The sequence below is a fragment of the Artibeus jamaicensis genome, unplaced genomic scaffold (genome assembly GCF_021234435.1).
Source record: "Artibeus jamaicensis isolate MK-2021 breed Jamaican fruit bat unplaced genomic scaffold, CSHL_Jam_final contig_793, whole genome shotgun sequence".
Lineage (NCBI taxonomy): Eukaryota > Metazoa > Chordata > Mammalia > Chiroptera > Phyllostomidae > Artibeus > Artibeus jamaicensis.
In genome coordinates this window covers 2,373,267-2,445,355 of record NW_026521975.1, presented here as the reverse complement: position 1 = coordinate 2,445,355, position 72,089 = coordinate 2,373,267, and the positions used below count along the sequence as shown (strand labels likewise).

General features: G+C 37.7%; 1 protein-coding gene across 1 annotated transcript; it reads left to right on the top strand.

Moving 5' to 3' along the window:
- Positions 1-35,649: 35,649 nt before the first annotated feature.
- USPL1 (ubiquitin specific peptidase like 1) lies at positions 35,650-68,619 on the top strand. The gene is made up of 9 exons (XM_037129574.2): positions 35,650-35,841; positions 38,817-38,982; positions 39,510-39,638; positions 42,517-43,159; positions 45,829-45,942; positions 52,815-52,944; positions 57,792-57,917; positions 64,087-64,244; positions 66,076-68,619. The coding sequence occupies exons 2-9, from the start codon at positions 38,884-38,886 to the stop codon at positions 67,956-67,958; spliced, it is 3,282 nt and encodes a 1,093-aa protein (XP_036985469.2). The 5' UTR covers positions 35,650-35,841; positions 38,817-38,883; the 3' UTR covers positions 67,959-68,619.
- Positions 68,620-72,089: the final 3,470 nt, after the last annotated feature.

Here is a 72,089-nt window from a genome sequence, read left to right as displayed (position 1 = left end):
TGCAAGATGAAATAAAGCAAAATATATAGGGAACCAACAGTGCAGGAAGGAAACTGGGACTAAAATCAACAATTTGGAGCAGAAGGAAGAAATAAACATTCAACAGGAACAGAATAAAGAAATAGAAATTCAAAAAAATGAGGAGAGGCCTAGGAACCTCTGGAAAAACTTTAAATGTTCCAACATCTGAATCATAGGGGTGCCAGAAGGAGAAGAACAACAACAAGAAATTGAAAACTTATTTGAAAAAATAATGAAGGAAAACTCCCCCAATCTGGCAAAGGAAATAGACTTCCAGAAAGTCCAGGAAGCTCAGAGAGTCCCAAACAAGTTGGACCCAAGGAAGCACACACCAAGGCACATCATAATTATATTACCCAGGATTAAAGATTAAGGAGAGAATCTTAAAAGTAGCAAGAGAAAAGGAGACAGTTACCTACAAAGGAGTGCCCATAACACTATCCGCTGATTTCTGATAAGAAACTTTGCAGGCAAGAAGGAGCTGGCAAGAAGTATTCAAAGTCATGAAAGGCAAGGTCCTACATCCAAGATTACTCTATCCAGCAAAGCTATCATTTAGAATGGAAGGGCAGAGAAAGTGCTTCCCAGATAAGGTCATGTTAAAGGAGTTCATTATCACCAAGCCCTTATTATATGAAATGTTAAAGGGACTTATCTAAGAAAAAGAAGATAAAAAGGATGAACACTGAAAGGACAACAAACTCACAGTTATTAACAACCACACCTAAAACAAAACAAAAGAAACTAAGCAAACAACTAGAACAGGAACAGAACCACAGAAATAGATAGAGATCACATGGAGGGTTATCAGCTGGGAGTAGAAGGAGGGAGAATGAGGGAAAAGGTACGGGGAATAAAAGGCATATTTGGTAGGTACAAAATAGACAGACAGAGGTTAAGAACAGTATGGGAAATGGAGAAGCCAAAGAACTTATATGCGTGACCTATGCACATGAACTAAAGGCGGGGAATATTGGTGGGAGGGTGGGTTCAGAGTGGAGGGCAATAAAGGGGAGAAAGAAAATGGGACAACTGTAATAGCATCACCAATAAAATATACTTTAAAATAAATTTAAAAAATGAATTCAAATAATGAGAAAGTCCTAGTACACCACCAGAAACCAAAAAATTAGCAAGTGTTCAAAACAAAATATTAGTTCTGCTTTATTAGCCAGCAAACACCCCTCTGAGAAACCTCAGAGGGTGTCGCACACACTAAAGGTTGGGTACTAGTTCTCACAACTTTTGTTTCAGTTACGTGTGTGTGTACTGAGTTGAAATGTAAAATGCTTTACCCACTGTGGGGTGTGGTTTTCGAAAAAGCTTAGAATATAGTCATTTCTTACTTTAGGATAATTTATTTTTTATGATGACCTCAACTATAATATAATGTCCAGAGGTTTGAGAACATTTAGCGAGATGTGAAGATTTGTTAGGTAGAATCGGTGTGTATCATAGCTTACTGTGACCTTACCAAACTTAATTAGACTTACCCACAAGTTCCAGTTTTCTCACTGAAATCACCCAGAGGGCAATAATAGTACCCTCCTCACAGAGTGACTGTGAGGATTATTGGAGATAATGTGTGTAAAGCCCTCAGTGTAGTGCTCGGTACCTCGTATTTACTCAGCAAGTTGTAGCAATAATGATGATGATGACAGCATGAGGCCTGGCACATAAGACATTTAAAAATGCTAATCCCTACCTTCAATCAAGTAAGCTTTAATAATCAATTTAATTGATTACTGATACCAAATTAGGGTAGGAGTTCATTGCTAGCGTATTGGAAAGAGTGATTAAAATTAAAAATGACAACCTGTAAAAGGAATGGATACTGTTAACCAAGTCAGAACCATCTGGTACATAATAGAGCCATTCAATTGGAAGGAAAAGGAAAACAATACAAATGAATATATAACCATACACATGACAGAAAAAAATAAAACAGCAGACTATCAATCTCCTAGAACAAGACTTTATTTCTGTTACAGAAACAGCGAGGAGAGGGCTTCCCTCACATTAACTACTTCATCTCATTTAGATTCAGTTTTCATCTGTAAAAATAACTTATTTTAAAGTTTTTCACTTAAAAAGAGTCCTAGTACACCACCAGAAACCCCCCAAAATTAGTAAGTGTTCAAAACAAAATATTAGTTCTGCTTTATTAGCCAGCAAATACCCCACTGGTTCTAACCCCCAAATTAGCTCTTACTTCTTTTCATAAATGAGTCTGTTGTATTTATGTAATTCAGTCACTTCCTTTTACATATTTCAGTGCCATGTGGCAGTATGAGACAGGAAGAGACACTTCAGTGATCTTGTTTAATTGCTACACATCACAGGCTATTTGGATTCACCTTGGGTTCAAGGTTGAACATTTAATTTTTGCTTGTTTTATCAGTTCATCCATTGATTCATGTTAATTGAACCCCTTAGAAAACAATCTGCAAAAAAGATCATTTTATTGATTTATAACAGGAGATAATAATTAAGTCACAAATATTTATTGAGCATCTCCTACATGCCAGGCAATGAGCTATATACACAAAAAAGCAGAACTGGATCATTTATAGTAGGCACTTTCTCCCAGGAGAAGAGCATTCTCAGAAGACATTGCCTAGCACTGCATCTTGCACATAACATTTAACACTATTACTCCAATAAACTTAGAGACTTGCCCCCAAGAGGCAAGAAAGTGAATTTGAATCTTTTAGAGAATTTCTAGCATGTTTCCCCCTTGAGTTGTCTTTATCAATTCCCCGTATTATTCCATTATCTAATCACCACTGGTAATCATAATTTAAACACCCTTTCCCTGAAAGCCACTGGCTATATGAGGACATTCTTCCTCCTTGGCATTTCTACTGTAGATGATGCAAACTTACAGCAGCATATTTACCTGCCTGATACAAAAAAAATTTTTTGTACACAAAAGAGAATCAAATCCTGCCATTGAACCTTATAATTTACATTACTCAGGAGTAGATATATGACGGCTCCTTCTATTCAAATCTCATAAATAGCACAGCCAAGCTTTTGATTAGAGCTGAACAGTGTAACAGTGTGTCTACCCAAGGCCTAGAGAAATGTTTAACAAATAGTGGCTCGTAGCTTAAATCTGACCTGTATCTGGTTTTTCTTTTCTTTTTTTTTTTTTAAGATTTTATTTATTTTTAGAGGGGAAGGGGAGAAGGAGAGAAACATCAATGTATGGTTGCCTTTCGTGCGTCCCCTGCTGGGAACTGGCTTGCAGGGAACCAGCCTGCAACCCAGGCATGTGCCCTGACTGGGAATCGAACCGCGATCGTGTGGTTCGCAGGCCCGCGCTCAATCCACTGAGCTACACCAGCCAGGTTGGTTTTTCTAAATAATCTTTTAATACAATACAGCCATTGCCATTCCTTTTTGTGCTACAATAGCAGAGTTGGGTAGTTGGCCCACAAAGATGAAAATGTTTGTCACCTGACCTTGTCTTAGTCAGCTCGGGCTGCTATAACAAAATACCATAAAGTGGGTGGCTTATAAAGAATAGAAACTTATTTCTCAATTCTGGAGGCTGGAAGTCTCATATCAGGGTGCCAGTAGAATCAGGTTGTGGCAAGAGTTCTTTTCCAGGTTGCAGATTGCCATCTTCTTGTGGTGTCCTCACACAGTGAAGAGCAAAGAGGAAGTGAGCTCTTTTGCCTCTTTTAAGGGCAGTAATGCCAGTGAGGACTCAACCCTCATAACCTCATCTAATCCTAATTACTTCTGAAAGGCCCTGACTCCTAGCATCATCACATTGTGTGGTAGGCTTTCAACATATAAATTTGGGTGACAAAAACATTCAGTCTATAATAGACTCTTACAGACAGTTAGCTTAATCTTGGTGAGTATAAGTATTCATGTTGCTGATGAAGAGCAGAACTGCATGAATTTGAGGCCAGACCAGGAGATGATAGGGTGAATATCTATAATGGAAACGTGGTTCCTAATCAGGACTCCTGCTTTGACAGAAGACTACCTTAACTCAATGAGGAGGGAAGACACCTGCAGGCAAAAACAAAATTCCTGCAGGAAGAAGTTTAAGTCCATTTCAGCATGTGAACAAAGGCTCAGTTATTTATTAAGTCTGTTAACTGAGCTCCCACAGATCGTTTTCCTTGGCAAAGACTGCTTTCTTCAATAAGGCCACGTCCTTCTGGAAAGGTGGGAGAGATGGGAGAGAAAGTATCTCGGGACTTGCTGAAGAGAGTGTTTAATAGTTTTCAACAGAATCACCAAATTATGCCAGAACAAGTGATCATCAAAGCTGAAGCCAGCAGCAAGGAGGTAGAGCAATGCAAGACAGGAGAAAGAGGAGTGGGCGTTTCAGAACTATGGATGCTTTTACATGGTATGTTTCAGTGTGTTAGGAGCTGGACACTTAAACAAGACAACACGCAGGAATGCTGATAAAACAACAGCCTCTATCGGAATAGGCACAACTTATCCTGTTACTTTGATTTTGCAGTCAAAACCTTTAAAAGTGCTTGAAAAATGCTACATTATTTTTTAACTAGAAAGAAAATTAGTTTATGATATCATTTAGATGGGAATGAGAAGTAATGAAGAATTACTGTCCAAGAAGAAAGGGACACGGCTACTTAAATCATTTGTGTATTTGTTATTTAACATGGCACCATATGAGGACAGGTGACTAATAAACATTTCTGCTGAATATGATGATTCTCCCCCCTTCACACCCCACATCCAATCCGTCAGTACATCTTATTTAACCAAGCTCTACCATCTCCACTGCTACAACCTTAGTTGAACTATCATAATCCCTCACTTGAATGACTATAGATGCCTCATAATGAGCCTTCCTGTCTGTTTCACACAGGATTCAGAATGATATAAGTACAACTCCTTCTCTGATTAAAATCCTTCAATGGATTACTTACTATTAAGAAACCCAAGTCCAAGTTCTTTACCTTCCTCAACAAAACTCAAATAGTCGCAACTGTCTGAATGCCTCCTACCACTTTACTCCAATTACTCTATATCCCAGTCACACTAGCCTCCTTATCTTCCTGTTGCAGACAAACACAATCCTGCCTCACAAAATTAACACTTGCTCTTTTCTCAGACTTGAACCTCCTTTACCAATTATTTGGTCTTAGTTCAAAGGTCACCTCACAGAGGCTGTTTTTGACCACTTAGCAAAAGTATCATCATGGTCCCTCGCTACTATTTTATTTTCTCGATAGTACTTGCTAGTGTTACGCTAAATATTAAGCAATGGAAATATATTTCTCACAGCTGAGGCTGTAAGTGCAAGATTGGGGTATGAGCATGGTCGAGTTCTGGTGAGACCCTCTTCCAGGTGCCGACTGCTCTCTGAGCTGCCTATTTTTAGGGCACTAATTCCATTCCTGAGGACTACACCCTCATGACCTTCCAAAGCCTCTGCCTCCTAATAGTAGCATATTGGGGGTAAAGGGGCTAGTATTTCAAACACATTAATTTTGAAGAAACACATTCAGTCCATAACAAACTCTAATCATAATGTTGAATGCCTGGTTAACCATTTTTATTTTATAGAGAAAACAAAGGCTCAACAAGATTAAAGCTAAGGTCACATGATGAGTGGAAGGGCCAGGATTAAAAATGAAATCTGATTCCTAAGACTATGCTACTTCCACTATATTTAGAATTAAGTGGATGGATTCAAGAAATATGTAGAAGGTGAAATTTTTCCAGGTGTACAGTCTAGAAGACATATATGTAACCCTAATTTTTTTGCACAGTAAAGTGCCAACAATAAAGACAAAAATGCCAATAAAAGGAAGAAATCTAACCCAGAAACTGGAAACAAGAAGGACTGGTTGAAAATGTTTCTTGTATTAAATGACACAATTTAACTCTTGAGGGACAAGTAGTCTTCGGACAGATAAGAAAAGAGACAAAGCAGTGATGGGCAAGAGATAGTAGACAAAAGGCTCCAAGAAAGCACTGTCCGGTAGAACATTCTGCAACAACGTAAATATCCTGCTATGTGTACTGTCCAGTAAGGTGGTTACTAGCCCCATGTGGGACTATTCACTACTAATAAGCACTTGGTATGTGGCTACTGCAACAGGAACTGGATTTTTAATGTAATTGTGGTGAATCTAAACTTATATTTAAATAGCTGCATGCAGGTAATGGCTATCAAAATGGACAGTGCAATTCTGAATTGTTAAAGTTAGATGTGAGCAAAGAAATGACAAGATGTCCACTGTTGTTAAAAGATTAAGTTCAAGGTGGTCTGAGGCAGGATAGAGGGGTAGAGAGGGAAAGAGAAGACATTTTACAAAAAAACCGAAGAGAGGGAAGATGGTGGAGGAGTGAAAGGAAATCATACTGACCTCCTCCCAGGGCCAATCTGGAATTACAACTCAATTGTAAAGAAACCACCTGGAACAAACAACTGAGCAATAGTCAGAGAGAAGCCATGTTACTCCGGACAATCAGAAGAACCAGCTTTTGGCACAACCTGTCTGGTAAGGAGTGCAGGTAGAGACTCGAGAGTGCAAACTGGGCAGCCTCAGGCAACAGTACCAAAGGGATAATTAAGCAGCCAGTTGGACCCCCTGGAGAAGTATGGGGTCTAAACCCTAAGCTAGAATTCGCAGTCTAGAGCACCAGAGCCCAAAAGGTACACAGATAGCAACCAGCAGCAAAGTGGCAGGACTGCAGAGACAGACAGCAGAAGACACAAGAGTCATTTAAAGGGCCAATACACAAATATTCATTTGTAGCCACTTACCTGGGCTCCAGCAAAGGTGAGGGCAGGGTGGGCAGGAGATGCCTGAGGAGAGACTGGGGACAGAAGCCTTGGGGAGAGAACTGAGAGAGTAGATGCTTGGATCCTGGTGCTGAGCCAACCATCCTGCTCAGGCAGACCAATCCTCTCCAAGCAGCAGCAGCCTGAGGAGAAAAAATAGCCTCCACCTCAAGAGGGATTGGGCCCCACCCTGTGGTGCTTAAACCTGACTTCTGAATGCAGAGTGACCACATTAACAATTGAAGGAGACAGCCAGTGACAGCAGATCACTGGAAGTATTGAACAGGCTGCCTAAGGTCAGCTGGGGTCAATATCTGACATCACCAGAGGCAGATCCACAAAGAAAAAAAACAGTGGTTAAACACAAGAGGGTACTGAGAGGAAAGCCACTGTGGTCTTCTTCAAGATTTGTGGTATTTTCTTTCCTGCATAGCTTTTTAACATTCATTTCTTGTCCAGCAAGTTTGTACACATTAAGTCACTAGATTTTATACTACTGTATTTCTTTTTTTTTAAAGATTTTATTTATTTATCTTTAAAGAGGAAGGGAAAAAGAGAGGGAGAGAAATATCAATGTATGGTTGCCTCTCATGCCTCCCCTGCCAGGAACTGGCCTGCAACCCAGGCATGTGCCCTGATTGGGAATCGAACTGCCATTCTTTGGTTCCCAGGCCTGTGACCAATCCACTGAGCTACACCAGCCAGGTCACTATAGTGTATTTCAATTCACATATTTTGCCCCTTCCTCCTCTTAACCCATTTTACCTTCCTCTTTCCTTGCATTATTTTCATTTCATATTTTGTTTTCTCTCTAGCTACAACTTGTTTCCATTCCCCACTCTTAATATTTCTCCCCTGTCCAGACACACAAAACCAATTTTCTTATCAAGGGTCATTTCACATCCTTTTGACCTGCTCTTAAAATACCCATATTCTCTCTCCACCTTTAACAAACTTTGGTCATTGGTTGTGAGTAGGATATTGTTGTTGCATTGTTTTTTCATCACTAGAACTTCATGAATTCTGTATTTCAAATATCAAATTTTACTGGTCACCTGTCCTACTGTTTTAGTGTCAAATTTTAATTTTGCTGTCTTAGCCTGTTTTTTCCTTGTCTTTCTTCTATTTCTCTTTCATCCTGCCCTTTTATTTTTATTTATTATATATTTTTTTCCTTTCCCTTACATCCCAGATTTTAATTTTTCCCTCTCTTAGCCTGGTTTTTGTTCCTCATTCTTACCATTCCCTCTGCCTCTGTCATTTCAAAATCACTTCTCATTCCTCTAAACATCTCTTAGACTTTTGTTTGTTTCATTTTTCACTCTTATTCCCATACCACCTATATTAATTTTGGCTCATTTGTTTTTGATAATACTGTGGTGGATCTTTCTCTCCAATATTTGGCTTCTATATTTTTATTAAGTATTTACTATTTTCGCTTCCTTTTTTTCTCTCTCTCAATTTTATTATACATTATTTTCATTTCAGTTCAAATCTAATAATATATGCTTCCCTCTCTTGCTCTATTCCATATTCTTCATTCTTTTTTTTATTCATGATGTAAATATTATTTTCTCTCCTCGCATTGCTCCAACTCCCAATTCTTATTAGTGCTCCTCCCTCTAACCTCTCAAAATCATTTTTCTTTAGGCAGGTCGTCTCATATTCACTCCCCTTTCTTATAATAATTTTAATCTCTTTACATCTTATTAATACTGGTTCACTTGTTGTTAATAGTAGCATTGCGGGGGGGGCAGTTATTTTTGTGGGTGTGGGTTTGTTTCCTGGGTTTGTAGTTTTGTTCTGGCACCACTTATACAACAGCATACAAGACATGGTGGGCAGAGTTCCCCTCAGTAAAACAGCTAGAGGGAAGGGCCCACAAAAGAAAGACCCAACAATAATCAAAACCCAATTACACCCAAAGAACCAGCATAAAAGGCATAAAGGGCATCCCAAGAGCATCAAGTTCAGGTGATCAAGAAGACTTAAGCACTGAATCTCACAGGCCTCCTACCATAGAAGTTCACACCACAAAGTCGGAAAGTCAAAACATATCAATTTAAAAAGCAGAAGCAAACAAGAAGAGTCCCACAAATAATGGGAAGACAAGGAAACAACCCCCAATCAACAGGAAAGGAAGAATTCTCAGGAAGAATTCTAAATGAAATGGAGGCAAGTCAACTATCAGATATTGAGTTCAAAACAATGGTTATAAGGAAACTCAAGGAGTTCAGTGTAAATTACTAAAAACTACAGGAAAACTATGAGGAATTTACTGCAAATTATATCAGCATAAAAAAGAACATAGAAACCATCAACAAGAACCAAAAGGAAATGAAGAATACAATTTCTCAATTAAAGAACACAGTAGAAGGAATCAAAAGTAGGCTCAATGAAGCAGAGAACTGGAGGACAAAGTAGAAAAAAAAAACCAGAAAGCGCAAGAAAGGGAAAAAAGACTCAAAAAGAACAAAGAGGGGTTAAGGGAAATACTGGAAAACATGAAATGGAATAATATCTGTGTAATAGGGATACCAGAAAAAGAAGAGAAGCAAGGAATAGAAAACCTGTTTGAAAAAGTAATGATGGAAAACTGCTCTAATCTGATGAGAGAAAAAGACACACAAGTCCAGGAAGCAGAGAGGGACCCAGACAAAGAGGAACCCAAAGAGGCCCACTGCAAGACACATAATTAGAGTGGCAAAATTCAAAGACAAAGAGAGAATCTTAAAAGCAGTAAGGGAGAAACAGGAAGTAACATACAAGGGAGCCCTGATAAGACTAGTAGCTGACCTCTCAACAGAAACATTACAAGCCAGAAGAGAATGGCAAGAAATATTCCAAGTGATGAAGAGCAAAGGCCTGCAACTGAAACTACTCTATCCATCAGGGCTGTCAATTAAAACCCAAGGCAAAATAAGAAGCTTCCCAGACAAAAAGAGGCTAAAATAATACACCTCCACCAAGCCAGCACTGCAACATATGCTAAAGGGTTGCTTTAAGAAGACAAAGAAAAACAGTGAGAGAGAAAGGAACAAAGGTACAAAGGGAGTAAAATGGCAATGAGTAAGTACCTATCAATAATAACCTTAAATGTAAATGGATTAAATGCTACAATCAAAAGGCAGAGGGTAGCTGAATGGATAAGAAAACATGAACTACACATATGCTGCCTACAAGATACCCACCTCAGAACAAAAGCCCTACACACACTGAAAGTGAAGGGCTGGAAAAAATATTCCAGGCAAATAGGCAAGAAAAAAAGAACCTAGGTTAGCAATACTTAGACACAATAGACTTCAAAACAAAGGCCGTAAAAAGAGACACAGAGGGACACAGGGTCAGAGGGAAGAGAGTGTGTCTATCTCTTCCCCTGAGACAGATTCTCAAAGGAGAATCTATCAAGAAGACATAAACATTATAAACATATATGCACCCATTATAGGAGTATCCAAATATATAAGGAAAATCACGGAGGATTTCAAGAATGATACAGACAGCAACACTTATGCTAGGGGATTTTAATACCCCACTGTCAAAAAATGGACAGATCTTCCAAACAAATTATCAACAAGGATATTGCAGCATTGAACAATGTCCTAGATTAAATGGACTTAACTGACATATACAGAACTTTTCATCCCAAAGAAGCTAAATATACATTCTTTTTAAATGCACATGGAACATTTTCAAAGATAGACCACATGACAGGACACCAAACAAGCCTCAACAAATTCAAGAAAACTGAAATCATATCAAGCATTTTCTCTGACCACAAGGGACTGAAACTAGAAACCAATCTCAAGGAAAAAAACCCAAAACACTCAAACTCATGGAGATTGAATAGCATGTGATTAAACAATGAATGGGTTAAGAATAAGATCAAGGAAAAAATCAAGTTCTTGGAAACAAATGAAAATGAACTCACATCAGTGCAAAACTTATGGGACACAGCAAGGGCAGTCCTGACAGGGAAGTTAATAACAATACAGACCTTCCTAAAAAATATAGAAGCATTTCAAATAAACAACCTAATCCTATGCCTATAAGAACTGGAGGAACAACAACAAAGACAGCCCAGAGCAAGCAGAAGGAAGGACATAACCAAGATCAGAGCAGAATTAAATGACATAGAAACTAAAAGCACAATTGTATAGGATCAATAAATACAGGAGCTAGTTCTTTGGAAAGATAAACAAAGTTGACAAACCTTTAAGCAGACTCATTAAGAAAAAAAGAGGACCCAAATAAATACAATCAGAAATGAAAGAGGAGAGATTACAACTGATGTCACAGAAATACAAAAGATTGTAGGAAATTACTATGAAGAACTGTATGCCAAGAAATTTGAAGATCTGGGTGAAATTACAAATTTCTAGAAGAATATAACCTTCTGAAACTGAATGAAGAAGAACCAGAAAACCTGAACAGATCAATAACAAATGGCAAAATTGAAACAGTAATGAAAAAACTCCCATCACACAAAAGCCCTGGACTGGAGGGTTTCACAGGAGAATTTCACAAAACATTTAAGGAAGAGCTAACTCCTATACTTCTCAGACCATTCCAAAAATTCCAAGAAGATGGAAGACTTCCAAACTCTTTTTATGAGGCCAGCATCATCCTAATCCCCAAACCAGACAAAGACACAACAAAAAAAGAAAACTACAGGCCAGTATTGCTGATGGACATAGACATGAAAATCCTCAACAAAATAATGGCCAACCACGTCCAGCAATACATCAAAAAGATCATACACCGTGATCAAGTGGGATTCATCCCAGGTATGCAAGGATGGTACAATATTCTCAAATCAATAAACATAATACCTCACATAAACAAAAGAAAAGACAAAAATCACATGATCATATCAATAGATATGGAAAAAGCATTTGATAAGGTATAGGACCTATTTATGACAAAAATTCTCAGCCAAGTGGGAGCAGAGGGAGCATACCTCAACATAGTAAAGGCCACATATGAAAAACTTACAGTCAACATCATACTCAAAAGACAAAAACTAAAAGCTTTCCCACTAAGATCAGGAAGAAGACAAGAATGTCTGCTTTCACCACTTCTATTCAACATACTGCTGGAAGTTCTAGCCACAGCAAGCAGGCAGAAGAAGAAACAGAAGGAATACAAATTGGAAAGGAGGAAGGGAAACTATCATTGTTTGCAGATGACAAGATAGTGTACATAGAAAATCCTATAGACTCCACCAAGAAACTACTTGATCTAGTAAGTGAATTTGGCAAAACAGTGGGATACAAACTCAATATTTAGAAATTGAAGGCATTCTTGTACACCAACAATGAAATATCAGAAACAGAAATCAGGGAAAAAAAACCCATTTGATCCCAACAAGAAAAATAAAGTACCTAGGAATAATCCTAACCAAGGAGGTAAAAGACCTGTACTCAGAAAAATACACAACACTGAAGAAAGAAATTAAGGAAGACACAAATAAATGGAAGCCTATACCATGTTCACGGATTGAAAGAATTAACATCATCAAAGTGTCTATACTACCCAAAACAATTTATAGATTCAATGCAATACCTATTAAAGTACCAATGGTATATTTCACAGATATAAAACAAACAGTTTGAAAATTTATATGGAACCAAAAATGACCCCAAATACCTGCAGCAATTTTAGGAAAGAAGAACAAAGTAGGTGGAATAACTCTATATGACATAAAACTATATTACAAGGCCACAACAATCAAAACAGTCTGGTACTGGCATAAAAACAGACACATAGGTAAATGGAACAGAATAGAGAGCCCGGGAATAAACCCAAGTCTCTATGGTCAATTAATATTCAACAAAGGGGACAGAAGCATAGGATTGAGTAAAAATACCCTTTTAAACAAATGGTGTTGGGAGATCTGGACAGCTACATGCAAAAAAAAAAAGAAACTCAACCACCAATGTACACCATATACAAAAATAAACTCAAGGTGGATAAAAGACTTAAATATAAGTCATCATACCATAAAAGTCCTAGGGGAGAACATAGGCAGGAAAATCTCAGATATTCCATGCTGCAATATTTTCACCAATATGTCCCTTAGAGCAAAGGAAAGATTAACAAATGGGAATTCACCAAAATAAAAGGCTTCTGCACGGCTCAAGAAAACATTAGCAAAATGAAAAAGGAACCAATGGTGTGGGAAAATATACTTGCCAATGATACCTCAGACAAGGGTTTGATCTACAAAACATATAAAGAACATATATCTTCCCATTCCAGGAAGACAAAAACCCAATTAAAAAATGAGCAAAGGACATAAACAGACACTTCTTCTAAGAGGACATACAGAGGGCCCATAGGCATATGAAATGATGCTCAGCATCATTAACCATCAAAGAGATGCAAATTAAAACCACAATGAAATACCACTTCACACCAGTGAGAATGACCATCATAAACCTATTAACAAACAGTAAGTGCTGGTGAGGTTGTGGAGAAAAGGGACCTAGTACATTGTTGGTGGGAATGCAGACTGGTGCATCCACTCTAAAAACAGTATAGAACTTCCTCATAAAACTAAAAATGGAATTGTCTTTTGACCCAGCAATTCCACTGCTAGGATTATACTATAAGAAGCCTGAAACAGTGATTCAAAAGAACCTATGCACTCCAAAGTTCATAGCAGCACAATCTATACTAGCCAAGTGTTGAAGCACTGTAGGTGCCCATCATTAAATGAATGGATCAAAAAACTGTGGTATATCTACACAATGGAATGCTATGGAGCAGAAAGAAAGAAGGAGCTCCAACCCTTCGAGAGAGCATGGATGGAACTGGAGAGCATTATGCTAAGTGAAGTAAGCCAGGTGGTGAAAGACAAATACATATGGTGTTTGACAAAGATCAAATACCATATGATCTCACCTATAAGTGGAACCTAATTAACAAAACAAGCAAACAAAATATAACCAGAGACATTGAAATTAAGAACAAACTGACAGTAAGAAGACAGGAGGAGGGAGGAAAATGATGTGGGAAAGAATGGAAAGGATCATAAAATGAGCATGTATAAAGGACCCATGGACAAAGCCAAAGGGGTAGGATTGAGGGTGGGAGGTGGGGGTGAGTAGGGCAGGAGAAAGTGGTGGTGTGGAAATGGAGACAACTGTATTTGAACATTAATAATAAAGAAAATTAAAGAAATCATTTTAAGTTTGAAGCATATAAAATTTCTGATATTAAGCCAGTTTTGATTTTTATAAAGATTTACTCAGTAATTTTATATATCACATTGTGCCAAGGAATTCAAAACACTGAATTCTGCTCTGTAAGCTCTGTGCAATGCAACAGATTTTTAAATTTAAGACAAACTAGTCAACTCTTAAACTATACTAATATAAATAAGACACTCTAAGCAGTATATGTCTCATTTATCATGAGAACCAGAGCCTATCTTATGGTTCACAATACTGCCATTCTATGGGCAGCCCAACTAAGGTAGTTTGAAAGATCAGTTATATTAATTGAAGTTTAATCTTTATCCTTTCCATTACTATTTAGTCCCCTTCTACATCCATCCTCCCAAGTAATCACCACACTGCTGTCCATGTCCATGTCCTTTTTCATTTTTCTTCAATCTGTCTACCCCCACATCCAGCCATCATCCTGCTTTACATCTATGGGTCTGTCCTCATTTTCCTTGCTAATTCAGTTTGTTCACTAGATTTCACAGATGAGTGAAATCATTTGGTATTGTCATTCTCTGACTGATTTCATTTAGCATAATGTTCTCCAGGTCCATCCATACTGTATAGCAAAAGGTAAAATTTTCTTTTTTTTACAGCCGAGCCGAGTAGGATTTCTTTGGGTAAATGTCCCACAGTTGTTTTATCCACTCATCTAGTGGTGGACACTTGGGCTGTCTCTGTATCTTGGTTAGTGTAAATAATGCTGCAATAAACATAGGGGTGCTTATGTTCTTTCAAATTAGTGTTTTGGGTTCCTTTGGGTATATTCCCAGAAGTGGGATTGCTGGGTCAAAAGGTAGATGTTTTTAATTTCTTGAGGTATCTCCATACTGATTTCCACTGTGGCTGCACTAATCTGAATTCCCACCAACAGTGCAAAAAGGGTTCTCTTTTCTCTGCAGCCTTGTCAGCACTTGATTTATTGATGATTGCCAACCTGACAGGTGTGAGATGATACTTCATTGTGGTTTTAATTTGCATTTCTCTGATTAGTGATGTTGAGCATCTTTTCATATGTCTATTCCCCTCATGTCTGTATGACCTTTATGGAGAACTGTCTATTCAGGTCCTTTGCTGATTTTTTAATTTTTTTTTGGTGTTCTACTTTTTTGTAAGTACTTCATAAATTTTAGATATTGATCCCTTCTCCAAGATGTACTAATGAATATGTTTAGCCACTCTGTAGGTTTATTGTATTGATTTCTTTTGCTGTGCAGAAATTTTTTAGTTTAATGTAGGCCCATTTATTTTGTTTTGTTTCCCTTGCCTGGTGAGATATATCAAACGATATTGTTACAAGCAATGTCTGAGATCTTACAGCCTGTTTTCCTCTGTGTTTTTATAGTTTCAGTTCTAACATTTAAGTATTTGATCCATTTAGAATCTATTCTTGTGTGTGGTGTAAGATGGTCGTTTCATTTTTCTGCACTCATCTGTCCATTTTCCCCCAACACCATTTACTGAATAAACTAACATTAGCCCATTGTATGTGCTTGCCTCCTCTGTCAAATATTAATTGGCTATAAATTTGTGGGTTTATTTCTGGGCTCTCTGTTCCATTGATCTATGTGTCTGTTTTTATGCCAGTACCATGCTGTTTTGATTACTAAGGCCTTATAGTATAGTTTGCTATTAGGTAGTGTGATTCCTCCAACTTTGTTCTTTCTCAGTATTACTTCTGCTATGTGGGGCCATTTGTGGTTCCATATAATTTTTTTAGAAAGTTTTTATTGCTTACAATGACATAAAACATATCATTTAAACTTCCCTCTATTTATTAAGTGCTTGATAGCAACAGCATAACAAAACTTTTGTACATCTGACGAGCTCAAATGACTTGTCTCATGCTGGGAGAGGAGAAATAGTGACAGCAGCTATTTTGCTCTGAAAAGGCTATATTGGTGAAAATTAATGGACAACCCTTTTGTATGTCAAATTGTAAATTTTAATGTTTTCATTACAATAGTCTTTTATATCACAACTCTCCAACAAGAAATAATAAAACAACTAACAGTAAACTCCAGTACAAGTACTCTCTCCAGATTAACAAATGTAAAAGGTAAACCACATATAATACAATTGAAGCATCCAAAACAATTTAATTAAAAAATTTTCAACTGCTACAAATGCTTTACATATATTTCAACATAAAAGTCCCCAGAACAGATTTTTAAAAACTATTTGTTATAGTTCTGTGAAATATGTCATTGAAGTTTTGATAGAAATCACATTGAGTCTATAGATTGCTTTGGATAGTATGAACCTTTTAATGATGTTAATTCTTCCTATGCATGAACATGTATGTGAGATCAATTATATTTATATACTACACTTAACTGCATGGGTAAAAAGATGTGTTCCTTTCCTCTCAGAAAATTATTTTGAGTAAAATGTATATCTATCAATTAAATATTTCTCTTTGGTATTTACCAACATAGATGGATACTTATAAAGACACACACACACAAAACCTTTCCACACTCTTATGTGAAATTCTGGGTCTTCTTGAATTCCTTTCTGTTCTCTAGGTGTCTTTTAAAGTCATGTTTCTGACAATAATAAAAATTCACAGCTCCTTTGCTTTGGGCTAGTATTTAGCTATTGTATTAACAAAGTATAATACAGAATTTAGAATACATAGCTATTATATTTTCTTTATTCTTATATTGAGAATCACATGAAAATATCAATCTTCCTAGGTAATACAATTTTAGTCAAAGATCAAGAATATCTACAATAGTACAACCATATTCATTCCCCTATGTTATGTTCAGAAAAAACAAATTATCTTTAGTGGTACTCTTACTAGAAATAATCCCAGCTTCTGCATATTAGTATGCTATTTCCAATTTCAAGAGTATTTTGGAAAGCCCATGCATGACATTCCCCTATTGAAACCAAAGTCACAGACTTGAGTGGTTGAGAATGGGTTAGTCATCAGGTAAAAGCATGGCCTAGGACTCTGGCACGTGGAGAGAGTGAGGAACAAAACCGTAATTAAGATCACAGCATCAAAAGATGCAAAGTTGTTTTTATCTTCAGGCTCAAGAGACATCTTTCACACCTTAAACTAATGTGAAATATTCACCTGTGATACTGGTGGGAATGATGCATAAATAAATAGGTAATTAAAAATTCAGTGATATTTTTTAAAGTGAATTCCTGGGCATTTCATACAGCAGAGAACAAGTGCAACAACTGAAAAGTTCAAGCATTAAAAAACAAAATCTATTTTATCTTCCAGTCTCTTACAAGGTTGTTAAACATGCAGAAGTTTAACGTAATTCTTAGGAATTACACAGTTAAGAATTTAGGGGTACAGGGGTACAAGTACTGTATGTAAACTGCCCTTAAATGATTTAGAATAAATATTCTGTGTGTGTGTACACACAGGGCACCAAATCTAGGCTGTAGGGGGTGCTGAGCCACCTGGATGATTTGATGTTTTGCCCAAAAACTCTGCATGAGATGTGACGCCTGGGCAGACACACTGTTGTGATGAAGCTGCCAATCACCAGTTACCTGTAGCTGCTGCCTCGTGAATCACCCACATAGTTTTCACAAAGGAATGTACAAGCTTAATGCAAAATTGGATGCAGATTCATTGCTCTACTTGCTCATTTTGAATGCGACAGCCACACAGTACATACACTCACTCAATGGCATCTATTGCCCCCATTGACTAGTACAATGAAGTTGTCATTGTTCATGCATGTACATTCCAACCCACTATCCTTGCCTGCTAGGTTACATCAATGTTGTGTAAACCATTCATATTATATTAATAATGGCTGGACTTTTTCCAAAGTCCAACTATTAGTTAGACTAGTAGTACAACCAATTAGTCAAACTAATACATATACAAGTACACGTGTATATAACACAGTACTTACAGATGCAAGCATTGAGAGCAAGTGCACACATGATAAAGCAAAAGACACAAAATCTTAATAGGTGAATTTAGGTAAAAGGTATATGGGTGTTCTTCATATTATTTTTTCACATTATCTGTAAGTTTGAAATTATTTTCAATTAAAAATACAAGCAAGTAGGAATAAAAGGCATTCCTTTCTCAGTAAATTCTCTAAAGATGGCCAACTCCAACAGTTCTTTCTGATCCTGTTGTGCCTAGATAGTTGTTAAAATGTTATCTGCATATAGATAACTGCATTTGTGTTTCATCTTTAAAACGCTTTGTTTTAAAGAAAAGCTATTTAAAATATTGCCTTTATATCCAAATAAAAGAGTAGAGGTAATTTATACCTTCCCCAACAGAAGCAACAGGTGCAACCCAGGTGGCTCTAGCCTTCATAGAAGTTAATCACAGTCAATTAAAAATATCTTCAGAGCAATGTCATTTCCACAATATCCTACTAGTCATAGAAGTCAATCCTATTTAGGCTGGGAGTACATGAGTAATGAATCACAAGAGTCATTGCAGGCCATCTTGCAGGTCAACCACCACAAAAGGTTGTACAAGAGGTAGAAAATACCAAGGGAGCAAAAAGGAGGTACAATGAAACTCCATTCCTTGGGATGCCAGTGATAAGAAATATTAGGTTATATCTGGGTATATAACTTTTTAAGTTTTGTTCTTTACTCAGAAATCTGACCACTAATCACAAGAGAAAAATAACAATCTGGCAATATTCCTCCCTCTTGTAATCGAACATCACTAGAATGTATACCTAGATAGCTTTACCAAGTTTTTATAATTAGACATGGGGGCTCCACAATTAATACCCATATATACTGCTCCAGGCCAGGTAAGTTTTACTCTGTGAAGATGTCTAGCATATCTCCTAAGTATAAAGTTAAATGTATGGTCCCTAACCAATAGATACCACAAGAGGGTCTCATTACATTCAGAATTAGAATTTTAGAATTCTAAGAGATTTCTGAAAATCTCATCCCTTCTCTTAAAGATATGGGAATTAAGGCTTAAGGAAATGATCTGTCAAAGGTCAAAAGTAAGTTGAAACTGGAAAGCATTATGCTGAGTGAAATAAGGCAGGTGTTGGAAGACAAATACCATATGATCTCACCTTTAACAGGAAGCTAAACAACAAAACAAACAAGGAAGCAAAATAAAAACAAAGACACTGAAATAGAGATCAGAGGGACAGTGACCAGAGGGGAGAGGGGAGGGAATTTAAGGGGGAAAAAGGGGAGGGATTTAGAGGAACTAGTATAAAGGACACATGGACAACAGCTAAGGGGGGCGGAAATGGGAGGGAGGTGGGGAGCATGGGGGGGTAGGCTGGGATGGGAGTAAAAGACAGAAAACTCTACTTGAACAATAATTAAATTTTTAAAAAAGTAAGTTGAGTATAGAGCTTCTGGAAGCACATCTGCTCAGCAATGCTGTTGTGATAGGCAACGCATAGATCCACACCAATGGATGCTCTCCACAACTTCCAACCACCACCTAGCTTGCACTGTGCATATATACTTAGACACTCTCCAGTAACAACAGACAATTGATCAATTCTTTCTAAATGAAATATACAAAGATGGTATGTATAATTTAATGTAAAATTAGTGCATAATGTGCTTGTTTCTGTAATGGAAATGATGGATTAACTCTGATCCATCTCTACTTTGTTCTTCTTCTGTGAATAGTGAGGGCACATAAAACATGTGGAGTAATACAGCTTATCAATTGTAGATTGTGGTGTAAAGCATGTAGGTGAACAAGTACTGGATCAGACAGAGGATCTACATTTTAATACTAGTTCTTCACATAGATAGCTGTAGGACCTGAATGACTTCTTTATACTTTCTTGACCTCTGTGTTCTCATCTGTAAAACAAAGGAGAAAATGTTATAGGTTGAACTGTATCCTCCAAAAGGATGGTGAAGTCTTAAACCCCAGGATGTGTGAATATGACTTTATCTGGAAATAGGGTCTTAGCAAATGATCAAGTTAAGATGACATCATTAGGATGAACATTACTCCAATGAGTCTATGTCCATATAAAAAGGGAAATTTGGACAGAAACAGAAATGTACAGGAAAAATGCCATGTAAACCTGAAGACAGAGATTGGAATGATAATGTCAACAAGCCAAAGAACACCAAAACCTTCCAGCAAATCACTGGAAGCTAGAAAAAGGCCTAGAACAGATTCCTTCTCATAGCCCTCACGATGAACCCACCATATTGACTGACACAGTGATTTTGGGTATCTAGTCTCTAGAACTGTGAGACTATAAATTTTTGTTATTTAAGCCACCCAGTTTGTGGTACTTTGTTACAGCAGTCCTAGCAAATTAATATAAGGGAGATGATTTCTTAACATTCTATCCAGTCTAAAATGGAATAATTCTGTGAAGTACTACAAATGTCAAGATGATTTCTCACATTTCAGTTTACAGTGTATCACCAATCTTTTAACAAAAAATACAAAACATATTCTCTGTAGCTATATGAAATGAATGGTAAACTTTTTTGCAAAGAGTCAGATAATAGTATTTTAGGCTCTGTGGACCATATACAGCCTCCATCACATACTTTTGTTTTTAACAACTCTTTAAAAATGTAAAAATCACTTTTAGCCCAAGGGACATAAAAAAAAATAGGCCTCACTACACACTTAATCCACAGACCATATTTTGCTGACTCCTGATGTGTGGAATTAATCTTTTCACTCTAACTCCTTTTTCTTCAGAATTCCAAGTCTATGGAAAACTATTTCAAAGTCTTTTCACAACTAGGTGGAAGATATTTTACACTAGATCAAGGCATGATTCCAATGTACTTAGAGTTAGCTATCCCTTTTGACTATTACAACTGTTGTAATAGTCCAGGGATTAGCAACTTTCTCCATTTTTCCTTCAGTTACTTTCCACAAAGAAGGGGGCATGGGCATGTCAATTACTTATGACTGTGAACAACATACTTTCAGAACCACTAGCAGCAGCCCCCTGGTTTTTCCAGAGCCTTTTCCCAAGGATATGCTGCTCTCAGATCTCACAAAATGATTTATATCTGAAGATTTAAATACAGGGTCTGGCACAAATAATGCCCCTTTTTATTATAAAATCTTTTACTACAAAATCATAAGCATTTAATTCTGTTACAACAATATCACACTCAAGCATACCAAAGGACGTTTTAGGTGAAATGTTCAAATTGCTGTCCATCTCGTGTGAGACATTCACATACCCTACCAACCACAATCAAGTAGGCACATTACTTCTGCTGGACCCTATAGTTAGGGTACTTTTATAACCACCAGGTACTATGGATCTGGATAATGGCAGGACTAAGTATATAAAAAGTAGTGCAATGGCCAAAGACTCAAAGTTCCAAAGTGATGTCACGAGGCTATCACAGTTGCTCTTCCTTCATTTTTTTCCAAATTAGGCCACTGCTGTTTTCTCTTTAAAAGAGATGGTTTATGTAAAGTAACATAGTGCCTAGCATAAAATAGGTACTCCATAAGTGCTTAAAGCTCTCTCTCCTTCAGTCAGGCTACTCACGTCTTTTACAAAGTAAAGAGAAAAACAACATGGAAGATTTACCTGCTGCTTAGGAAAAATAGCTAAGGCTTGAGAGAATATACCTGAAAATCTAAGGACTGAAGTGGAAAGAGCCAGTCATCTGGTATGCATTCATGTTGGAATGGGATACAGTGGTGTAGGGCAGAGTGAAAACAATAGAGAAATGAGAGGAAAAGGGGTTATGGTCATGGGGATAAAATAAAGGATAAGAAGACACTTCTAACCTGGTCTATTTCAAAAACCAGATCATATAACAAGCACTTTTTAAGAAATGGTTCCTATAATCCATTCCTAGTTGTTTTTCCTAAACCAAAAATTTTTGGTTTTGAAAAAATAACATTAAACACCATATGTAAGGGTGGAAATGGGTCTTGTATTAGTCTTCTAGGGCTGTCATAATAAAATATCACAATTGAGTGGCTTAAATAATAGAAATTTACATTCTCACAATTCTGGATGCTGGAAGTCCAAGATCAAAGTGTTGCCTGTTTTGATGTATTCTGAGGCCTCTTTCTTTAGTTTGCAGATGGTCACTTTCTCACTGGATCTTCATGTGCTCTTCTGCAGGGTACATGTGCACGGGTGTCCTCATCTCCTTATAAGGACACCAGTCATATTGGATTAGGGCCTGCCATAGTTTATTTTAACTTAATCACCTCTTTAAAGACCTTAGCTCCAAATACAGTTACATTCTGAGATCCTGGGGTTAAATCTTCTACATATGAATTGGGTGGTGCGGGGGTGGGGATGCACACAGTTCAGCCCCTAACAGCTCCAAACCTTAATTTGTCAGCACTGTAGTTGCATTTATAGTACAGTAATTGCATCTGTGTTTATCTAAATGTCATATATGCAAATGAAATAATACAGCATGATGATATGAAATTATTTAAAGGCATCTCCTCTTTTTTCTTTGGAAATCCAAACCTATGAAATGTACAAAGTGTGGTGAGTTACTTGGTAACATGCCAAAGCTGGCCCCTGGTGACAGGCAGACCACAAGGAACACCACCAAAAAGTCTTTCCCAATCGTACTTTCCTCACTGGCTTGTCACAAAACCTAAAACTCTATTGTATCCCTTCATTGGCATTTTATTTCCTCTGAAAATGTAAGTAACCTCTGGGAGAGTAATATATTAGGTGATCACCAGCCACTAATACCTTATGGTAGAACAGCTTCCAATTGCATTGGAATGGAACATTTTTTATTGCCACTATGCTACTGGAATTGTAATGACAGTCTCCTTTAATAATAATTCTAGGCTACGACATTCACAACTTTTTTAGGATAATGAGACAAATAGCATGTATAAAAACATTTCCTCATCTAATAAAGAAACTTGAGAAGAGTAAGAGGAAGGTGTAAAACTAACATTTTTGAGCACCTGCTCTCTATCATGCGCTTTGCTAGGCACTTTAGAAATGAAATTATTAGCCCTGGCTGGTATAGCTCAGTGGATTGAGTGCTGGCCTATAAACCAAAGTATCACTGGTTCAATTCCCAGTCAAGGCCCATGCCTGGGTTGCAGGCCAGGTCCCCCAGTTGGGGGCGTGCAAAAGGTAAGCATACATGGATGATTCTCTCCCTCTCTTTCTCCTTTCCTTGCCCTCTCTCTGAAGGTGAATAAATAAAATAAAAAGATTTTTAAAAAGAAATCAAATTATTAAATACTAAAAATAATTCTGTATAGGAATACTAATGCCATTTTACAGTTGAGGAATTAGGATCAGATACATTAATGTTAACAAATTTGCTGATAAGTAAAGGAGAGATTAAAACCTATGTCTGGTTCTGTGGCTTGCCTGTACTCATGGGTCAAAATAGTGCTGGGCTTTAGTTTCTGCATTTTAAAAATGAAGGTATTATGGGTACCTACTTTTAATAGCATAGCTGTAAGGTTTAAATGAGTTAATCTGCATAAATAACAATGTGGTAGAATGTAGCAGAGGTGATGTTTGGCAACTTCTGACAGTCTCAGCAGCTCTGAAGCCTTTTGCTTTTGTCCTCTTGAACACTTCTGCTGCCATGTTAAAGTCTGAGAGCGACTACTAAGGACAGACCTCTGGGAGACACAGCAGCCCACCTGACAAGCAGCACGTGGGCTCCAGACACAGTGTAGACAAACTAGATTGACTGCAGCTGGAGGAGCAGACCCAGGTGAGACCAGCAAAAGAACTTTACTGTTACCTACAGAATCATGAGAAATAAAAAAACCTTTTTTTAAATCCTCAAACAAGAGCATGCTTTTTTTTTTTTTTGAGAGCGATAGGAAGGGAATGAGAAAGAAAGGGAGAGAAAGGTCGATATGAGAGAAAAACATCGATCAGTTGCCTTTCACACATACCCTGACTGGGAACCAAACCTGCATCCTAGCTATGTGCCCTGACCTAGAATCAAACCTACAACCATTTGGTTTGTAGGATGATGCCCAACCCACTGAGCCATACCAGCCAGGGCAATAATAAACCACTTTTTTAAAGCTCCAAAGTTCTGGAGTGGTTTGTTGTACACCAAATGACTATTTCAGTTATAATAAAAACACAGTTTACAATCCCAAATTAAAAGTTTAAGAATGAGATAAAAAAAAAAACACACATCATAAACCATACTTTAAAGCACCTCTCAAAGATCTCCGAGTCTGAAAAAGTATTTTTTAATACCTAATAGTTAAAATAACCTTAGAACCTATGTGTCTTGTCATAGCTAGCAGGCTCTATTTATGTAACCAACACTTTGGTAAGCCCTGAGGAAGACCATGAGTTCTAAAATACAGATGACCAGATGACCCTATCTCCTTCGTTCCCCTTGTCAGAGAGAAACACATCAGCACTCTCCACCCTTTCATCCCTCCCCATGACATTTGATTCAAGAACCTTTTAATTTATCGTACTAAATGACAAAGCTTTCCTTGCAATTTTGACAATGTAAACATTCCCTCATTTCTGCCTATGAAAGGCAGAACAATCTCCTCATGGAGGTACCTTGGAATCAGTTCAAAACTGAACTAATCATTTGCACTACTTTTCCTCTTCCCTCTCTACTGTTACTGACCTTTCTCTTCTCTATACTATCAGAGTCAGTCCTATTTAGGCATCATTTTCTTTTTCTAGGAGACCCTTCAATCTCTGGGGCTAGGTTAGGGGCTAAGCCTTTCTTGAAATTTTAGCATCTATCTTGGTACATTATTGCAATTGTGTACATTATTAAAATTGTGCATCTTGTGTACATTATTACCATTGTACTTCTCACCTTACCATTCATTCAACAAATACATGTAAGGCAGTGATAAATTATGCAGTAAAGAAAAATAAGGCAGGGTAAAGGGTTGCATTTATTTAGTTGAATGGGTGCCCTTGATAATTTGCAAGAAAACAGCTCTATATGAGAAGAAAGTGATCTTCACTTATGCGTGTGTGTATGCAGAAAAGGAATTTGTAGAAACTTACAGATTTGATCCTAACGAGATGGGAAGCCATTTTTGAGGAAAGGTATGAAATGACCTATGTGTTTACATAACAACTTGGTTGCTAGATGGAGGATAAACTACAGGGAGGGAAGGAAGGAAACAGGGAGATCAGGAGGCCATGGCTATAACCACTGGCTCTCAACTGGAGGCAGTTTTGCTCCCACAGGATATTTTAGCTGTTTGGTGACATTTTTGGTTGTCACAACTGTGGAAGAGAGGTTTCTATTTGCATCCAGTGGGAAGAGGCTATAGATACTGCTAAGCCTCCTACAATGCACGGAATAGCCCACTCTCCCCAAAAGTAGTACTGTCCCCAAAATGTCTAACAGTGCCAAAGCTGAGAAACTGTTGTAATTTATGATGGAATGAATGGTGGCTTGGATTCAGATGGTAGTGGAGAGAGATGGAGAAGTACTTAGATACTGGGTTTATTTTAAAAGTAGAGTTGACCATATTTGCTGAGAGATTAAATGCACAGCAGAAAGGAAGAAAGAGGAATCAAAGATAAGAACAAGGTTTCTCATCTTGCTCTGTGGACATGTGGAAGAATGTGGGAGGAGCAGGTAGGGAACAGGTGCTTTGTTTTATTTGGGGGTGAGCAAAAGTGACTGATGTTACTCAAGCATTCAGTTTTACACATTATTAAATTTAACATGCTATCTACTTGGCACAAAGGGAATATACCAGGTCAGCAAATGGATATATGAGTATGAAGTTCAGGGATGAGGTTGGGGTTGAATATATGAACTTAGGAAGCGTAGCATTTACACAGTGTTCCAAGCTATAGGACTGTTAAGAATATTTAGGCTTGAATACGAACTGAGAAGAGCTTTGAGGCATTCCAATGTTTAAAGAGGAGGATAGTAGAAGATACTACACAGGTAAAGAAGGCCTGAGGTAGGAGGAGAACTGAGAGTAGGGGTGATGAATGCTATCAGAAGGGAACCATTTTCTCCCGACTTCTTTACATGCTCAAACATACAGAAAAAGTTTATAGTATAACCCCCAATTTATATCTACCACAAACACTATCATGTTTTTCCTATACGTACACATTTATGCACATATACATATTGAAGATAATTTTACCTCTAAATACTCTTCAGATACACCTCATTAAAAAAAGAGAAAGGCCATTCTCCTAAATAATGTTAATAACCATCAACACACCTTGGAAAGTAAAAAATATCCAAATTCCCCTAATATGTTTGACGGCAGTTTCCCTCCCCACACCCTACCCAAATCATGATTTAATCCAAGTCTGCACTGCATTTGGCTATTGTGTATCTTTGGTCTCTATGAATGATATTTGAAAAGACCTGCCTTATAAAATAGATCTGACTGATTCTTTCTGTCATGCCATTTAACTTCTTCTGTGGAAGTTTTGGAAGGTAGTAAACATATTTACTATTCCTGGCACAATAGCCTAAAATTAACATTTCCCAACTTTCCTATCTCTCTGCCCTTGAATTTTCAGGAAATAATTTATTCCAAAATTTCTTTTTATTTAACTGCCAAGTGAGCAACTTTCAGGGTTTCAGTATATACTCCATATTCAGAAAAATATACTACCACCTCTCATTTGCTATAAGAATTCATGGGAGATCTCATCTTAAAGCTAATCAGCATCTAAACCAAACATTTTATTGATTAATCATGACAAATTACATATGAGAAGTAAAATGAATTCTCTGAAATTTCTTTCTTGATTAGCAAAATAGTGCCTTCCTGATACTTGAGCATAGAAGCTGCTGTTAAATATGCCTACATGACTGGAAATTATAATGGCCAAATGAGCCCACTGGTCTGGTGCCAGACTGTATGCTCTATACACTCTTCTGTGTACTAAATAGCTTAAATACTAATAAAATTTTGCTTATTAGGGCTTCTATAACTGGTCTTTCATGTATAAATTCTTTAAACAACTTAATGAGCATTCTTTTAGCAACTTCAAATGCAAACTGACTCATCAATGTTTATTGCTAGAATTCCAAAGAACACTGAGGCATTGTCAATTAAATCATTTTCTGCCATAATCTTCAAATTATTGTCTTTTCCACTGTTAGAAAGCATTAAAAAGATAATTTTTTAATATAAATGCTTTTTTTAAAAAAAGGACATTTACTGATTTTAGAGAGAGAAGCAGGGGTTGGGAGGTAGAGAAAAACATGATGTGAGAAACACTGATCAGTTGCTTCCAGTACATGCCCCTACCAGGGGATCGAACCTGCAACCTAGGTATGTGCCCTGACCAGGAATCAAACCCATTAACTGTTCGGTGCATGGGCTGATGCTCCAACCAACTGAGCCACATGGGCCAGGGCTATAAATGCTTTTTATACACATGAACCTTATATTCTTTAATTTAACGATCACTTTGAGTTCTCTCGAACTTACATTGCTATTTTTGCTATTTTACAAAGCCTAAAATTATTCATATATTAAATAAAATCTAAATTATAAAATAAATTAATTCCATATTTATGAGGTCATAATGAAATAAAATGAGTGAAACAGTGAAATAAAGGGGTTCGTCTCATAGGATGAAATGAGTAACATGGTTATCATTTTAAAATTTGTTAAAGTATAATGGGCATAAAATATATTAGTTTCAGGTGTACAACCTAGGTATTTGACATTTATTTGTATGCCTTATGATGTGATCACCACAGTAAGTCTAGTGACCATCTATTACTGTACAAAGTTATTACAAAATTATTTTGTGATATTCCCCGTGCTGGAAGCAACATGATAGATAAATGGATAAAGTGGTATATCTATACAATGAATATTACTCAGCAATAAGTTCAAAATTTTATTAATAACTGAAATTTTTAAAGATTGCTTTACAGCAATACTTTATAAGACTTTATATGGTAAATATCCCTATTTTAAGGACTTTTTAAAAAGAATCTAAACATTTATTCTTTTATTCTGCATATAGTGGGGCTTCAGTTCTTTTTTTCTATCTTCATCACCAAACTCAAAATTCAGTTCTAAGAGGCCTAAATTTTGCATTTACTTCATTTTGCCTTAGATGAAAGCTACTTATTTACAAATGTTTCTACTTTACTTTGAAGATAAGGACTATGCATTATTCACCTTTGTATTCATCCAGCATTTAGCATACTGCCTTGAACATTCATGAATAAGTTAGTATTTTTCTCAATAAGATGAGCATATGTTACATACACTTCTACCAAACCAACCTGAAGTAACAAATATAAGTACATGGGGTAATACACTGATGAAATTCTTTCATTTTAAGTTTGGACAGCCACATAAATTGGGAATTGGGAACCACCAAGATCATTCATTCATTAAAAATATGTACTATGTAGCAGGCAATCCATATGTAATGGTGAACAACACAGATGTAGTCCTTGCCCTGAGAGAGCTCACAACCTAGTAGAGACAGACAATATATGTATACAAGAACGAAACAGACAGCAAGTGGTAATGAGGAGTTGGAGTGGGGGTAGAAGGCACAGGGCTGCTCAAATAGAGTGTATAGCTTGACAAGACAGCAGAGTTAAGGCCCCCAAAGTGTGATAGTGATGTCAGGGGCTGTAATGCCAGCTTCAAGGGAATACAGTTACTACAGCACATTCGCCAATAGTTCTATAATCACCTCTCCTTTTCTGATGGTTTTCCTGGCTAAATTAAGTGATGATATGAACTCCGGGGAATATAAGACTGTTTCTAAATTATTCTAATTTCCTTCCAGTCCTTGTAACTGATAAACTCACCTAAAACTGACACCTATGTCCCAATTAGAAGTGCTTCTCCATATCCACTTTAACTTTTTATTTGGAGCCCTCCTGATTGCTAATCAACATGTTGTATGATTACTTCAATAATTACTTACAAAACGTTATTTTGCCACCAGAAGAAAGCACTGCTGCTTTCCAAACTCAAGGTTGCTCATAGGGGTGTCCAGCCTTTTGGTGTCCCTGCGCCATACTGGAATAAGAGTTGTCTTGGGCCACACATTAAATATACTGCAACATGTAATCACAAAAAAATCTCATAATGTTTTAAGTAAATTTACAATTATGTGTTGGGCTGCATTCACAACTATCCTGAAATGCATGCAGCCCCTGGACCACAGGTTGGATACCCCTGCTAGAGCCTAGGCACAGTAAATGTATCTAAAGTAGACCCTAACCATTGGGTATGCTCAGATCTGTTAAATACAACATGTTAAATTATGAGAGTATGTGATATACTGGAAAGAGTCCTGGATTAGAAATAAGATGTAACCTCTAGTCCTAGTTCTGCCACTTTGTCACGCAAATCTGGGTGAATTGTTTACTTCTTTTAGGCTTAGCTTCCTTATTGGTAAAGAAGAATGCACAGAAATTACATCATATACTTCTGGCCAAGATGGAGGCATACGTAGATACACTTTGATCCTCACACAACCAAAACAACAACAAATTTAGAAACAAAAAACAACCAGAACTACCAGAAAATTGAAGCGTATGGAAGTCTGACAACCAAAGGTTAAAGAAGAAACATTTATCAAGACCAGTAGGAAGAGTGGAGATGCGCAGATAGAGCAGAGAGGACTCACGGCAAGATGGTGGCTGGAGAACTGGGGCAGTCCCATATTTGGGTGCGGATAAGTTGGAAGGACCAACTGGGGAGCAAGACAGACTGTACAACCTAGGGTTCCAGAACAGGGAAATAAAGCCTCAAAACCGTTTACTGAAAATAACTGTGGGGGTTGTGGTACTGGGAGAAATGCCCAACCTCACAGGAAAGTTCATTGGAGAGACCCACAGGGTTCTAGAATGTGTACAAACCCACCCATCCAGGAATGAGCACCAGAAAAGCCCAATTTGCATGTAAGTAGCAAGGGAAGTGACTGAAAGCTGTCAAGAGCCGAGCAAGTGGCATTGTTCCCTCTCTGACACCTGCCCCACATACAGCACCAGAAAGCAGCGAAGTAGGTTGCCCTACCCCAGCCAATACCTAAGGCCCTACCCCTTATTATGTACCTGTTGTGCCAAGACAAAAAAAAATGGTCCAAATGAAAGAACATATCAAAGCTCTAGTAAAAATACAACTAAACAAAGAGACAGCCAACCTATCAGATGCAGAGTTCGAAACACTGATAATCAGGATGCTCAACAGGAATGGTTGAGTATGGTTGCAAAATAAGAGGAAAAAGTGAAGGCCATGCAAAATGAAATAAAGGAAAATGTAAAAGGAACCAACGGTGATGGGAAGGAAACCGGAACTCAAATCAACAGTTTGGACCAGAAGGAAGAAATAAAATTCAACTGGAACAGAATAAAGAAAACAAGAATTCAAAAAGTGAGGAGAAGCTTAGGAACCCCAAGGACAACTTTAAATGTTCCACCATCTGAATCACAGGGGTGCCAAAAGAGGAAGAGCAAGAAATTGAAAACTTACTTGAAAACATAATAGAGAACTTCCCCAATTAGCAATGGAAATAAACTTCCAAGAAGTCTAGGAAGGTCAGAGAGTCCCAAACAGGTTGGACCCAAGGAGGAACACACTAAGGCACATCATAATCACATTACCCAAGATTAAAGATACAGAGGGAATCTTAAAAGCAGCAAGAGAAAAAGAGAGTTACAAGGAATTCCCATTAGACTATCAGCTGATTTCTCAAAAGAAACCTTATAGGCAAGAAGGGGTTGGAAAGAAGTATTCAAAGTCATGAAAGGCAAGGACCTCCATTCAAGATCACTCTATCCAGAAAAGCTATTACTTAGAATGGAAGGGCAGATAAAGTGTTTCCCAGATAAAGTCGAATTAAAGATGTTCATTGTCACCAAGCTCTTATTATATGAATGTTAAAGGGACTTATCTAAGAAAAAGATCAAAATTATGAACAGTAAAATGACCAAAAAAAACTGACAACTATCGACAACTGAACCTAAACAAAAACAAAAACAAACTAAGCAAACAACTAGAACAGGAACAGAATCACAGAAATGTAGATCACAGGGAGGGTTTGCACTGGGGAGGGGGAGTGGAGAGAATGGGGGAAAAGGTACAGGGAGTAAGAAGCAGAAACAGAAGGTACAAAACAGACAGGGGGAGGTTAAGAACAGTGTAGGAAATGGAGAAGCCGAAGAACTTATATGTATGACTCATAGATGTGAACTAAGAAAGGGGGGAAATGCTGGTGGGAGGGGAATTGCAGGGCAGAGGGGAATAAAGGGGGGTAAAATGGGACAACTGAAATAGTATAATCAATAAAATACATTAAAAAAATAAAAGATAAGCTGTATCACCAAAAAAAGAGTTATACACAAATTCAAGTACAAGTATATGTGCTTGGCAAAAAAATCTAAAGAAAAAAATCAATTTAAATAACACTTAATGAGCATACATACACTGTGAAGTGAGCCTGAGATGGAAAGCACAAAGGTCAGAGAAGGACCTTTGTCACATCACTCAGTTTTACATGCCTCTTGTTGAATGTCTTTCTCTGCTGCAGGATTTGAATGTTTAAAAATTAAAATATTTGTTAAACACATAATCCACTTGCACCATCAAAAGCTCAAATGAAGAGACAGCCATTTAGGTGATGTGATTTATTTCATATGTTTACTTTAGAACCAAGTAGGGTGTTCACTCCACTATACCACTCCACTATATTGGCATATGTAACACTTTAAGTCAAGGTTGATGGAACCCAAGAAACACATTGTTGAGACCCCAATTTACCAATCTGTTTGTTATTGGTTATTACATAACATTTTATTAAATATGTCATTACTCCAACAGAGCTATGCCACTGTTTTGGGCACAAATGTATATACATATATGGAAAATAATGAATGAACAAAGTTATTCATTGCATTAATACTTTAAATAAGAATCAGGAAAAAACTTAAATATCCAAAAGGGATTGATGAAATGGTACACCACACAATGAAATATTACACAGGCATAAAAAATAAACACTTTACGTAATGATAGAACAACTTGTGAAATCGGTGAAAAATTAGAATGAACTATGTATAGTATGTAGCATTTATATGAAAAAGGGGGGAGAGATAAAAATATATATAGTACTTATCTGCTTGTACATGCATAAATTTTGTTTTAAAAAATATAGAACTGTTGGCATTAGCTTTCTCCTTGGCAAGGAACTGGTGGTTGAGGAACAGGTATGGAAGACTTTTAACTGCTTATCTTTTTTACTTTTTGAATTTTGAACCATGTGAATGTATTACCTAATCCAAAGGAAGACACTAAATTTACATGAGCAGTTTGAGATGAAATAAGATCATGTTCTTAACAGAAAACATTTATAAAAAGTAGGTGTAGTCTAAGGGTAAATATCTGCAAGTAGAAAGCTGGGACTATAAGGGACCTTCCTTAAGAGATTCATCTATTCCAAACTTCTCACAGTGTAAATCAAGCCTTGAAGATTAAGTGGCTTGTGTAAGGTCACACAGAAGAGTTAGTATTAGAAACCAGATATTCCAGTATCTTACTCTATCACTCTTCTTTATCATACTGTCTTCTCCTTTTGTGTAGGCAAAACAGAGCTAGTTAAGTTTAGGCTACACAATGGGTTGTCAAGTTCTACCTAAATTTTAAGAGTCTTATATACAAAATAATCTCGAACCTTCAGACAAGTAGTATCTTGTTTGGTTTCTACATAGCTACACTAAGAGGCAGTGCATACCTCTATGAACAAACATAGTACAGTATGATAAATGTACTTTTTTATATTTTTCTAACTCAAGTAAATTCACTGAGGAAAAGAACTTATCTTTTTTAAATATACAAATGCCTAGTACAATTGTATTGCCAAAAATATTAATACAGGTTCACATTCCTTAACCAAAACCCAAGGGATGGATGCGCTTTAAAATAATTTCTTGGAACTTTAAAAATGTCATAAGGTAAACAAACCACTCACTATGTAACACCTAACATACCAGTGGCCAAGGGCCACACCCCATAATTAAACATAATTATTTTTTCAGCAAAACATGTGTGATAAATAAAGACCATATATAACTTCGTCATAGTTCAGGCCATATTTGCTGCCAAGCTTAAAAAGTTTTTGGGTTTCAAAGCCTTCTGAATGTTGGAAATCAGGTTAAAAGATTATAGACTGTACTCATAAAGCTGCTGCTAGAAGCTATGGTTAGTCACTTCAACTCTCATCTTTTTGATGCGACTAGAACAACAAGCAGGCAGTTTTTACACCCCAGATTGGCTGAAGACTTGTTTTGTGATTTAAGAATCCACCCTAGCAGAGGTGGCAAAAGCTGACATTACAAATAGAGGAAAATAAAAAAACAAAAAGAAAATCCTAATCCTGCACCATTATTCCTATGGTAGCTGCACGTTGGTGATTAATTTACTAAAAGCTCCCTGTGATTAGATCACGTTAGTTTTTAAATGAAAATTTAAAAAAATCTGTACCACACTGCTGAAAGGGAATAGAAGCAATGAATTTTAATCCTATTGGAAGGTAAGATGAGTACTCTTTTGGAAACCAGTGTAGTATAAAAACAGGCATTACAAATACGTCAGTAGTAAATAAGAAATGTATGTAATTTTCTCATCATGGTACCATTCCTCTAATATAAAAGAAAGGAGAATTCTGTTTATTTCTCCTGATTGACTGTTCTACGTAAGTATCCTTCCTTTTTCTTATAAAGCCTTATATGACTTCTACCTTTTGCACAGGAAAAGCTCTGGAACATATACTAAAATTTCTTAATTTGTTTTCACAACCCAAGTTCCACCTCCATTTTGTTACAATTACATATTTTTTTCCTGGCAAAAAAAAATAAAATAAAATTTGCACTAAAGATTACAAATCAACTTGACAGGCAACAATGTTTGACTGATATAACTCAGTTTGGGAATGTTAACTTTTCAATCTTAACATTTTAGGTACATTCTAACTGAATCAATTACTTTGATCAATTAATGAAGTTCATATTTAGCAAGTGTCTACTAAAAAAGTGCGCTCCACTTCAAAAAAAATGCAAAAAGCAATGGCGAACAAGAAAAACTAAGTTTTAGCCACTATTTCAGGAGGAAATAAAACTTTCTCATATTTTTATCATAACTCATTTTTTAAAAACCTATTTAGCTACATGTTATAACAATACACCAGCACATTAATAATCTAGCAGAGATTTTCAAAAGGTGTGCTGCAAGAATTTTTACAACATGCAACCAATACCTGACTACTTAGGGACACTGACCTCTTTTCCCTTGTCTCATCAAATTAAAAAATGACAACAGCCAACACAATAGCCATCCAGTGTAAACGAGTCAAAATTATACCTACTTTTAAAATCAGATCGGGACAAAATACATTTTCCGGCATGCCGCAGAATTTTAGTAATTAGTTTGTATGTGCTGTGAAATGAAAATGGTTGAAAATGGCTGATCTAGTATAACAAAAAAAGTAAACAAAAACTAACCAGGCTATAATTCAGTCTGGAAAAAAACATAACTCCCTGTGGATTTCTTGACCATTTGCATTCAGAAGCACCAAAAACTAAAATCATTTTTACTGAAGAACTTTAGTACACGGGAATTGTTTTCTGTATACCATCCTATCAAAATGATCAGCATTATTCCACAATATGATCATTTAGTTTGAGATCACTAATAAAATTTTTTTAAAAAAAAGGTCCGAAATTGCCAATGGTTACTCTGTAAAGAACTGGTCAGAAACTACATACTGTATTCTAAAACTAGAACCAATCGACTGAAAAGACTACACGGCCCCAAAATTCAGAATGCAGACTAGGAACTCGCACGCGTGGTCACGATGTCCCTTAAACCACTGCCCTTCCTAGGAAAGCAGAGCCCTAAACTCAACTAAATGAGAACTCCCCCTATATCCTAAGTTAAAACAAGGCAGGAGCCAGAAGTCAGCGCGGCAGAGACAATCCGAGGCTTACTAGTTAAAACAGGTCGTGGACACCTGACTCCCTGTGTTCTGGCTACTCCCCTTACCGTTAGAAGATCTGGGAGGGAGGAAAGGAGCAGAAAAGTCCCAGAGTCCGGGCAGAAAAAGCCCCTGGCCTCGAAGAAGGGGTTTGGGGAGACAGGGAGGGGCAGCTCCGTGTGTGGTGGGTGACCCTTTCTGAGTACGCCCTCGGGCAGGTGGACTCTCACTGAGGGTTTAGGAGGACGGCCTAAGGCGGCCTCGCGCGGCCCACAGTCGCCAACTCCACGATTCCTCAAAGACGCGCCCGCCAAGAATCTCCACTGCACCGTCCGCCGGCTGGGAGCCTGTCCCTCGCCCGCCCACCAGGTCACTCCTTTGCACATAGGCTCCCGACTCAGGGTCGCGCAGGGTAGGCAATAGCATCGCAACAGACTCTTTCCACAGCTTAATCCCTCCGCGGCCGACAGCGAACTAGTTTAATCACGCCCCACTCCAACTGACGTCACCTCCGCCACACCAGCGCTTTCCAGCAGCTTCCAGAAATGTCGCCTCCCTCAACCCAGCCACTCACGGAGGGCGGGCACTGCACCCACCGGCCCCGCCCCCAGTCGTCGTCGCGAGGGAAATTGCGGCTGCGGAAGCCGGGCAAACGGCACACCTCCGCGGAAACGTAGCGGAAGTGCTCCCGTCATCGCCTTCCGCCACGCTTACGGATATGCCTAATCCTTTCTGGCCCCACGCGTGTAGGAAGGGGAACTTCTTTGCCGCGGACTCAAATCGGAAGCTGTTTGCCTAGCGGGGAGGTCAGTGTGGGAGGAGCTGGCTGAGGTTGAACGTGGAGTGAACGTTGCAGTGTGCAGTAGAACTGGAGTTCGACTCGAACCCGTGCGAAGAAGGGTACCTGTCGCGGGTAAGGGAGAAGGTGTCCTCCAGCTCTCGAACTAAGAAAAGGGGACAGAAGCGGGTCGATCTGTCGAGTAATGTGCACGCTGAAAGGATGGCCTGGGCTGGGAGAGGGAAGGGCGGGGACAAGGTTCCTGTGGGAGGGAATACGGTGTATAGGTAGGGGATATAGATTTAAGTTTGTCTGGGCTCAGAGAGGTAAATGCTGAAGAGAAACCAGAGTTGTTCTCCCCTCTTGCGAAGAGCGTGTAGATGGGGAGGGTTTACGGAACCCAGCGCGTCCTGGGGTTTCCAGTGTTGGGGTTTGAAACTGATCTCTGTGGGTCGTAGCCTACAGCCTAGGTTTGGTACCCAACCCAGTTGGGCGCAAGAACCAACCCCGTTCCTCCGCTTCAAATCTGTTGTGGCTTCACTTTTGCACGTGCTGACCCTGCTTGGTCTTGGAGGGCAAGCTCAAATACGTATAATGCTCCTCTTGGAACTGTTTGTTCTCCGGGTTTTCACTTTGCACGCGGACTGCGGGTCCATACGGGGTTAGTAATTCACACTCGGACTTCTGGAGTATCTGGCTTACAGGAGTAATGAAAAAGGGGGCGTGAGAAGAAAGATGCTGGGGGAAGGTGAAGAGTAGACAATCATACTGTGAGGTGACAATTCAGTGACATTTATTTTAGGTCATAGTACTACTTTCAGGTCACTGCACTGAAAATAGTGCACTGTTTGGACAATGATCAGGTTGGTATTAAGAATTGATCTTAAGCTGGACAGGTCCCTGGACAGACTTGTTTTACAGAAGCATCACTTTGGCAGTGATAAGGGGTAGGATGGCATGAAAAGAGGTGGGGATTTGAGACACTTCCAAAAGAACTGTCCACATAACTGGTGACTTCTGCGTGAAGAAGAGGAATGTGAAAGAGAACCACTCACATTTTCTACTCTATATGTTTTGAAGGATGGGCATGCCAAAATAAAAATGAGATATGAGAGAGAAGATGGTTATTTTTGAAGAGAAGACAAAAGACATTGTATTTGGAAGACCTGAATAGCCCACTTCTGTTATCTTATTAAGTGAATTTTCCTTGGGGGAGCGGGCATTCTGTATATTTAGGATTTCAACCACCAATCTACCTGCTTTTCTCATTGAAGTAGTGGTGGGATTAGTGGAGCAGATTTGAAAGCTCCTTCTGTTTCATTTTTATAATTGAGAGCCAGGGAGAATCACCTGGAAGAGTTTTCCTGATCCCTGTAGCAAATGGAAATTATTGTTAAAAGCAATTTATTCAAGATACAGAGATTACCTGTTTTTCTTTTGAGAATGATACAAGATGGATTTCGTATTTTCTAGAGTGAAGTATAAAATTAGTACCAAATATATAGCAGTTAAAATTTACTGTGTATCAGATGCTAAACATTTTACATGTTAGTGCATGTATTTCTTAGAACAACCAATTTTACAAAGAAATTGCTGCAATCAGACTCGCAGGTGTAAAGCCCCATCCTTTAACTACTCTGAAACCATAGAAGTTTGACTTTTTCCTATGTAGCTCCCTTTCGTAGGCAGATTATAAATAGAACCAGCCAAAGATAATAAATTGTTGTATGAGAGCTTAAAAAGAAAAAAATGAAACACCAAACTTGTTTCTAACCTTTTGCCTCCCAGGAGACATTTTTGATTGTCAAAACTAGGGGTAAGTAGAGGTCATAGATTTTACTAAACATCACATACTATGTACAACACAATATTCACAACAAAGAATGTGCTGGTCCAAAATGTCCAGTGCTGTAGTTGAGAAACCTTGCCATATTGATAATTTCTTGAGGAATAGGAAATTGAGATTCACTGACACTTTCAAAAAGTTTTTATTTTTATTTTTATTTATTTTTTAAGTTATTCCATGGCTTGAAAATGTGTAAAGGGTATACAGCTGGAACAGAATAGCATAACTAGTTTTTCTTTTTTTTTTTTTAAAGATTTTATTTATTTTTAGAAAAAGGGGAAGAGAGGGAGAAAAACATCAATGTGTGGTTGCCTCTTGTGCACCCCCCATTGGGGACCTGGCAGGCAACCCAGGCATGTGCCCTGACTGGGAATCAAACCTGTGACTCTTTGGTTCCCAGTCTGGTGCTCAATCCACTGAGTCACACCAGCCAGGGCACATTTTTCAAGTAAACCTATGAACTGCAACTTCTCAGAAGATGGCTGTTATAGAATCATGATTTCTTAGGTTTGGGACTTTTGCTTGAAATTATTTTACCACAGCCCTGCTAAGTGGTGATTTACTCTACTTATATATCTCCTGTCTCTGGTTTTCCTGTATTTTAAATCCATATCTACTCTACTTTTAACAATCACTTTTCTAACACTGTGCTCTAATCTCATGATTTTGACTTTCCTGAATGTGATTCTAGGCCATAGGACTACACTCAGAATAGGCTTGTTACGTGTGTAATTTGTATTGTAACAGTGTTTATATTTTTTGTTCTGGTAGATGTCATTTTAATGTGTAAGTGTCTTGTTGGCAGCATTTAAAAAGTAGTATCATTCTGAGTTGGTGAGGCACTAGGAATGTGTGGAGTTCTTTGATCCCTGTCAAGTATTGGCACATGGATCTGAGGTTTTTAAAGTACTTCCTTAGCATGGTGCTGACATTTGTTTTGAATTGTGTATAAACTTTAAATCTGGTCAATAAAAATGACTTTAAATAATACTTACCTCTATTACAAGTTTTAATAAATTTGCTTAGAAATGAGTCCTTGAAAACCGGTCCTATTGCCAGTCTCTGCTCTCTCCCCACAAAGTTACTAGATTTATAAGTACATTTAGATCTCTTTTCACTTCAAGATTACAGTCTCAGAATGTTTATCTTAGGACATATAGTTCTCAAAATATACTTAATATATAAACGTCTTGTAAAATACCAAAGCTCTATTTCAAATGAAATAGGATTTTTATTTAATTGTCTATTGACTTTTTTTTTCCAGGGTTCATTGAAAAATCGTTAGTGATATTGACATGTTTCAAGTGAAATATATTAGCCAATGACTCGGAATGATGGATTCCTCGAAGACTGGAAATGGTTTGCCAGTGATTGGACCAGGGACTGATGTAGGGGTATCTTCACTCCACATGGTGGGGTATTTGGGAAAAGTTAGTGAACTTATTTTTTTGCCTCAGTGCAGAGTTGGATGTTTTTCCTCCTACTTTTGAGACTTAATTTGATTTTAATTTTACCCATTAACTTATAAATGTATCTGTCATCTTCCACGGAAATCTTACAGTATTGGCGAAAGATTATTTTCATTTGTTTACCTCTCTGTGTTTTATTAATATGTGAAAATAGAAATAAAACACAGACCCTACGGTTTACTGTTCTTTGAAAATATGGAACATGCATTTCCCCTGGCAGTTTACATTACTTTTTTTCTTGAAAATGAAACTGATGTTATCTTTAACACTTAAGTTTTTATACTTTAAACTACAGTATATTCTTTTTGGAATAATATCAGTATTTAAGCCTATATGCATTTTTTTATTTCCCATATTAAAAATATCTTGCCAGGAGACTTCTGAGTGAAAGTCGTAATTCTTTTCTGGTTGCTTTTCCATTTAACTCTTTTGTAATTTGGCACAATCTAATAATGTCTGTATTTTAATTTACTTTATTTCTCTTTTAGAATTATGATTTTGCTAACATCCCATCAGATGGGTATTGCCCTGCTTGTAGAGAGAAGGGAAAGTTAAAAGCTTTAAAGACTTACCGGATTAGTTTTCAAGAATCCATCTATTTGTGTGAGGATCTGCAGGTAAAGTATTAATTTAATTTAATTTAATTTTATTTTATTTTTTTTTAAAGATTACTAATTTCAGGTACTATATACCGAGTAAGCTAGCAGTTCATCAGAATTACCTGGAGTACTTTTTAAATTTTTAAAAGGTCTCACCCCCAGATGCTGATAAAAATAGAATTGACCCAGAATTCTCTATTTCTGTAACTTTTGAGGTCAAGTCTGGTGATTAACCAAGTTTGGAAAATACTAGACCACAGGTGGCAAACACAAGACCCTCTACCTTGTTTTATCAAGCTCAGCACTTGTTTCTACCCAGCGTCAGTGCTGGGCCCCTCGCCCCTAGTTAAGGAGTGGTTACATCTGTACAGTCCTAAAATTCCATTCAGCCCTTTGAAGACAACTGTGAGGCTGATGTGGCCCCTGGTGAAAATGAGTTTGACACTCCTGTACTAGACTAAATCAGGCTATTGGTGATAGATACTTTGCTGGGTACAACTTGAGGAAAATAAATAAACTTTATTTATTTATTTTTAGAGAGAGGGAAAGGGAGGGAGAAAGAGAGAGAGAAACATCAATGTGTGGTTGCTCCTCATGTGGCCCCCACTTGGGGACCTGGCCTGCGACCCAGGCATGTGCCCTGACTGGGAATCAAACTGGTAACCCTTCGGTTCGCAGCCTGTGCTCAATCCACTGAGCTGCACCAGCCAGGGCAAGTATTAATTTTAGATAGTATCAAGGTTTTGACCTTTTGCTTTCTTAAGTGTTTAATTTGTACTCATTTTGTGGTTTTTAGACTATATTTTTAATACTCATAATCAGAGTTTCTAGATCTGCCTGGTATAACCTTTTAAATATTTTCTATTTTTCTTCCTGGTTTCCTAAGTTACTGCAAGAAGATGTTTATTTTTATTGTCATTAGACTTGTGAGGAAAAAATACATTTCAAGATTAATTTTTTTAACTTGTTGGTCGGCCCTTGTTAGCTGTTGGTGTATATTAGTTACTCTCTCTTCTCTTTGGTTTATTAACTTTGGAATGTATTGAAAAAGTTATTAATCTCTATGTTATATATACTTAAGGTTCTAAATATCTTTAAAAATTAATTATAGTAATTTATGTCTGTACTACAAACTTTTATATAGGAGCTCATTAAACTCCATAATACTCTGTGTTTTATTATACTTGACAGTTATGAAACTGTTATATACACGTTTAATCCTCAACAGTTTGCAAGACAGGTGTCCCTGTAGGTGTTCCCATTTTGTGACTAGGAAAACAGATGTGGAGAATTTAGGAACTGAAGATCCATAAAGTGGCAGAGCTATGACTGGAACACACTCTTCTAATTTCAGATACTTTATTTTTTCCATCCTTACCTGAGGACATTTTCCCATTGCTTTTAAATAGAGAGGAAGAGAGAGAAAGAAACATTGATGTGATAGAGCAGCGTTGATCAGTTTGCCTCCTGTACACTGGGGGTCGCACATGCCCAGACCAGGGTGTCATGCCCACAGCCTAGGTATCTGACCTGACTGGGAATTGAACCTGTAACCTTTTGGTTAAGGGATGATGCTCCAACTGAGCCACACCAGCCAGTACTGATTTCAGATACTGTATTCCAAGTAAGCTAGCAGTTCATCAGAATCACCTGGAGTGCTTTTTTTTTAAATGTTTAGAAGGTCTCACCCCCAGATGCTGATAAAAGTCAAATTGACCCAGAATTCTGTATATCTGTAACTTTTGAGGACAAGTCCTAGGCATCCTTATCATTAGGAATAAGTTCTTTTTGCATATATTCAGTATTTTTTGGAGCATCACCATGTTGGTGCTATTTCAATATACTAGGATAAAATTAAATCCCAGTGAGTAAAACAAAAATTTTTTGCTCTGAAAAATGTGATATTCTAGAGTGGGGATGAAAACAAGTAAAGTTTATTTTTTGTGCATGAGGTGATGAAAAGTGCTGTGGAGAAAAAGCCACAGGGACTGAGTTTCAGGGAATAGAGAGATGCAGTTTTAAATAGTGTGGTGAAGAGAACTCTTCAGTGAGAAAGTGACATTTGAGCAAAGACCTGAAGGAGATGAAGAGGATGGAGCTCCCTGGGTAGGGAAGTTGCAGGTGTAAGATCCTGAGTACGGAGGCTGGGAAGCCCCACAGTTTGTACTTCTCAATCCCTTCACCCTTTTCGCCCAACCTTACTCCCCTCTGTCACCCATTAGTCTGTTGAAGGTGGCATATTTTAAATGAGGGCTCATAGAATATATATTTCTTGAATTTGCCTTGTAAAATATCTTGCTGGCTTTCAAACTTAGGTAAACTTCATTGATTTTTACTGGTTTGTTTACACTGTTGATAATTTGGCTGAAATTAAAGTTGTTAAAATTCAGCCAATTTGAACATTAAACCCAGCGAGGATGTAAAGTTGATGTGCTGTTTACTCTCAGATTAATAGTCATTTCAAAATTAAGAAGCAGAAATTACTCCATGTGACTTTTTCTATTTGAAAATACTTTTGTAATTTTTAGGGCTACACAGTGTACCTGTCCCAAAAAGAAGAACATCCATCATAAAATGTTTCTTTACACTGTTGAAATTTTTAAATTCACTTGACATTAGCTTTTTATTAAGGCAGAAGGATGTATGTTTTCCTTGTAAGCTAACTCTAGTATGTAATTCAGATTAAATTATTGACTAGGAAAAATTACTCTTTTGGGGGACTAAATGTCTGATTAAATAGTTGTTTATCCCTAGTTATTTCAAATTTAGGTTGATAATATACCCTCTCATGTGAATTAAAGCTAAAATTTTATACATTTTTTTCATGACTTATTGTAAAGTAAAGTTTGAGCTTGTTTAAATTTCTGTAGTTAAACATTTTATTTTTTCTTCTTAGTGCATCTATCCTTTGGGCTGTAGGTCACTTAACTTAATTTCTTCCGATTTGGAAAATCATCACACTCCAAAAAAGCCTCAAAAAAGAAAGCTCTTGGAAACCAACTCTAAAGATTTATCTTCTGTAGCAAATTACAAGAAAAATAAAAGTCATACTGTTATTGATGATGAACAAGTTTTGAACAGTAAACATAATGGAGAAGCATATGACAAAACCTCGTCAGATTTACTGGACTTACTGCACAGTGGTGAGCAGAGTCCATTTAGGACCACTGATTTCTTGGGACAGAAGGGGATCTTGGAAGCTGCTGTTACTGATGTGGCTGCTGAAGAAGATGCCGCAGTGGATGTTTTTGGAACTGGAGAAACTGCTCCTCAAAATGAAGGAGGCACATCTGAACTGGAAATGCTGCCAGAGAGCAGATGTATACCATTTTGCCAGACGTCATGTGTTCAATGGAAAAATTCTTATGCTCTCTGTTGGTTAGACTGTATCCTGTCAGTGTTGGTGCACTTGGAAGTGGTTAAAAAGGTGGTGATGACTGACCTGTGCCCTAAGGAGGAGTCTGTGTTCTTGCAGTTGTTCACGAAGTATAATCAAGCCAGTAAGCTTCTGCACACCAGTCACTTGGATGCAGTTAAAGGTTGGTAATGATTTTATATTTCTCTTTAATTTGTAAATAAATTAAGATTGAGTTTTGTCTCACAGCAGGTGGAAAGATGCAGTCAGTAGTGTCTGTTTTACATGGAGACCTGAGAGCAAGGAGCTGAGCGAGGGTCATGAAGCTTGAGATAACACAAGTTGCATTATCTTGACATTCTCAAAGACATCTTTTTAAAAAACTGAGTAAACTTTGTAAAAGAGGTTGTGGTGTATCTTACCTGTCAGGGTAATGGTGGTCATCATAGAACCCATCAAAGTAAAGTTTTAAGTTTTTAAGTTGCCTTAAAGCAGAATAAAGAAGTAAATACAAATTACCCACAATTCCACAACTCCCTCCAAATCTCTCTTCACATGAGTGATTATTTGTTTTAGTTTCTGTAAAATAGGATACCCATAACCCTACCTCCCAACCCCAAAACAAAAATATTCCTGGTAACTGACATCTACCTACGTGTTCCTCCCCATATCACCCTTCTCTCTGTCCAGAGGTAATCATCATCCTGAAATGTCTTATTCCTTCTTAATAGTTTCCCCTCATAATGTAGGTCTAAACAGTATGTTATCTAGTTTGTTTTCAACTCTAAGCAAAAGATGTACAGTATGTTTTCTGGGACCTTTTTCATTTTATTACGATTTATCCATGAAGCTGCTTGTATTTGTACTTCATTGATATTCATTGCCATAGAATATTTCCATTTTGTAAATGTATCAATGTATTTCTTTATTCATCTGTCATTGGGCTTTTCTGCCTTTATAAATACTTCTGCTGTGACTTCTCAGGCATGTCTCCTGGGATACAAATAGCGTTGCCCTTGGCTGTACAGTAGAAATGAATTGCCAGATCATAGGCTCTGAGTTCGGTTTTTAATACGATGAATTGTGAGTTGTTTTCCAATGTTGTTACCTCTCTGTACTCCCATTAGCAGGGTGTGGGAGATCTTCCTGACCCATATATTCTCCCTTGGTTATTTTCAGACTTTAAGATTTTGCTACTTGAATGATGTAAAATGGTCTGTGGCCTTGGTTTGCCTTCCCTAGATTTTAAAGAGGTTCCGTAGCTCTTCATGTGTACACTCCCTCTTTTGTGAAATGCCTGTTTGTGTCTTATCCATATTAGTTCTTTTTTCATGTTCTTACTGGTTTGTATGAGTAGTTATGTTTTTGTTGCTCTTTTTATATTAGATATATGTTGCTAAATCTCCCAATTTAAACCTCCCAATTTTTATCTTGTTACTTTTCTATTCTTTTAATTCCTTGATTGATTTTTTGAGAGAGAGAGAAATATCGACTTGTTTATGCATTCATTGGTTGCATTCATTAGCTGATTTATGCATTCATTGGTTGATTCTTGTATGTGCCCTTTCCCAGGATCTAACCTGCACACTTGGCATACATATCAGGATGACACTCTAACCAGCTGAGCTACCCAGCCAGGCTTGTATTGTTTACTTTTTAAATGATAGCTTTAGATGATGGAAGTTACTGTCTTTTTCCGTTGTTGTAGGTAGTAATGTGGCTTTTAAAACAAATCTTTCCCCCAAATTACAAAGTCACTCTCCTGTACTTTCACCGAAAAGTAATAGTTTTACTTTTGGCATTGAAGTGTTTAGTTCTGCTGGAGTTAATTTTCGTGAATGGTATGTGGTACGGACACATTTTTCCAACATGTAGCCAGTTTCTAGCTCTACTTTTTGTCTCAACTGATCTGCCACTTTTATCATATAATGTCCATGTGTCTATGTGGCTGTTTCTTAACTCAGTTTTGTTCTCGGTCATTTCATCTGTCCCTGAACCAGTACCACACTATTTCAATTATTAGGCCTTTTCGAGTCTTGGTTTCTGGTAGTGTAAGAATCCTGACGTTTATTAAGTTGACTTTGCATGTAATCTTTTATATCCATCTTATCCATTGTTTCCCCATTGGTAACCATTGAAGCTGCTTGCCATTTTTTGCTATGAGGAATAGTACCATGACAAGTATCAATATATCCTTTGACTCCATTGCTGAGTATATCCTAGAAGGGATATTAAAATAGGAATATAAAGATTCTTTCTGAATGTCTTTCTGAAGGATTATGTCAGCATACAATTACATTTTCACGAATGGAGTGAAGAAGAAAATATCCCAGAGCATCTAATCACTTCTGGGTTGTAAACATTTTTAAAAATTATGATTTTGTTAGGTAAGAAATATTTTGTTCCAATTTGACTTTCTTTGAGATTGCTTTTTCACAAGCATTTTTGCTTTTGTCTTCTCTCCCTGCTTTCTATTATTATAGAAATCCCAGTGCTGAGTAGGTGATGATTGTTCTGTTGATTGTTACAGAAGATTGTACCTCTTGTTCAAATTTTGACTTAAATATTAAATTGATTTCGTTTTTATATTTTAATCATTTTTAAAGAATATTGTAGTTTTTGTAATTCAGTTGTAATTACACCTGTTTCAGCTGAATTACTTTAAATTGTGTTTCAGGATATTTATGGTATACTACAGAGTAGGGAGGAAGTATTAAGAAAATTTTGTGTTTTGCATTTTGTCTCTGCAAAATTTATTGTCCTGTAAACTTTCATTCTTGGCAGTGTCTTAATTTATTTTTTAAAAGATACAGATTGATGAGAAATTGATAACATTCTATACTTTATTTTTAGATGGAGATTGTAAAAATCTTACTTCAGAAATATTTGCAAAGATAGAGACCAGTCTGAATGAAGTCAGAGATAACATTTTTATCAGGCTTCAGCCTCAGCTTGGATGCACGTTAGGTAAGTAATTTGTGTAATTTAACTGTAGAACTCATCTTCCATAAAGAAATACTAAGATCATAAGGAAAGGTAATACTGCTTTATTACTTTGAATGATCCAGATTCCTAGGGGAGAGAATCCAGGTGGTTTCATTTAGGAATTGATCACCGGTTAAATCATTGGTTGGCAGAGCTGGTCCATCTGAGCAGGGATGTCCAACCTTTTGGTGTCTCTGTGCCACACTGGAAGAAGAGTTGTCTTAGGCCGCATATTAAATAAATTGTAACATGCAGTCACAAAAAAAATTTCATAAGGTTTAAGTAAGTTCATGATATTGTGTTGGGTTGCATGCACAGCCATCCTGGGCTGCGTGCAGCCTGTGGGCCGCAGGTTGGACACCCCTTGTAAAGGATGCTGGCTGCGTTAGCCCTAGAGTGGATGGTAGTCCCACAGACAGTTGAATACTTGGGTACTCTGGTTGCTTTTCCAATCTTTCCCTCAGTAGAGTAGTCCCTCTGAAAATGTACCTAAGGAATTTAAAAGTAAACAATAGTGCTAGGGCCCATTAAATAAGAATCTCAGGATGGAGCTCAGGTATCAGGAATTTTAGAAGCTCCTCTGTGATTCTTACAGAGGATGGGCAGGTTTGAGAATCTGTGGTCTAAACCAACCAGAGTAATTCTACTTCAGCTGCCAGTGATTGGTGTAGAAATGGACAGGTAGTACAGTTTTGCCAGTGGGGTATGAGGAAGAGTATACCGATGGCCCTTTGGGGACACTTTCTTACCTTTAAAATAGGGCACAAGAATGAGACCCGCTTTGTCCTCTATTGGCTTTTGGCCTCTGGGAGCAGTGTGGAGCAAGGGCACTAGATTGCTGAATCTTTTAAAATGTTTTTAGTATTGCAGAAGAGAGCTGTAATGATTGCTTTGTTTGTGTTTGAGGGGGATGTCTGTTTTATTTCTATTTATCCTTGTACTAACTCTTCTTAATATTTCATTGTAGAAGCAGAATATATGGTATTCATGATTAAATTGTATAAAATATCAATGCCTTTAAGTTTTTCTCTCAACAAGTGGCAGTTATTTATCAGAACCAGATACTGTATCTGAAGCAGTGCCTTTTTTGGCATGGTAGTATCGCCTTTGTTCCAGTTTTGTCCCCTAGTTTTACTATCTTGTTTTTCATGAACTCCCACAGATATAAATTTACTCTGTTATAATAATAATCTGATTTTCTAAAGGGTTTTTTAAAATTTATCATTAGGTGAGATCTCATATGTGATGAATATTCTTTTTCTTTTTATCAAACTATGATGAACATATAGTAAAACCATTTAAAAATATATATAGTTGTTTAACCATGACCACAATGAGGATATAGAACATTCTGTCACCCTAAAAACTTTCCCCAAGCTCCTAGTAGTCAACTTCCTTCCTTATCCCAAGTACCAATCCATTGAATGGACACCATTTCAAGGAGTCTTTTTCGTAAGATCACTAGCATGTAGACTTGAGGGGCTCCTGTGTTGCACTTTGGAACATTTCCCTCTAAGCATGATCTGAGATGTTTTAGTCAGGGTCCAGTCTCCAGGACCCAGTTGAATTAAAGAGTGGCTTCTCTCCCAGTCTGAATTATCACCCACACCCCTGATAATTATGTATGGAACAAAGTTGAAACTTGCTCACTGCCACCTTGGGCCTGGTTTTCCTTGTAATAAAAAAGGGATTTTTAAATGATTATTTATGTAGTTATAGCAATTAGGTGAGAACTCAGCTCTCCTAATACAATAGAACCCCTCTTGTTATTGTTCCTACGACTCATTCAGCAGTGCTGGTGCTATATTAGAGCTAAAGATCTTACTAATGGAGTCTAATCTTCGCTTCAGAGAGCACTGTGAAATCTTAACATGTGTGTTCTCATTGGGAATGTTAATGTGTATTTTGAAGTACTAAAAGCAGAGATGGAGAATTTGTACTCACGCTGATTTTTTGCTTAAATTTTTAACACCAGCCACTTGACCATTTTGATTATTGTTTTCAAAAAACACATTGCAAACTATCCTTTCTGCCCTCCCTCCCTACGGTTTAAGAAATATAACATTACAATACAATGAGGCCCCCTTTTATACTCATCCCCAGTTCTTCCTTACCTCCCCACAAAGGTAACTGCTATCTTCAGTTTAGTGTTTTTTTTCCCTTCTGATGTCCATATTCCTTTTTTTTTTTTAAGAAAAAGCTAATATTGTTACTGGTTTCTACTTACTTTTGAGTAAATTGAAACAGTAATGTAGCCTTAGTATAGTATACCATGTAAAGGTAGATAGACCAATAGAACAAACAGCGTTGCCCAGGTCAGGATCCTCCCCTTTGGTTACTTCATACTGTGACAGGTGGTAATGCAGGTACTGGGGAAAGGAAAGGCGTCAGTTGGTTTCTGATACATGGGCAGAATTGGATCTCTATTTGACACCATAATCAGAAAGAGACAGTATATTTAAAGACCTAAACATGAAAAGCAGTTGTAAAATTAAAAGAAAATATAGGTTAACATTTTATAGGTTAACATTGGGGAAGAATTTCTTAAATAAGGTATAAAGGATTGGTAGATATGATTACATTAAAGTTTAAAGCAAAGAAGCGATATATAGCATATCTTATAAAGAACGCTTGTGTATCACCTTTTAAAAAGTAGACCAACAACTTAATAGAAGAGTGGCTAGAAGACATTAATGAACAATTAACAGAAGAGAAAACGTGAATTGTTAGCACAGAGTCACTGACAGGTTTGTATCATGGCAAATGAAGATACGTGGATAGGAGTTGGGGTTAGGTTACCAGAGTCAAAGAAACCACTTAAGCAGGAGGTTACAAAAATTGGAATTAGTCATTGGTATTATGTGTTCTCTAGGAGCACGCTTTATACTGCATACCTCTAAAATTTATACTCAAAGGTAAAATAATTGAAATGAGTTGAGGAGCTATATAAATTACCTAAAATGATCAGTATTCAATCAACTTTTTTGCGTTCTTTCATATTTTGATTCATTGTGAACTTTATGTATTTTTAGACCTAAAGATTTTATGTCGTTGTTATAAAATGTAGATTATTTACTTTTTCTATTAATATTTAGTTACAGTAAAGTATACATGTAAAGGCTGAGAACTAATTAGATACTCATACTACACACTGTTTACATGTGTGGTGTTGCATATATTTATTTTTAGATTGATTTGTATTTATTTCTCTTTATTAAAAAACTTTTTTGTTTTTGTACAAAAATAGCAGTAAGGCTGTACCACAAAGGTAACTATTAAAATAGGCTTTGGCCCTGGCTGGTGTGGCTCAGTGGATTGAGCACGGGTCTGTGAAACAAAGGATTGTGGTTCGATTCCCAGTCAGGGCACATGCCTGGGTTGCAGGCCAGTTCCCAGTGGGGGACACATGAGAGGCAATTACACATTGATATTTCTCTCCTTCCCTTCCCCTCTCTCTGAAAATAAATAAATAAATAAAATATTTTTTAAAACAGCCTTTGTAACTACTGATACTTCTAGAATATGTTTAGGTAATAACACACTGTTCTGCCCTCTGGTCCTGCCAGGATGACTCCTCTTGGTGGTATTCCTGGCAACCCTGCTTCCAGGCTGGGAAGAGAACTGGACCATAGATGTAAGACTCCCAGGGGAGGAAGGGGATAGAATGATTCAGATTTTTTCCAATATCTAAATTCCCCTGAGGAAAGAAGGGGGGAAACCCATTGAGGAAGGAATGTAAGAGGAGAGTGTAAATCCTTCTATTTAATTTGCTTGCTCATCTCCACATTGAAAGGCAGTATTCATGGTTCAGTTTTTAGTTTTATTTTTTCTTTCTTTAATATATTTTATTGATTATACTATTACAGTTGTCCCATTTTACCCCCCTTTACTCCCCTCCACCCTGTCCCCCCACCAGCATTACCTCCCCCGCCTTAGTTCGTGTCCATGGGTCACACATGTAAGTTCTCTGGCTTCTCTATTTTATATACTGTTACTAACCTCCCCATCTCTATTTTGTACCTACCATTTATACTTATTTGCTGTACCATTTCTCCCATTCTCTCCAATCCTCCTCCCGACTGATAACCCCCCTCCGCCATGTGATCTGCATTTCTCTGGTTCTGTCCTGTTCTAGTTGTTTGCTTAGTTTTTGTGTTTTTAGGTTTGATTGTTGATAGTTGTGAGTTTGTTGTAATTTTACTGTTCATATTTTTTATCTTTTTCTTAGATAAGTCCCTTTAACATTTCATATAATGAGGGCTTGATAATGAATTCCTTTAACTTGACCTTATCTGGGAAGCACTTTATCTGCCCTTTTATTCTAAATGATAGCTTTGCTGGATAGTGTAATCTTGGATGGAGGTCCTTGCCTTTCATGACTGAATACTTCTTTCCAGCTCCTTCTTGCCTGAAAGGTTTCTTTTGAGAAATCAACTGATAGTCTAATGGGAATTCCTTGTAAATAACTCTCTCTTTTTCCCTTGCTGCTTTTAAGATTCCCTCTGTATTTTTAATCTTGGGTAATGTGATTATGATGTGCCTTAGTGTGTTCCTCAAACACACTCGGGTCCAGCCTGTTTGGGCCTCTCTGACCTTCCTAGACTTCCTGGAAGTTTATTTCCATTGCTAATTGGGGAAGTTCTCTATTATGTTTTCAAATCAGTTTTCAATTTCTTGCTCTTCCTCTTCTCTTTCTGGCACCCCTATGATTTGGATGTTAGAATATTTAAAGTTGTCCCAGAGGTTCCTAAGCCTCTCCTAATTTTTTTTGAATTCTTGTTTCTTCATTGCGTTCTGGTCGAATGTTTATTCCTTCTGGTTGAAACTGTTGATTTGAGACACAGTTTCCATCCCATCACTGTTGGTTCCCTGTACATTTTCCTTTACTTCACTTTCCATAGCCTTCATTTTTTTCTCTATTTTGTGACTATACTCAATCATTTCTGTGAGCATCCTGATTACCAGTGTTTTGAACTGTGCATCTGATAGGTTGGCTGTCTCTTCATTGCTTAATTGTATTTTTTCTGGAGTTTCCATCTGTTTTTTCATTTGGGCCATATTTTTGTCTCTGTGTGCCTCTTACGTAGTAAGGGGTGGAGTCTTAGGTATTTCCAGGGTGGGGCAACTCATGTGGCTTCTGTTCTGGTACCGTTTGTGGGACAGGGGTCAGAGAGGGAACAGTGTAGCTTGCTCTGCTCTCCTGGGCTTTCAGTCACTTGCCCTGCTACCCATAAGCAAATTGGGCCCTTCTGGTGCTGATTTCTGGGCGGATGGTTTTGAGCATGTTTTAGGACCCTGTGGGTCTCCTAAGCGAACTCTCCTGTGAGGCTGGGAGTTTCTCCTATTGCCTCAACCCCTATAGATTTTTTCAGTCAGGGGTTTTGAGGCTTTATTTTCCCATACTGGAACCTGGGTTGCATGGTCTGTCTCTCTCCTCAGTTCCTCCCAGTTTATCTGCATGCAAATGTGGGACCACCCCGGTCCTCCAGTTGCTGCCTCCACCCCTCTCCACCAGGCTGCCCATCTCCACCACTCCTATTGGTCTGGATGAATGTTTCTTCTTTAACTTCTTGGTTGTCAGACATACAGTTCAATTTTCTGTCAGTTCTGGTGGTTTTTTGTTTTTAAATTTGTTGTCAGTTTGGTTGTGCAAGGAGGCACGATGTAGCTACCCCATGCCTCCATGTTGGCCAGAAGCTGGTTTTTATTTTAATGATAACATAATTCAGATCTTTGCTAGTTTTAAAGTTGTTGAAGGTTAACTTTCATTGTTATAAAATTAAGCAGAGGGATTGATGAGGAGATTTGAGGCTGGTCCTTTCACCTGTGTGTGTCTTGCTCTCGCCATATGCAGGACAAGAGAGTCAGAATAGAATTGGCTTTTTAATGCTTTTGTCCAACTTTGATTTTTTTCTACCATGGTTCACTATTATATTATTTTTAGTGTCTGTAGCAAACAATTTACATATATTTATTTTGTTTTTATAATATTCGTGTGTTATTATAGTTCTGAGGGTCTTTTTTCCTGAGAAAAGTTAAAAAGATCTGAGACAGTATTGTGCCTGTCTTGTCTTCAGTTTTCAAACATGTCACCAAGAAAAATGAAAGAAAGTGAAGTGATAATTAAATCTTTATGATGGACATTTTTTAGAAAAATTGCTTTTAAAACTTCCCCTTTCCCAGTTGTGAATAACCTGCTCTGTTACATATGCATATTCAGATGTATTCATAGTGTGAGTACAGTGGGGAGCCCACAAATCCTGGACTTACCTTCTGGAGGGTGGGCCCCCTGTGGCAGCTTTTCCCATTAGGTGAGTGTTCTAGGAACCTGTCTGTGTCAGTGTGAGTGAGTTTGTTTTGAAGACTCAGCATGTTTGCCCATCTCATGATGGGTGATTTGTGAACACACCTGCCCACACTATGCTGAGGGTTCATTAGTTATTGACCAAAAAATGGCATGACCCCCATGCCCCACTCTCCCTGTTCACCTGATCTTGCCCAAGTGACATTGTTTATTTCCCTGGATGAAAAAAGTCCTTACAGGGAAACGTTTTGCCGACGTGAAAGAGGTGAAACCAAAAGTGACAGAAGTACTAAAAGGCATCAAAATTGACGAGTTCAAAAACTGTTTTGAGCAGTGGAAAAAACATCTTGATATGTGTATTGCATCAAATGGAGAGTACTTTGAAGGTGATTAAAGTTTAAACATGTAAGAATAAATACATAATTTTTTATAAATAAATTTCGTTTAGGGGGGTCCTTCCTTATATAGTGAGAAAAGACCACAGTTCATAATTTGCGTTGACCTGTGTCGGTTCATTAGGAACAACTCATTTTTCCTTCTCTTTTCGAAGGTGACATGGAAAGCCCAGTGTTCGCATTTCCCCTGCTCCTAAAAATAGAAGCCCGAATCGAAAAGCTGTTCATGTACTCTTTCTCTTGGAACTTCGAATGTTCACAGTGTGGACACAAGTATCAAAACAGGTTGGTTTTTCTAGTTTTTAAAAAGGATTTAGTCTATTGAAAATGTTTACAAGTAATCAGATTTGAATAAAGTTTGTTTCTACTTCTAACACTGCTCTCTCTGTGGCTCTTTCTACCCCCTATAAACTTCCCACCCAATCTTGAAATCTCTCCAACTTTAAGGTTAAAAGGAAGAATTGGAGCCTCAGAAACTGTCATTTGCTTGTTTTTTTAAACTAGAAGAAAACCAGTGGTTTGATAGATTACCAGTGAGCGTTTTCTTAAGCTTTTCAAGTAGAATCTTTCCTCTTCTTCCCTCCGGATTTCCTGCTAAGTAATCAATAACACCTCTCAGATCTCCTTGAAACCGGTTTAACATCATGGAAAATGATTTTGGTCTCCTAGAGTTTGGCAACAGCTCTCAGAGTAACATGTGCTTTCCTAACCTTAGTCCCTAAAAGACCAGCCGACCCCAGAATCCTCCACGTGCACTGTCATCCATCCTTTCCACTGCCCTCCACCTATTGGAGGGTCCTGGTTGGTGTGCTTGGCCCTGAGAGTGACACTTAGGAGGAAGCAAGAGAAGAAAGAAACTGCAGGTTTCATTTGCTTTCATGGACCTACCACATGAGAGATTGGGTTTTAAAAGAAGTGTTAGGGGAAGAAAATTGCCATCAGCAGGATACCCTTGTTTTGTAAATATATGAGAAGGTTGCTGGCTGGTGGTTGAAAAGATACCAAACTGGTTCTGTTAGTAGTTATTCACATTTTCATAATACAGGTAAATCCTTTCCTAATTTCTTAAACTCACCTACTAGTAAATTAGAAAATTTGGAGTCTTTCAAAGTTACTTTTTTTGATGTGCGTTTCCTTAGATATTTATTTTCTATAAAAGTGTTCCTTAGATATTTATTATCTACATTGAGGTTATTTTTAGGTATCTCAGGGTTAGTTGAGAGTCCAGTCTATGAAAGAATGCCCAAGGGAATGCCAGCCATAGAACCAGAAGACATTATTTTTTTTTTACCAGTTAGCTCAAAAGTATTAGAACATTCTAATAAGAATTAGCATTTCATGCATATCTAGGACTTAACATAATTTTGTGTGAGTATGAGAACAAATAGCTGTTTCCTGGTCTTCTGTCATTGATTTACTTAAATTATCTGAATTTCTTCCCACATGGAAAATGTGGAAACTGAGGCTTGAAAGGTGTTAAATAGGTGTCCAAGGAGACACCTAGTAGTAAGTGGCAGAATTCAGGCTAAAGTTTTCTGACTTCTAAGACTTCCTTGTTAGCAGTGGTGTATTCCCTAATCACCACCTGGATTTTACATGATATAAACAAGCTTGATTAAAATTGACTGAATTCTAGCTCTTCTAAATTGCACATCTTGGTTTGAGTTTTTCATTGAATAGCTCGTGTATGCCAGGAACTCAACTGAAATAATGTTTAGCTTGTTAGGGAGATTACACGTAAAGATGTAACAGAGGATCAGTGACTACGTAATTATTCTCATCTTTTGGTTGCTTTAAGTTACTTTGAATATGAGGCTACAAGTGCACTTGGAGGTATATAGGAAAAAACTCTCGGGAGTTCAAGGGAAAGAAGCCATCAGCCACTTGGGTTTGCTTTTCTTTTCTTCCCTTTTACTAATACCTTGTTCTGAAAATGAAAGTAGATACAGAGAAAAAGCAAAAATGAAGTGACATTTTATTATATACATCTTAATATATCATGTGTTAAAACTTACCCCCACTTAATCTGCTGGAAGAATATCCAGCAAACTGATTGGTTTTTGTGCTCCTGTTTTTAGTGCTGATTTTAGAGCTTTTGATTTAGAAGGTATGTTCTGGACTTAAAACGTGGTCTACAGAGTCATACTCCCTGTATTTCGGTCACCAGTTTGTGTTTTACCGTGAGGTATAATGTATACTCTGCACTTTATTTTCCTCATCTGTACAATGGGGGTAAGAATAGTACCAGCTAAGCAGGGTTGTTGGTGTGCAGGTGTTGTATGCAGCATTAATACTTACTTGCTGAGACAAACCCCCTTTTATAAACTAAGAAATGAGAGAGAGCTTTTACTTAACAGTTATCTTTGAGAACCAAGAATTTTGGAGAAATGCAGTCAATGCATTTGTTGGTCCCTTTATACTGCTGTGCTTTTAAAGTGTCAGCTTCCCTGAGAGCTGATTAGTTTTAATAGCCTATGCTTATATCACTTATGATTTATCAATATTTTCTATGGTTTAGAACAGATGCTACTGTCCCTTGAGTAATAAATGTTTTTTAAAAAAATAAAGATTGGAGGACTTCCGCCAAGATGGAGGTTTAGCTGGATGTGCCTGCCTCCTCACACAACCAAGTTTAGGGACAACTAAATATTAGCATCACAAAACACAACCAGAACACGGAAAACTGAACTTTTCGGAAGTCCGCTAACAACAAATTCTTCAGCCTGACCGGTAAGGGGCGAAACCAGTGTCCGGTGAGGACTTACAAAGGAGGGCTCGGTCGGACCGGCGCGCGAATCCAGTCACGCGGGTTCCAAACCCAGGATTGGACCTGGTGAGCCGCCGAGCAGCCCAACGGGGGAGCGACACAGTGGGGAGGCGGTGGCAACGAGTTGACTGTGGTTGCCTGGTTGCGTGCGAGTGAGGGAGTGAGCGGTTGGACCAGCCCGGCGGCGGCGGCGCGCCATTTCCCGCTCTGACCACGCCCCCACATACAGCGTCACAACCCAGCGACCTGGGACTCCAAGGCGCCGCTTGTCCCACTTAAAGGGCCAGAACAGACCAAAAATGTCGCAGGCAGAACTCAAAGCCCCAGAGATAAATCTAAATGACGAAGAAATAGCAAAACTCTCAGACGCACAGTTTAAAACACTGGTCATCACCTTTCTCACAGATTTGGTGGATTACAGCCACAAATTAGAGAAACATATGGAGGCTAAATTAAGGGAAATGAATGGAATTCCACAGGAATCCCATAGAGATGAAAAGGAAACTGGGACTCAAATCAATGCAATGGTCCAGAAGAAAGCAAATAATGGACAAGCAGAAAAGAGTCAAGGAGCAAGAATTCAAAGAAATGAGGAGAGTCTTAGGAACCTCCAGGACATCTTTAAACGCTCCAATATCCGAATTATAGGGGTACCAGAAGGGGGAAAGACACAACCACCAGTGGAAAAACTATTTGAACAAATAATAAAAGAAAATTTCCCCAATCTGGCAAAGGAAATAGACTTCCAAGAAATCCAAGAAGCCCAGAGAGTACCAAAAAAGTTGGACTCAAGAAGAAACACACCAAGGCATATTATAATTACATTAGCCAAAATTAAAATGAAGGAAAGAATCCTGGAAGCAGCAAGAGCTAAGGGGACAATCACCTACAAAGGAGTCCCCATCAGGCTGTCAGCAGATTTCTCAAAAGAGACCTTACAGGCAAGAAGGGGCTGGAAAGAAATATTCCAAGTCATGAGATCTAAAAACCTACAACCAAGATTGCTCTACCCAGCAAAACTTTCATTTAGAACGGAAGGACAGATAAGGTGCTTCTCAGATAAGACCAAATTCAAGGAGTTCATCATTACCAAGCAAATGTTAAAGGGACGAAAAAGCAAAAAGTGAGGAAACGACAGTGAAAGGAGCAACAACAGCAGTAATCAACAACACATAAATAAATTTAATTAAAAAAAAATAAAGATTGTATTTATTTATTTTTAGAGAGAGGGGAAGGGAGGGAGAAAGAGAAGATGAGAAACATCAATGTGAGAAACATTGATGGGTTGCTTCTGGTATGTGCCCCGACTGGGGACCAAACCTGCAGCCTAGGCATGTGCCTTGAACAAGAGTCAAACCAGCAGCTTTCACCGTGTAGAACAATGCCTCAGCCACCTGAGCCACACTGGTCAAGGCAGTAATTGTTCCTTTAAGATAATTTTTATTAAAGCACATGCAGGTGAGGTACAGTATGCATCTTTAAAGATCATTGTTTTAGATGCCTTTTGCTCAGGTATTCAAGTACATCATTTAGAACTTCTATAACTTTGAAAACAAAATTCTTTCACAGTTAGTTTTCTAATTTTTTATTTTTTATTTTTATTTATCTTTAGAGGGGAAGGGACAGAGACAGGGAGAGAAACATCAATGTATGGTTGCCTTTTGTGCGTCCCCTGCTGGGAACTGGCCTGCAGGGAACCAGCCTGCAACCCAGGCATGTGCCCTAACTGGGAATCGAACCGAGATTGTCTGGTTCGCAGGCCCGCGCTCAATCCACTGAGCTACACCAGCCAGAGTTTTCTAATTTTTTAAGGATTAAGAAAATTAAGTTGAATGTATTCCTGATTTCGTATTTGGAAATGCCCTTTTGTTTTAGGCTGACAATGAATAACCAGATGGTGAATTTTTTGAGTGAGGGCTGAGCTCTTAATAAATTTTGAAATCCTTAGGACAGTAGTTCTCAACTAGAAATGACTCTGTGCCCTGTGGATGGACATTCAGCAGTGTCTACAGGTACTGGGGCAGTTACTGGCTTGTAGTGTGCAGAAGCCAGGCATGGCGTTAAACATCCTGCAGTGCCTAGGACAGCCCCACAACAGAGGATTACCCAGTGCAAAATGTCAGCGGTACTGAAACCCTGCCTTTTACATTTTCTTCATCTCATAGCTGGAAAAACTATCGGTAATTCATGTGGAGAGTCTTCATAAAGAACTTCACTACGGTTAGGAAACAAGTCAGCCTATTAATTTATTATATGTCTCGGGGGGGGTGGGTTAAGTATGAATAAACAAATACCTTCTAGTTTAGACATTGATTTAAATTAACATGAATGAGTTTAAGTCAATTTATGTCTTTTTTTTTTATAGGTGTACAAAGAATCTGGCCACCTTTACAAATGTCATTCCTGAATGGCACCCACTGAATGCTGCCCATTTTGGTCCTTGTAACAATTGCAACAATAAGTCACAAATAAGAAAAATGGAATTGACAAAGTGAGTTCAAATTGCCTTATTTTAAAACAAATGAATATAGATTTACATATATTTCTAATGTGTAGTATTGAAAGTGATGGCTGCAACCTACTTTTCAGGAGCTTGCATGTGTTTGTGAATTGCAAAAATGCTTTTTTGTCAAGAACTCTGGCCAGTAAGCGAGCTATGCTGTAGGTGAAATGACGCTGAAGAGCAGACTTAGGGTGATTATATGACCCCACTGTCGTAGTGTCTTTCATTTTTTTGTCTTTTCCTCCTTTTAAGAATATTAAATTTCTTTTCTCTTCTCTGCCAAGTGACCGAAATCACTAGAGTTCCAGGATTTCCTTAATCTGATTTCAACAACTCATGATTCAGTGATGAGCCACAGGCTCATGGGCCTGAATCTCTGTCTTCTGCCAGACCTCAGCCTGCTGATTCTTCATCCTCTTACAAGAGTTCTGCTGCCTTGGGCAGATGTCTTTGTATTAGGTTCAGCCTTTCTATCTGGAAGGCTGGTCAGAACTATGGTACCTTTTCCATTGGGACCAGAAGGCCTGAGTCTTTAAACTCAGAGGTTAATACTGTCCTAGGTGGTTTGCCTCTCTTTTGTGAGTATGCTCACATGTGCACATCTTCTTTAATCTTTTTTTTTTTGTCGTCCCTATCTCTAACTCTACAGCAAGAAAATGTTTTGAGGTTTAATTTGATGTACTAAAAAATCAGTGATATTCTTACCTTTTCTGATGTCCATGGATGTGTCAAGAAAACCCTCAGAATCTTTCCTAAAGATTACTTTTCATCAAAGCAATAAATTTCCAAATGAGTAGTATCAAGACTTAAAAAGGAAACAAGAGCAGTACCCCTTCTACCCTATTCTCAGGTATCTACTTTAAACCTTTTAGGTAGTATTTACTTTGAATTTTTAAAACAGTGTGCTTATTCCACCTTTATACAATCATCTCCTTTTATAGTAGTTGAGGATAATCACTCTTAACCAACATCTGGGCCCACCTCTTAACTTCTCCCTTCCAATATGATTGCATTTGTGTTCATATTAGTACTCATTGTTTATTATGAATATGTATATATTCCCTCTTTAGCCAAGCAGTATTCATGGTTCCTTTTTCTTTATAACTCTTTCTTTTTTCTGGAATTATTAATTGCCTTGTGTTTTTATTTGCTTTATGTACATAATGTGATTTTTTTCAAATTTGACAGACACCTATTAATGATTTTCTTAACACTCAAATGTTTCATAATTTTTGAGTCTCCCCCCCTCCCCTTTTTTTTTCCTTCCTGGAAGCCTCTCTTCTGCCACCTTTCATTTTTCTGCTTCACTGTTTCAATCTGTAATGGTTCCTCTCTGGGCTTGGTGCATGGGAGTGCCCTGCACTCACTTTCTGTCATTGTGCCAGTTTTTAGCCCAGGGCTTTACCCCCACGTTCTTCAGCATTCATTGCCCTTCGATGTTGAGTCTTCTGTGCCTGTGCTGTCACACTCACATCGTTACTTCAACCATCCTGCTGTGTTGCCACTAATTCTGTTTGCTTTTTGTCTTCTAGATATTTATTGTCTTCTTTTTTTTTTGTCCTTTTGGTTTGTCCCCCCCCCTTTTTTTGTCCTTCACTAACATATGACAATTTATATGAGAAGGCAGAGTAAGAAAGAAGAGGGGGTTTCTTTAACCAGAAGTCCATAGTGTCTTGGTTGCCTGCAGTCCAAGCTTTGAGATCAAGTGTCGAAGGAGGAGGAGCCTTTTTTTTAAAGTCCTTTCCTTGAGGAGGTGGAAGGGCAGCAGGTGACCCACACCCGTGTGCCGTCCTGCACTGGATCATTGAATTGCTTGAGGCTTCTGGTATATATAATTTTCATCTAAGAGTTTATATCTGCTATATAATTTCATCTAAGAGTTTCTACTTGCTTTTTCTCAAGCCCCACCATTGAAGATAAACTACTCATGCTGTAGTTTTGTTTGATCTGTTAATTGGTCTCATTGCAACATATAGTTTTTAATTATACAAGCATGTTGCTTTACTTACAGATTCGTGCTCTGATATGAAAATGTACATGCTGGGTGTAACAGTTTTGGGGAAAATGTGTTTAGAGTTTTAATGAGTCAGTTTATAAGCAGAGTTAATAATTTGGATATTTACTGTATTCAAAAATAAATTGAACTCGTGTGTAAAATTTAAATGACAAGGTCTTTGTAAAGGCACTCATAGTTTTTCACTTTGAAGTTTGTATAACTTGCTTTTGATGTCTAATGGAATTTAGAAACAATACAGCTTTTAGGATAAATTAAAAGTAATTAGGTCTGTCATAATATTATGCATAATTCAGTCTTACAGCATTCTTAAAACTAATAGTGCTACAACTTCCCTGAATACCTTGTCTCAGGTGATCTATATCTCTGATGTGTTCCCATTGGAAAGAGAGCCCATTGGTAAATCAGATGAATGATATTTATTGGGTCCAAACCTGCTACTTTTCTTTAAGTAACTTGTTTGGGAATTGAATCATCCAGAGCATGGTGGCGATGTGGAGCACTGACTTAGAATCCGATTTAATTTTACGTCACTAACCCTTGAAATGACTGTCTCATTCTCATCATTGCCACCATCTTCTTTTTATTTTATTTGTCATGATCTTCATTAGGAGTCTGGTTATACACTATCCTGGATTGTCATTTGGAAAGCATATTTACTTAAACTTCATTTGAACACTGATTTTTTAAAACTATTTGTAAGAGATGGAGTGGTAGGAAGAGAAATAAAACATTTCTGTTCTATGCTTATAGAGCTTATTAAAGTGCCTGATACAGTGATTTTTGAGACTTCTAAGCAGATAAGCTGTCCTTTACCCTACTGATTTATTGAGTAGTTAAAATTAGGTTTTTTTTTTTCCTTAATCCTCACACCAGGACATTTTTCATTGCTTTTAGAGAGGAGGAAGAGAAAGGGTGGGGAAAGAGGATCATCGATTGGTTTTTCTTGTATGCGTCCCAACTGGGGATCAAACTGCAATCTGCGTATGAGCCCTCACCGGCAATCAAACCTACAACCTTTTGGTTTACAGGATAATGCTCCAACCAACTGAGTCATACCAGCAAGGGTTAAATTACGTTTCTTAATTTAAATTTTCACTGTTTAGTAGAAAATGCTTTATTATTATCTTTTCCTGGAACTTTTAAAAAATCTTAATATATTTTATTGATTATGTTATTACAGTTGTCCCATTTTCCCACCTTTATTCCACTCCACTCTGCAATCCCCCTCCTACCGCACTCCCCAACCCTATTAGTTCATATCCAGGGGTTGTACATATAAGTCCTTTGTCTTCTCCATTTCCTATACTGTTCTTAACCTCCCCCTATCTATTTTGTACCTACCATATATGCTGCTTATTCCCTGTACCTTTTCCCCCCCATTCTCCCTTCTAATCCTACCACTGATAACCCTCCGTGTGATCTGTTTCTGCATTTCTGTAATTCTGTTCCTGTTCTAGTTATTTGCTTAGTTCGTTTTGTTTTTGTTTTTTAGGTTTGGTTATTGATAGTTGTGAGTTTGTTGTCATTTTATTATTCATAGTTTTTTATCTTTTTCTTAGATAAGTCCCTTAAACATTTCATATAATAAGGTCGTGGTGATGATGAACTCCTTTAACTTGACTTTATCTGGGAGGCACTTTATCTGCCCATCCATTCTACATGATACCATTGCTAAGGTAGAGTCATCTTGGGTGGAGGTCTTTGCCTTTCATGACTTTGAATACTTCTCTCCAGCCCCTTCTTGCCTATAAGGTTTCTTTTGAGAAATCAGCTGATAGTCTAATGGGAACTCCTTTGTAGGTAACTGTCTCCTTTTCTTTTGCTGCTTTTAAGATTATCTCCTTAATCTTTAATCTTGGGTAATTTAACTATGATATGCCTAGGTGTGTGCTTCCTAAGGCCCCAACGTGTTTGAGACTGAGCTTCCTGGCCTTCCTGGAAATCTATTTCCTAGGCCAGAGTGGGGAATTTCTCCTTCATTATATTTTCAAATAAGTTTTCAATTTCTTGGTCTTTCTCTTCTCTTTGATTCCCTATGATTTGGATGTTGGAACATTTAAAGATATCCTGGAGGTTCTTAAGCTTCTGGTTGCATGTGTCCCTTTGTTTCCTCCCTTTTCGGTTTTCTCTTTTCTTCCTGAGTGTAGATACTTGTAATAGGAGGAGTTGAACCTCATGTTAGGGAGATGAACACAAATGGATCTTAACTTCACATCCCCTGGTTCCAGTTCAGTTAACCCTCCCCATCCAGTTTTCTTATGGTTGATTCAGAACCTGACTTGCTTCCTTAACTCTAAGCATCGTCTATGACACTCTAGTCTAGGCTTTGAGGATAGGAAGGAGCCTGAGAACAAAATCTGTTGCTGGCTAGGGGTAAACTTCTACCTTCATTTTAGAGGCTGTAAGTGAGACAACCTGAAATGACTGTTAGAAGAATACTGTGATTTTAGGGGACACTTAGAGTCTAGTGGACCCACCAGGAAAATAAACTAGAAAAGGAGGAGGAGGCATATGCTTTATTTTATTGACTCCAAGATGCCATCATTTATAAGTTGTACTGTTTTTTTAAATAAGCAATTAAGAAAAATGCCTATTTAACATTTTCCATGTGTAAAATTGCACCACTGAAATTGCAGAGTCTAGGAACAACAAGACAATGTTATAGTAATTAGCCTCAGAAGGTATCTTGAAAAGGTATCATGAGACCAAGAAAGAACTAAGTATTATCACTTTAAAAGTCAGGCAGGTGCCCCCAGCCTGCCTGCCTGCCTGCCTTTCTGCCTTTCCAGCTCTGAGAATATAAATCTCTAGTCTTACTGTGAGTGGTTGATTCAAAGATACACTCTTCATATTTTTTTAATATTTTATTTATTTATTTTTTGAGAGAAGGGAAGGGAAGGAGAAAGAGTGGAAGAGAAATATCAATGTGTGGTTGCCTCTCATTTGTCCCCTGCTGGGAACTGGCCTGCAACCCAGGCATGTGCCCTGACTGGGAATCGAACCTCGATCCTCTGGTTCGCAGGCCCGCGCTCAATCCACTGAGCTATGCCAGCCAGGGCCACTCTTCATATTTTAACATATTTGAAATGGGAATACATCTAAAAATTGCTGGTATAGTATAGTTTAGTTGGCAGTATTATTTCATGGTTACACATTTTACAATCAGTGGCATCTTAGATTGATGAAACAGGTATGAAAAAACCAGCGGGAGTTGAGTGTTATAGATAATTTTGCAAGACTTTATAGGTACTTAAATTTTGGGAACTGAATTATTTTCTAACAGAATGATTGACAAAGGATAATTTACAAATTGTCCTTGTTGGTATGAATAACAAGCATTTTAGCCATTGGTTCAAGTTTATTTTCAATTGAAAAATTCATGAGCTACGTTTTGACAGCTGTTTATTGTGAATAGAGATATTGAGCGTTTTCTTTAAATCCTGAGAGCTTTGTTAAATTTAGTTTTTTGAGACTCATCCTTAAGTTCTGTTTTCTGATTTGCCATGTATATCTTGAAGTTTATAGTAAATTAACGAGTATGTTGTTACCGGTTAATTTACTTCTGTACTTAGTTACAAAATAAACTTTTCCTAAAGGGAAATTTTGATTTGATGGACCTCTCTACTTCCTGAGATAACTGGAGAGAAAAAGGCCAAATTGTTAGCATGTTTGGGTTTTTTTAATGTTTTTTTGAATGTCTTAAGCTTGTTACTTTGTTTCACATATTACCTCTCCTTCCTAACAAAAGCAATTTAATTTGACCACTTGATGTCAATGAAAATTGTTACACGTCTGGATTTTTCCTTTGGTTCTACAAAGTAGTTACCAAGAAATCTTCTTTAAGCTGAAGCAGTGCCAGAGGTTTACAGAGCAAGTTTTGTTTAATGGTCTGTGTTAGAGCTTATTGCATGATGGCTTCCAACTGTCAGTGGTCCCCTTCTGAGAAGGATTTGAACTTTACCCATGTCTTAGAGTGAAGCTCTCCATCTCTAATTAAGGCATACACCTGGAGGCATGCAACAATGAGTGCAATTGGCCTGGAAAGCACTGTAGGACTTAACTCACTCCTGACCTTTTTTCATATGGCCAGGCCCATGGTATTAAATTTGTTTGACCTCTCTTAACCTTTCTCTCCCACAGAGTGTCTTCCATATTCATGTTGCATTTCGTAGAAGGGTTACCACATAACAACTTGCAACACTACTCATTTCATTTTGAAGGCTGTCTTTACCAAATAACTTCTGTAATTCAGTACCACGCAAATAATCATTTCATAACATGGATTTTAGATGCTGATGGTAAGTGTTAAAACATTTTTCTTTTATGATAATAGGAATAGAGACTTAACTCTATTTTTAAAATTTTTTTAAAAAATGACTTTGACTTGACTATTTTTCACTCACTTCTTGCTCTGGCCTTTAATTTTTTTAGACAAACAATGATATCATATACTACTGGTGGCTTATAGCTTGCCATTTTTCAGTTAATATTTTTGTTTTTGTATTACATGAGTAATATATGTTCAGTATAAAAATGGTGGTAATTTTGATTTTTTTTAAGGTACATTAATCGTACTTGTAAAGAAAATGCATAGTACTGAGGGTTTTTAACTGAGAAAGAACAAAAATAACAAGTTTTACTTAACTTTGCAGTTAGTAATATAAATAAATGTCTATTTCTGAAACTATTAGTCATTGCAAACTGTAGCCTTCTCTCATTGTGAAATGGTTTGCTTAACAGCTACAGTAAAGGTAAAGCCTTTATTTAAATAATTAAGCTTTTCAGTAGAAGGGTAATTAGTACAACTCATGGATTTTGCTAATTTTTTCCTTCTATTTATCTAATGTAGTTTACACTTGAGTTTGTTTTCCTCACAATGTTCACTTTGTCTTGGACAAGAAAACTCAGTCCCTTCTCTTTGGCACCAAGGGACTGGTTTTGTGGAAGAGAGGTTTTTTTCTACGGACCGGGGTGGGGGGATGGTTTCGGGATGATTCGAGCGCATTATAGTCTCCCCCGCCTCGTGCTGCGCATGCCCGTTCCTAACAGGCCCAGTCTGGTACCAGTACGCAGCCCAAAAGTTGGAGACCCTGCCTTAAAGTAGTGTATATCAGGCTGTTGATATTTTTTATTTTTCTATTGTTTTATTGTTTGGACACTTTCTATTTGATATTTTTCTCCTGGGGATGATTTGGGGTGATTTTGGATGGACGACACTAAGTACTTTGCAAACTGAAAGTTGCACTGGGGAGAAGTGGTTCTCAGTAACAAACAAAAACTAAAAAAACAACTTATTTTAATTTTTACTGCATTCCAGGGAATGAACTGTCTTCTTTAGGTAGAAGAGGTTAAATGGTTTCCATCCCTGACAGCATATAAAAATCATGGTTAGCTTATTTAAAATGACTTTATTCTCCCCTAGACCAATTGCCTGTCTCTGGGGATTGGGCCCAAATATTAACCAGGTGATTCTGATATGCACCTGTGGTGAGTAAGCACTGACCCAGACAAACAAGAGGTTCTCAAAGTTTTAATGGGTGTAGAATAAGAAATAGTGGGTTCAGGTAGTTTGTGAGGGTGTATCCACAGAAACGTAGTGAATGGTTTTGTCTGGTGTGTGTGTGTTTGTAGAGGGGATTGACCTCTCCCCCTGTTGTCCATCATCCTATTCCTACTTTACAAATGAGGAAACTGAGGCTTATAAATAAAAAGTAGACACCTAAATACCTAAGGTTTTTTGTTTAACCAAAAGAAAATAACAAAAATTGAAACTTATGTTGGTACTTGAGTTAACAGCTTCGTTTTATCTTGATAATTCATATATATGGAAAAAGTCTATTTTCTGATGTTGTTGGATAAATTAGGTAATACTGTATTCTAAGTCCCAAAAGTTAAATATATTTGTCTTGATTTTTGTATTTTAAGAAAGAATTAAAACTCTTTCAAATTTCTGGATGTTCCATAACTTTTGTTATCCAAGTAAGGACTTTAGGACTTGGCAGAGAAAAGTGGTGACATGAGGGTGTGATCATGTTTTAGAGTGTTCTCTCAATGGGCATTTGGTGATACAGCAGTTAAAGTGGTGGTTTTGAATGTCTGACCTCTTTCCCATCTTCCCTCTTTCCCCAGGAACGTGGCTGGAATGTGATGATTTAAAAGGTCCATGTTCTGAAAGGCATGAGGAATTTGAAGTCCCCGCTTCAGAAATACATATTGTTATTTGGGAAAGAAAAACAGCCCAAAGGACAGATGAAGCACCTGGCTGTCTTCCACTTCAAAAGACCAATGATCAACATGCTTCCAGAGATGAGAAACGGGCAACTCCACTATTGTGTTTTGTGGGTGGTGCTGCCTCAGCTGAAACACCCTCAGGAACGCGCCCCCAAAATACCTCAGTTCCTCCTAATACTCTTGCCCAGGATGAAGGTGGAGCTCATGGACCTCATGTACTTTCAGGTCTGAAAGGTTTGGTTGACAGTGATATTTCACCTTTGACGCTTGAAAAAAAACAGGTTAACTCTGAAGGGTTCCTGTTAGAAAATAAACCTGTGGCAGAAAATGGAGTGATCATCAAAATAAATACTTTACAATCACAAGAGTCGCTAATGGCTGCTTTAGTATCAGCTCCAAGTAAGGAAAAGCTTATTCAAGACCATCTTGTGGACTTCACCTTTCCGTCTCAGATTATAAATACAAACATGCAGTCAGTACAGCCAAATTCAGAAAATACTGTAATTACTAAACCTGTGGCTAATATTCATGTTGCTGGACCTCTACAGGAACTAAAGTCAGTAGAAATTGAGGGTACAGTTGCCCTAGAGGAGGATGTTCCATTAAAACAATTTCTTTCACCAGAAATTGAGAAATTAAAGCCAGAAAAACACATTACACCTCAGGAATCTAATTTAAAGAGAAAATTTTCTCAAACCATAGCAGCTGAGTCATCACAGAATCAATCTCTGAAAGAAAATCTGAAGAAACCATTTGTGGGGAGTTGGGTTAAAGGCTTATTAAGCAAGGGTGCTTCTTTTATGCCACCTTGTGTTTCAGCTCTCAGTAGAAACATGGTAACTGATTTGCAGCCTTCGGTTAAGGGGGCAAGTAATTTTGGTGGCTTTAAAACTAAAGGTATGAACCAGAAGGCTCACCAATCATCGAAGAAAGTTCGTAGGGGTGTGAATAAATCTCCTGCGGCCAGTCACCCTCCACCAAGTCTGCCGCCTTCAGGTAGCACAGCTTCTCCACACGTGAATGTTAATGCTGACCTGGAAGTTTCGAAAAAACATGAAAAGGCCTCATACGGAACTCAGCTGAGCCACAGGTCTCGTGGAAATGAAAATGGTATTTCTTCATCAAATTCTGAAGACTCTGTTGAGAGTCAAATTCATAAACTTCGTCTAAAACTTCTTAAAAAACTTAAGGCAAAAAAGAAGAAATTAGCTGCTCTTATGTCTTCCCCCCAGAATGGAAAACTTGTAAGTGAAAGTTTAGAACACATGTCCCATGATGGGTCTCCAAATGACAGTCAATCAGTAGAAGACTTGTTAAAAGAACTACAATATCAAATTGATATTGCTGATAATAAATCTGGAGGAACCAGCATGCCCAATGTTTATCCACACAGTGGCCAAACTCATGAAGAAATTTTAGCAGAATTATTGTCTCCTGCAAATGTTTCGACAGAGCTCTCAGAAAATGGGGAGGCTGACTTTAGATATTTAGAAATGGGAGATAACCATAACCCAGCACCAATACCTAGTGAATTAAATGGTATTCCCCAAAACACACACCTAAGACAGGACCATGATTATTGCAGCCCCACCAAGAAAAATCAGTGCCAAGTTCAGCCAGACTTGCTAACAAATAATGCCTGCATTAGAACATTGAACTTGGAAAGTTCCCTGAAGACTGATATTTTTGATGAGTTTTTTTCCACTTCAACATTAAATTCTTTACCAAATGACACATTAGACTTACCATATTTTGATGACTATCTGTTTGAGAGTTGTTGAATGTTAATATTAACTGTTTAGTTTAATATTTATTATTGTCTTTAAAAAACTTAACTGTATTTTTAGGTAGTGTTTGTACACTGGCCTTGTCATTGAACAAAATGTAAGCTGCTGAAGGTTTTACCTCTGATTCTGCCCCTTAAATATGTAATTTGTTTTACAAATTAAAATGACCAGGAATCTGTTCTCTTTGTTGGCTTCATTTTGTATTTTTAGGACAAGGATGATTTCAAAATGTCAAAAAAGGAACAGTGGTGTCTAGTTTCTGACAGAGTATAGTTTTGGCACATTAAATTTCCACAATTTAAATTTTGGTTACATTGGTTCAGGAAAAACCCTAGTTTATATAAACTTAAGTCACTGTATATGATATATAGCTGTGTGACTGTTTTTGCTAGTGGTACTGGGGTAGAGTGGAATGTAAACTCACATAGAGCTGGTCTCCTTTCTCTCTCCATATAGAGAGAGGGTGGCAGGAAGCCCTGTCACTAGAAATTTAAGTAATGGTAGTGGTCAATAAATGACTTGTAACAGGAAAAGTAATCTATTTTTGCTCTGATGGGCAAAGAGTTTACATTATCATAAATACTATCTTTCTCCCCAAGTGTTTATTTCTGTAAGCAAAGTGGGGGCAGAATATTATTTGGGAGAAAATAATAACCAGTGCTTACAAACCTTGCTGTGTCAAGTGTTATTTATGAAACATTAATTCATTTAAACCTTGATATTCCTATGACCAAGACACTTGTATCATATGTAACACATAAAGTTATAGAGCTAGGATTGCAAAGCATGGTTACTACAGCAGTTGAAAGTGCTGAACTTGCCAGTACAGGCTTTTTCTCTCAAGCTTCATTTACAGTTTGGATACGCCGCAGCATCCCTGCTGTAGTGACTGGACAGCAGTAGTTACTAAGGTTTGAGGGTGGCAGTCTTGGGGTAAGATGCTTTGCCAGAGATTCAGTACTTTATCATTTATTTGTCTAAGTTACTACCAAATCTCCGCCCCCCCCCATTTTTTATTACAAAAGTAATACATTTTTATTATAAGGAAGAAGTGAAGATGCAAAGAAACACCAAAATTTTAGACCATCCATCTTCACACATAGTGGTATTAACTACTGCAAACATTTTCATATTTTATGCATATGGATGGTAAATAAAAGTGGGATTCTACTGTGCCCATTTGTATGATCTGTTTTTACTTTAGGGAACCTTTTTTCCATCAGTTAAAAAATTTTTAATACATTTTATTGATTATGCTATTACAGTTATCCCATCCCCCCCTTTATTCCTTTCCACCCTACATACCCCTTCCCACCCATGTTCCCCCCCCTTTAGTTCATGTCCATGGGTCATACATGTTCTTTGTCTTCTCCATTTCCCATACGATTCTTAACCTCCCCCTATTTTCTGCCTACCATTTATGCTTCTTATTCCCTGTATCTTCCCCTATTCTTCCCACTTCCCCTCTCCACTGATAACCCTCCATGTGATCTGGATTTCTGTGGTTCCTGTTACAGTTGTTTGCTTAGTTCTTTTTTGTTTTTTAGGTTCGGTTGTTGGTAATTGTGTGTTGTCATTTTACTGTTCATATTTTTTAATCTTTTTATTAGATAAGTCCCTTTAACATTTCATATAATAAGGGCTTGGTGATGATGAACTACTTTAGCTTCACTTTATTTAGGAAGCGCTTTATCTGCCCTTCCATTCTAAATGATAGCTTTGCTGGATAGAATGATCTTGGATCTAGGTTCTTGCCTTTCATGACTTGGAATACTTTTTTCCAGCCCCTTCTTGCCTGTAGGATTTCTTTTGAGAAATCAGCTAATAGTCTTATGGACACTCCTTTGTAGGTAACTCCTTTTCTCTTGCTGCTTTTAAGATTCCCTCATCTTTAATCTTGGGTGATGTATTTATGACGAGCGTTGGTTTGTGCTTCCTAGGGCCCAACTTGTTTGGGATTCTGAGCTTCCTGGACTTCCTGGAGGTTTATTTCCTAGACCAGATTGGGGAAGTCCTTCATTATTTGTTCAAGTAAGTTTTCAATTTCTTGCTCTTCCCCTTCTCTTTCGGGCATTCTTACGATTTGGATGTAGAAATGTTTAAAGTTGTCCTGGAGGTTCCTAAGCCTCTCTCCATTTTTTAAAATTATTCTTTCTTCATTGTGTTCTGGTTGAATGTTTATTTCTTCTGGTTGAAACTGTTGTTGATTTGAGTCCTGGTTTCCTTCCCATTACTGTTGGTTCCCTGTACATTTTATTTATTTTACTTTTCACAGGCTTCACTTTTTCCTCTCTTTTGTGACCATACCCATCCATTGCTGTGAGCATCCTGATTACCATTGTTTCAAACTGTGCATTTGATTGGCTGTCTCTTCATTGCTTAGTTGTATTTTTTTTCAAGCTTTGATCTGTACTTTCATTTGGGCCATTTTTTTTTGTCTCGGCGCACCTGTTACGTATAAGGGGTGGAGCCTTATGTATGCTCCAGGGTGGGGCCACCCAGGTTGCTGCTTTGTGGTGCTGCATGTGGGAGACGGGTCTGAGAGGAAATAGTGCTGTTTGTTCAGGTCTCTGCTGTCTTTCAGTCACTTTCTCTGCTACCCACAAGCAAATTGGGCCCTTCTACTGCTGATTCCTGGAAGGGTGGTTTTGTGTATGTTCTGGGATCCTGTGGTTCTCTCCAGTGAAATCTCCTATAAGGCTTAAGGTTTCTCCTGCTGCTTCAACCCCCACAGGTTTTTTTGGTCAGAGGTTTTGAAGCTTTATTTCCCCGCACTGGAACCCTGGGTTTTGCGGTCTGTCTCGCTCCCCAGTTGTTCCTCCCAGTTTATCTGCGTACATATATGGGACTGCCTGCTCCACCAGCCGTAGCCTTGTCCACCCCAGTCCTCCAGTTACCACCTTGGAGTAAGTCCTCTCTGCTCTACTGCCCGTCTCCAACCCTCCTACTGGCCTGGATGAATGTTTCTTTTAACTCCTTGGTTGTCATACTTACATACAATTCAATTTTCTGTCAACTCTGGTTGGTTTTTGTTTTTAAATTTGTTGTCCTTTCAGTTGTGTGAGAAGGAACAGTGTATCTACCTATGCCTCCATCTGGCTGACAGTCATCCATCACAGGTTTTGACAACATGGTGTGGATTACCATTGTCTCACCAGTCTTTAGGTGTTGAGATGCCTTGTGATGTTTTGTTATTAATTGCTCTACAGGGATTATCCTTGTTGATAAATTTTTGCAGAGATCCAGGTCTTATTTATGGGGAGTGTAATTGCTGGGTCAAAGGATACATACTTTGAAGTGGCTTGGTCGGTTGGAGCATTGTCCCATGCACCAAAAGTTCTCAGGTTCAATTCCTGGTCAGGCACATATCTTAAGTTGCAGATGAATATAGAAGGCAACCCATTGATGCCTCTCTCACACGTGTTTCTCTCCACAATCAATAAATGTATGCTCAGGCAAGGATTTTAAAATAATAATAAAAAGCCTTTTAATAATTGCTTGATTGACTTTAAAACTTTGCTTTAAAACTCGGGTTACTGAATGTTTTACATTTGGTTCTGCTTGAGAGTTGTTGAATGCTTGTTAAGTCTTAGTTTAACATTTATTTTGTCTTAGGAAAACTATGTTTTAGGTAGTATTTATACAATGGCAGTGTCAAGTGCAGAATGTTCCTGAATCCTCACCAAAACTAGATAGTAGCATTCATTGATAGGAGAACATTCCTGTTTTTGTTTACATTTCCATGATTACTAGTGGGATTGGATATTTTCTATAACTTTATTAGTGAGTTGAATCTCTTTGAGGAAGTGCTTATTCATTCTTTTCTTGTTATTACTCAAGAATTTCTAGATTTCTGCTAAGTGCCAACGAACTGTTGTAAACTTGTAAACTCCAGAGATACCACAGTAATAGAAAAGAAAAATCCTTTTTGCCATTTAGTTTATCTTCTAAACAAGGAGTTATTTTTATAATGTTAGGTGGTAATAGGTGATAACTACAGTCAGTTCTTGTCATTTGTGGTAGTTCTGTTAAAGTCACTGTGAATGCTGAATTCAAAAATACTGAACCATTGCTCCTAAGGGAACTATAAGGTTAGGTTCCTGTGAGCCTCTGGTCACATTTTTG

What these genes read in the sequence shown, in the direction of transcription:
- USPL1 (XM_037129574.2), top strand. Translation starts at nt 38,884, where the DNA reads ATGATGGATTCCTCGAAGACTGGAAATGGTTTGCCAGTGATTGGACCA. An exon ending in ATTTGTGTGAGGATCTGCAG is followed by an intron (nt 39,639 to 42,516) that starts GTAAAGTATTAA and finishes TTTTCTTCTTAG; the next exon opens with TGCATCTATCCTTTGGGCTG. An exon ending in GGACACAAGTATCAAAACAG is followed by an intron (nt 52,945 to 57,791) that starts GTTGGTTTTTCT and finishes TTTTTTTTATAG; the next exon opens with GTGTACAAAGAATCTGGCCA.